The sequence below is a fragment of the Coregonus clupeaformis genome, unplaced genomic scaffold (genome assembly GCF_020615455.1).
Source record: "Coregonus clupeaformis isolate EN_2021a unplaced genomic scaffold, ASM2061545v1 scaf1285, whole genome shotgun sequence".
NCBI lineage: Eukaryota > Metazoa > Chordata > Actinopteri > Salmoniformes > Salmonidae > Coregonus > Coregonus clupeaformis.
In genome coordinates, this window is record NW_025534739.1 from 37748 (window position 1) to 109836 (window position 72089).

General features: G+C 44.3%; 1 long non-coding RNA gene across 1 annotated transcript; it reads right to left on the minus strand.

Moving 5' to 3' along the window:
* Positions 1 to 16844: 16844 nt before the first annotated feature.
* LOC121566521 lies at positions 16845 to 18713 on the minus strand. The gene is made up of 3 exons (XR_006000916.1): positions 18686 to 18713; positions 16970 to 17023; positions 16845 to 16885 (listed from the first exon to the last, which is right to left on the minus strand). It is a non-coding gene; the product is annotated as an uncharacterized LOC121566521 (long non-coding RNA).
* Between the last annotated feature and the right edge of the window lie 53376 nt (positions 18714 to 72089).

Sequence of the window (72089 nt, forward strand, 5' to 3'; positions counted from 1 at the left end):
GCACTTGGGGCGCACTTGTACTCCTCCACAGCCAACAAGGATGATATGCTGTGGGAGTTCTTGATGTGGGGTCAAGACGCTATCCGATAGTAGTCTCTGCTCTGCCTCTTCACTTATCGTGCAGGCCATTGAGCCTGTATCGAGGAGCCCTTGCAACTGAGCACAGCCATTAACTGTCACCGGTGCGTGAAATAACTCACTGAACGTCTCAACTCTGTGAATATTCGGAACAATTACCGTGCAATTATCAGACATTGCTTTACAGACATTGACATACATCTCCTTAAATTCTTCACTTTCTTTAAGGGTTGAATCTTCAACGCTCACACATCCCCTTTCCGTATGTGAGCTATCTAGTTTAAACTGGCTCCAACTTGCTCAGAGTTAGGTGGTGTGTGCGCTAACTGTGGCTGAGCGTTAATTCTTGGCCGGCGCTGTTGGCATTCTCTCTTCCAGTGGCCGGGCTTGTAACAGCCCATACAGAGGTTCGCCTGTCTACAGTGTGCAGTAGTTGAATGTTCGGCAGACTGACAGACTTTACATCTACTCTGAACAATGGCTGCTGGTCCCCTGCTTGGTGGCACGACTGCTGTTGTGTGTGCCGTCTGCTCTAGCACACGGTTCAGCAAGCCAATGAGAGACTGCATGCAGATGCTCTCTGTCTGAGGAGAGGATGGAAGCCCCATTGCCTTTGGGTAACCAGTAAGGTCTGTTGGGTTTTCAGCAGCGACTGTCTCTGTGGTTAATGCCTGAGCATGTGCACCAATGTTCTTTGGCCGAAAAGATTTGGCTTGACACATTGTTCTAGCCTCTCTCTGATGTTCAATGAGGTGTTCCTGAATTTCATTTGCTGTCCACTTTTCAGCTGTTTTGCACTTTAGGACACTTGCAAGAGCGGGGTCGGGACAGTGTTTCACCAGCATCATTGTGACTTCGTGAGAGGGGTCCTCAATGTTTCGCCCCTGCCTTCTCAGACACTCATCTGCGACATCCACAGCCTTGTTCAAGCGTATCCAATAGTCCATGGGACTTTCTCCGACCAGAGGAAGTGTGTTATAGAAATCTGCTAAAGGCATAGAGGAGTAGGTTAACTCACTGAAATGTTGTTTCAGAATATCAAAGACGAGCTTGGAGTTCTCAGCTGGCTGCAGCGATGGCATACTGCTCAGGGTAACTTTAACAATGTCTCTAGCCTTTCCCATTAGTCTTGACATTATCTCCTGGGAGTGCTCTTGCGGGTGTACACCCCTCTTATTCAGGTAAACGCTCATAATCTCTTCCCACTCATGCACTGTGTGTTTGTCTGTTCCATCACCCCTGAAGTACGGCGGCTCTTTGACATCTGTCTTCATGACTAACTTTACTCCTGTCATGTTCAAATCAGACTGTCCATATCCTAAGTTCAGGCTAGGCGTAGGAGTGGTTTGGTTATCTGCACTACCAACAGATCTCTGTAATTGGCTAGCAATGTTCTCTCCTATTTCATGAGCTAACTGTGTGATGAGACTCCCTAGGTCTGCAGAACTCACATGTGAACTAGACACTGGCTGACGTGGAGAATGTTCATCTGTTTGGGTGTGAGTGTATGAAAATGCAGGACAGCCCACTGAACTAACGCTGCTTGCAATGTCTGGAGCATCTCCTAAGCTACGCATGTGTGGTGCGGGGGAATATTCATCATTGCGTAAGCGTGTGGACGAGAGTACAGGTCTGCCTAGTATACCAGCACCCCTAACCGGCGTGCTCTCCACCATACTCATAAACCTGCCCCTCCCCAGGCTTACCCCTGCAGCATCTCCAACACTAAATGGTGTCTGCGCATCCTTACCATCAGTCATTTTTTTTTTTTTATAGAAAGTTGTAATAGACTATGGTAATGATATGTGAATCACCAGAACATGTGAATATGAAAAAAAATTTTTTTAAATGATAGAAGTAGCTGAGGTAAGCAATTAAGAGCTACAATTTACACATTAATGTTTGCCCTTATACTTGTAACGTTCTGAAGAGGTTCCTACTCGTCACAGCAACCACCGGCGATCACCCTGGCGATGATCTGAAGCGAAGATATCCGGGTCACGGCACCAATGTAGCCGGCGCGGTCTGCTCGTCGCCGACTACTGCGTTGTGTTCCGGTGCACTGAAGACAAGACACTGGCGTACTTGAAGGCACTTTATTGTGTACAACTCTCTCAATCTGTTCAACATCAAAGAGAGAAAATGTTCAAAACTCTACCCTCGACCAGAATCCGCCTCTCCCAGCCGAGTACAATGCAGACTCAGTATAATCACATTCAAAAATACAAGGAATAAAATACAACATAATTGGAAAATAAACATCACACCTGGTGTATATTTTATGTATGTGTCATATTGCATGTTATCTCTGCCAAAAACTCTGAGCTTTTAGCCTTTACATTAATACTGTGCAACATGACATAAACCATCTTTCAAATAGGTAATACATACAGTAATATGCACGAAGCAACATGTAATCCTTCACATTTGAGCTTCTTAGTGCCATTAAACACTAATCAATACATGAAAACATTTTAAATGAACACATATTTTTAACCTGATATAGGGAATACATACCTGTTCAACATCAAAGAGAGAAAATGTTCAAAACTCTACCCTCGACCAGAATCCGCCTAACATAAAAAAGAACAACGTGGGCTTCATCACAAGAGGATAGACGATTGCTAACTTACAGCTAAACAAAACACGAGGTTAGCTAAGTTAGCAATTTCTCAAACTCTCAAAAATAGCTAAATTCACGACACAGCTTGATTAAATGTACGTACACTCATCATATAATATACATACAAGTTACTATGTGCACTGAAACGTTTTAGTTTTAACAGGTATATCAAGTTTATATCACGCCGAAGTGAACACATACCTCTCCCAGCCGAGTACAATGCAGACTGAGAAAAGCATGACATCCCTCCGCATATAACCAAACCAACACTCTAGAGGGCGCACTTACACAACTAACTCTCCCAATATCTGTAGACTACACGAAATGCTGAACAATACAATATTTAGGTGAAATCAACTCACAAAATAAAATAAAAAATAGAAAATGAACGGTTGCAAAAATCTGTAATTCTTTGACCTGTTACACTAGCACTTGCCTCCAAAATAAAGCATCCCATCTGGGTTAACTTGGTTGAGTTTACGAAAACAGATCTAATACAAGTGTCTATGTATGAGGATGACTCAACACTATACATGTCAGCTACTACAGCGACTGAAATGACTGCAACACTTAACAAAGAGTTGCAGTTAGTTTCAGAGTGGGTGGAAAGGAATAAGTTAGTCCTAAATATTTCTAAAACTAAAAGCTCAATGTGGAACGGATTCTATTATTTACTCACCTTTAGAAGATTGTGTTACCTTTCTCACACCACTACAGTATTCATTTCAACAGACCCTTTCCATCCCCCATTGTTAGAGTTCAATATATGCCCAGGACTATATTGAGGGTCAGACTGTTGTAATGTCCAGTTGATTATGTAAATAGTCTTGTTACTGTGTAGTTACATATGTAATAAGGACCCCATAAAAGGAAGCGTTACCGTAAATAGTCTTGTAGAACTCTGGTATTGATGGTCCATCTGAGGGTGAGTCATTGATATGAATATTCAAAGTAAAAGAGCTGTGAACTCACCTGTGATGGCCCACGTCTACCACAACCTTTCCTATTGTGTTTCTAAGCACCACAGCATTTTAGGCAGCCATTGTTCAAAAATGTGTTCATACATACAGTACAATGGGAGGGCGTGTGGAATGAACAGGGGAGAACCAGGAAGTTGATCTCAGACTTCTATTTAGGACTGGGATCCTATTCAGAGTTACCCTATTGACAGTGAGGACAAACCCAGCCTGCCTCCCTCCACACTGATTGTGACCACGTTTGCACCGCAGGATCTAGAGATGACATCAGTGAAGCTGGAAGACTGCAGTCAAACACTGGAGCTGAATGTCAACATTAAAGATGAAGAAGAGGAGGAGAAGATAGGGAAATCTGTTTCTCATGGTAAGAGCAGGTTCTATCTATCTATAAATTATCTTGATAAGTTAGACCTCCCTAAATTGACCCAGTCTATTGCTAGGTTGAATTCTGTCATTCTGACATCCAATTCCAAAACTCTTCTATGCTTTTGAATGAGGAAAATGTGGAATTGGAATTTAAGTTACTTTGTAATTGAAATGTGATAGTGGGAGATGATATCACTAATCATTTTCAAAGGGTTTTGAAGTTTCTGTCCTATATTAATAAAGATCAGTAAAACATATACACTGCTCAAAAAAATAAAGGGAACACTTAAACAACACAATGTAACTCCAAGTCAATCACACTTCTGTGAAATCAAACTGTCCACTTAGGAAGCAACAATGATTGACAATAAATGTCACATGCTGTTGTGCAAATGGAATAGACAACAGGTGGAAATTATAGGCAATTAGCAAGACACCCCCAATAAAGGACTGGTTTTGCAAGTGGTGACCACAGACCACTTCTCAGTTCCTATGCTTCCTGGCTGATGTTTTGGTCACTTTTGAATGCTGGCGGTGCTTTCACTCTAGTGGTAGCATGAGACGGAGTCTACAACCCACACAAGTGGCTCAGGTAGTGCAGCTCATCCAGGATGACACATCAATGCGAGCTGTGGCAAGAAGGTTTGCTGTGTCTGTCAGCGTAGTGTCCAGAGCATGGAGGCGCTACCAGGAGACAGGCCAGTACATCAGGAGACGTGGAGGAGGCCGTAGGAGGGCAACAACCCAGCAGCAGGACTGCTACCTCCGCCTTTGTGCAAGGAGGAGCATGAGGAGCACTGCCAGAGCCCTGCAAAATGACCTCCAGCAGGCCACAAATGTGCATGTGTCTGCTCAAACGGTCAGAAACAGACTCCATGAGGGTGGTATGAGGGCCCGACGTCCACAGGTGGGGGTTGTGCTTACAGCCCAACACCGTGCAGGACATTTGGCATTTGCCAGAAAACACCAAGATTGGCAAATTCGCCACTGGCGCCCTGTGCTCTTCACAGATGAAAGCAGGTTCACACTGAGCACATGACAGACGTGACAGAGTCTGGAGATGCCGTGGAGAACGTTCTGCTGCCTGCAACATCCTCCAGCATGACCGGTTTGGCGGTGGGTCAGTCATGGTGTGGGGTGGCATTTCTTTGGGGGGCCGCACAGCCCTCCATGTGCTCGCCAGAGGTAGCCTGACTGCCATTAGGTACCGAGATGAGATCCTCAGACCCCTTGTGAGACCATATGCTGGTGCGGTTGGCCCTGGGTTCCTCCTAATGCAAGACAATGCTAGACCTCATGTGGCTGGAATGTGTCAGCAGTTCCTGCAAGAGGAAGGCATTGATGCTATGGACTGGCCCGCCTGTTCCTCAGACCTGAATCCAATTGAGCACATCTGGGACATCATGTCTCGCTCCATCCACCAACGCCACATTGCACCACAGACTGTCCAGGAGTTGGCGGATGCTTTAGTCCAGGTCTGGGAGGAGATCCCTCAGGACACCATCCGCCACCTCATCAGAAGCATGCCCAGGCGTTGTAGGGAGGTCATACAGGCACGTGGAGGCCACACACACTACTGAGCCTCATTTTGACTTGTTTTAAGGACATTACATCAAAGTTGGATCCGCCTGTAGGTTGGTTTTTCACTTTCATTTTGAGGGTGACTCCAAATCCAGACCTCCATGGGTTGATACATTTGATTTCCATTGATAATTTTTGTGTGATTTTGTTGTCAGCACATTCAACTATGTAATGAAAAAAAGTATTTAATAAGATTATTTCATTCATTCAGATCTAGGATGTGTTATTTTAGTGTTCCCTTAATTTTTTTGAGCAGTGTATATATATATATATATTTACCGTATTTAACACCTTTTTGGGGCACTAAAGTACTTCAATATATACTTCCACAAATGTTTTAAACTGGTACCTGCTACCTTCAGACACTTGTAGGCGACCTAGAGCGAAACAACAGACATGAACTTGTTGGTGAGTCTCACCTTTCGATGTGTAGGCCAAACTTCTCGGACGCTACAGACAGAAGTCTCCTGGTCTGACAAACAACACTGTAGTTCTTCCACCGCAGATGAGGAAGGCCGACCTCAGAGGATGTGGTGGATTGAGACGCAGCCCATGCAAAAAATACATCTCTAGCTTAAACAGACAGATTTTGATGGGGATTGATATTATTATGCTAATTTTATTTCCACAGGGGTGCTCTAGGGTTTTTAAAAGCACACCAACATATACATAAAGAAGAGATGCCGGTAACACTTCCTTTTATGGGGTCCTTATTACAGTGTAATTACATGTGTAACTACACTGTAAACAAGTATTGTAGTTAACTGTAATGACACATAGTTACAATGTAATAACATGTACCAGGTAGTAATTGTGGTCTGTAATTACAGAAGTGTACCAATGAATGCTTGTTACCATGCTTGTTACAAATGGGCAGGTTTCCACTAAATTCACAATCTTCTTTTTTCGCTTCTCAGCTGCATCTGATTTATTAACAACTGTGACAAAGGTTGGGATCCCTTGTGGATGCTCTGGGTGTCTGAGATATTATAGCCTATGCTCAATAGGCTCTAATTAATATTTGCCAGCAATATACTCCCCTGCACCACACTGCTAGCTAGCCTCTGAAGCTAAGCAGGGATGGTCCTGGTCGGTCCCTGGATGGGAGACCAGATGCTGCTGGAAGTGGTGTTGACGGGCCAGCAGGAGGCACTCATCCCAATGCCCCAGGGCATTGATTGGGGACATTGCCCTGTGTGCCGTCTTTCAGATGGGATGTTAAACGGGTGCCCTGACTGTCTGCGGTCACTAAAGATCCCATGCCACTTATCATAAGAGTAGGGGTGTTAACCCCAGTGTCCTGGCTGAATTACCAATCTGTCCCTCAGACCATCACAGCCACCTAATCATCCCTAGCTTCCAATCGGCTCATTCATCCCCCATCCTCTCCACTGTAACTATTTCCCAGGTTGTAGCTGTAAATGAGAATGTGTTCGTCAACTTACCTGGTAAAATACAATTACTTAAACATTAATGTGCACTGTTCAAAATATATCTCCAGTCAATGTTGTTGCTAGCACTTGCCTCCAAAATAAAGCGTTCCATCCATGTGGAAATTGAGCAAATTGAGGTGACTAAACTGCTTGGAGTAACCCTGGATTGTAAACTGTCATGGTCAAAAAATATTAATACAACAGTTGCTAAGATGGGGAGAAATTTGTCCATAATAAAGCGCTGCTCTACCTTCTTAACAGCACTATCAACAAGGCATGTCCTACAGACCCTAGTTTTGTCAAACCTGGACTACTGTTAAGTCGTGTGGTCAGGTGACACAAAAAAGGACTTAAGAAAATTGCAATTGGCTTAGAACAGGGCTTGTAATGTTTTTAAATTGTTTTTAAAATTGTATGAACTGCCTTAATTTTGCTGGACCCCAGGAAGAGTTCACAGTTGCACTGTGGTACAGGGGAACAGGAAGTTCCGGGCAGGCTAATGGGGATTCATAATAAATACAAGTCACAGATGAAGAAGAAGACACTATTTCAAAGCATAGTACATGTAATGTTAGCCAAGTACAATGTAATTACTAGTTGTTACACAGGATTTAGCTAGTTAAAATGAAGTGTATCTTTAGGAGTACTTGTCATTCATGTGTACAGTACATTACCCATCCTGACAACCTGGCCCTCAATTTAAAGCTTGTGGAAGTGACATCCAAGTGGGAGAATAAATACACTAGCACACCACAGAGTATCTGTATAGGAAAATCATTCAGAGCACACTGTGCTGCCAATCACAGTGTAAGGTGCCACATTTTGCGGGTGTGGAGAGCTCGTTAGAGGATAGAGAAAGCTTGCATTGAAGAGCTGGGCATCGTGTTATGACCTGCATTATCTGAATTAGGCCCACAGAATTATACCTACGGAGGAGGGGCTTCTATGGAGGAACTTTGAATGTCTGAACTTCAGAGTTGGTTTAACGTTGGACCAGAGCAGATGTTAGCTAGCTAGCTAACAACCTTGTTTGTGCAGTGCAGTGTAGCACTAGAATTAAAAACAGGTCGTACCTTTTTGTAGTTAATAAATCCAATGTGAAACATGGTGACTATAGTATCCTTAACTAGCATTGAAAAAGTTAATCCATTCTTCTCAAATTAAACATATCTCCCTAATTTCTGAATCATGCTTGTAATGTTGTCAGTAGGATACAGTAACCTATGCTTCAGAGGGGAGGAGCAGGTAGTTTCCACACGCACACCCACTGGCAAAGGTTTCCATTCCAGCTGGAAGGCAGAAACTGGAATACGTTTCTACAGTGAGCTTTCCCAGCTAACAAAATTACGTTCCAGGATGTCACCAAAGTTATTTTAGTCCCTACATAAGTCATGATAAGGTTATTGTGAAACGTTCCTTCTACGTAGCTGTGGTGTCCGCTGACAAAACTTATGTCCCAAGTCTTTTCAGGACGTAGAAATGTGGGGGATTTTAAACCGTTAAATATGTGTATTTTTAAGTCAACCTCATAACGTTGCTAAACGTCAGAAAGTTTGTTGAGAGCCCCATAAAATACAGTTTCTGGTAACGTAACTGTTACGGTCCGGCACTGTTGTTCCTGTCCCCGCTTGTTTTCCTTTTCCCTTTTTCCCTGTGTGTGTTGTCTGTGTCTGTCTCCTCCCGCTGTGCAGCCCAGTCAGAGGATCTAGGTCAGGGGGCGTGGCCATTATCTCTCCTGCTCAGTTACATCCAGCTGCAGCTCATTGTCACCAATCAACCAGCAGTTATCTACCCGGGCTGGCCACCTCTCCAGCGCCAGTTCGTTCCTACACCACCTGTGGTAACTTGGCTCCGTACAGCAATCTCAGTTTAGTTGTTACCCTCTCAGCATTATAGTTGTCTCTGCCACGTTTGTAACCTGTCTCTCCTTCGACCAGATCCCGTCTGTTCCTGCTGCCTGCCTGCCTGCCACTCCCACGCCGCAACCTGCTCATCTGTTGTCTGATATCCTCGGCATCCAGCTCTCAGTGCTACTGGCTCTCCACCCCACGCAGCTCCTACCCCGGTCTGAAGCTGCTCCACCCTGAACTACTCCTCTCTGCCAAAACACGCTGAATAAACAACATCTTAATTCACCCTCTTTGTCCGTGTGTCCGTCTCTGCGCCTGAGTCCCCACCTAGCCTAACAGAACGAACTGGCCAAACATGGACTCAGCAGAGATGCCACATGAAACAAGGGGTGATGGCGTACAATGCGCCCTCCATTCACAGGGAATGTTATTGGGACAACACGACCAACTCATCCGGTCTCTATTGGATAACAACCAGCGGTTGTTGGATCAAGTATCTCAGCTCACCTCTCAGGTAGCTAACCTGGTAACACTCACTACTCTTCCTCCCTCTGCTTCTCCTCCGCCTGTTCCTCCTACAGTTGCTCCAGGCTCGGCTTTCGCTCCTGCCCTTCGGGAACCCCCTACAACCTCACCCGAACCTTTCACCGGGGACCTGAACAAATGCCGTGGTTTCCTGCTTCAGTGCCGCTTGGTGTTCCAACAGAAGCCCCTGTCTTTCTCCACGGAATCCTCAAAGGTACATTACGCTCTGGGGTTACTGAGGGGCAAAGCTTTGATTTGGGCAGAAGCGGCTTGTTCTACTCAGCAGATTGCCAGCCTGTCGTTTGACGATTTTTCCTCTCAATTGGAAATTGTGTTTGATCACCCGGACCATGCCGGGACCGCCACAAAGAGACTGTTGAAGCTACGACAGGGCACGGGTAGCGTGGCTGAATACGCCATTGATTTTTGGACCTTGGCAGCCGATTCCAAGTGGAGAGACGACGCTCTTCAGGGAGCGTTTGTTAACGGTTTGAGTGACACGATTAAGGATGAACTAGCTGTTCGTGAGGAGCCTGCTAACCTTCATTTTCTCGTTTCCCTTGCTACACGAATAGACAACAGGCTACGGGAGAGGAGACAGGAGAGGGGCGGTCGGGTCCGCACCGCAGGCGGGGCTCCCTCGCTTTCTGCAACCCGAGCAACACCACCACTCGGACACCGCCCATACACCTCAGCGGATCCCTCCACGGAACTAGACGAGCCCATGCAGCTGGGCCGTGCTCGTCTGTCCCCTGCCCGAAAAGGAACGGCGCATGCGGGCTGGTGAGTGCGTGTACTGTGGGGACCGCACTCATTTCCTGGTTAACTGTCCGGTTCGCCTAAAAGACAAAGCTCGCAGGTAAAAGTGGGCGTACTTGCGAGTGCTACACCTGACTCAATGCCCACAACACCCACGTCTCGGAAGCAGCTACAACGCTTCCTGGGCTTCGCCAACTTCTACCGCCGCTTCATCAGGGGTTTCAGCCGAGTGGTTGCCCCCCTGACCAAGCTCACCTCCCCAAAGGTGCCATTCCTGTGGACGCCTGAGGCCGAGTCAGCCGTGAGTACACTGAAGGAACTGTTCTCCACCTCACCTGTTCTTATTCATCCAGACACTAGTTTGCAGTTTATTGTGGAAGTGGACGCCTCTGATTCGGGGGTGGGGGCTGTCCTGTCACAATGTTCCCCCACGGACCAGAAGCTCCATCCTGTGGCCTTTTTCTCCAGGAGATTGACCCCTGCTGAGAAGAACTACGACGTGGGTAACCGGGAGTTGCTTGCTGTCAAGTTGGCGTTGGAGGAGTGGAGGCACTGGCTAGATGGAGCAGAGCAACCCTTCATAGTCTGGACAGACCACAAGAACCTGGCTTACATCCAGTCATCCAAGAGGCTAAACTCCCGTCAGGCCAGATGGGCTCTGTTCTTCAGCAGGTTCAAGTTTATTTTAACATATCGTCCTGGCACACGTAATGTCAAGCCTGATGCTCTCTCTCGCCAGTTTACAGACAATGAAGACTCCAGCAATCCTGAACCTGTTCTGCCCGCTTCCTGTTTGGTGGCGGCTGTTCACTGGGAAATCGAGTCCCTCGTCCGATCGGCACAAGAGTCGGAACCTGGACCGGCCGTTGGCCCCCCCGACCTTCTCTATGTTCCCGCAGCCGTGCGGCCGCAAGTGCTCAACTGGATCCACACCTCGCGCTTCTCCTGTCACCCTGGTATGAACCGTACACTGTCGCTACTGAAGAGGCACTTTTGGTGGCCATCCGTCGAGGCTGACGTCCGGGAATACGTGGCGGCCTGTTCCATCTGTGGCCAAAATAAGGCTTCCCACCGGGCTCCTTCGGGCCTGCTGCGGCCTCTCCCAGTCCCGAGTCGTCCTTGGTCTCACGTGGCCTTGGACTTCGTCACTGGACTTCCTATGTCTGAAGGTAATGACACCATACTCACCATCGTGGACAGATTCTCTAAATCTGCCCATTTTGTTGCATTACCAAAATTACCGTCTGCCAGTGAGACAGCCGACCTCTTTGTCCTACATGTATTCCGTCCCCATGGAATACCTGTGGACATAGTGTCCGATAGAGGCCCACAGTTCATTTCTCGGGTATGGAAGGAGTTTTGTTCTGCTCTGGGTGCCTTTGTCAGTCTCTCATCAGGTTTCCATCCCCAGTCCAATGGCCAGACTGAGAGGACCAATCAGGACCTGGAGGCTGCTCTACGCTGTGTGACATCCCAGAACCCGTCCACCTGGGCCAAACACCTCCCGTGGGTCGAATATGCCCACAATTCCCTCACCTCATCTGCCACCTCTCACCATTTGAGGCGGCTTTGGGGTACCAACCGCCATTGTTCCCGTCTCAGGAAAAGGAGTTAGCCGTCCCGTCAGTTCAGGATAACCTTCGTCGCTGCCGCAAGGTGTGGGTGGACACCCGTGAGGTCCTTCTACGGACAGCAGAGCGTAACAAGAGAGTGGCGGACAGGCACAGGGTAGTCGCTCCCCAGTTCCAGCCTGGTCAGCGAGTCTGGCTCTCCTCCAGCAACATCCCTCTGCGCACTGACTCCCGTAAGCTGTCGCCCCGGTATTTGGGTCCTTTCGAGATCGACTCCATCATCAACCCTTCGGCTGTTCGGGTTGAAGCTTCCCCAGGCCATGAGAGTCCATCCCACATTTCACGTGTCCCAGCTGAAGCTGGTCTCCTCCAGCCCTTTGTGTCCGCCTGTGGATCCCCCTCCGCCACCGCGTGTGTACGACCATCCAGCCTACACGGTGCGGAGACTGCTGGACGTCCGGAGGCGTGGTAGAGGTCTTCAGTACCTGGTGGACTGGGAGGGATACGGTCCCGAGGAGAGGTCCTGGATTCCCCGGCGGTTTATACTGGACCCGCAGCTGGTGGCTGACTTCCATAGGGACCACCCTGACAAGCCGGGTGGGTCGCCGGGTGGCGCCCGTTGAGGGGGGGGTACTGTTACGGTCCGGCACTGTTGTTCCTGTCCCCGCTTGTTTTCCTTTTCCCTTTTTCCCTGTGTGTGTTGTCTGTGTCTGTCTCCTCCCGCTGTGCAGCCCAGTCAGAGGATCTAGGTCAGGGGGCGTGGCCATTCTCTCTCCTGCTCAGTTACATCCAGCTGCAGCTCATTGTCACCAATCAACCAGCAGTTATCTACCCGGGCTGGCCACCTCTCCAGCGCCAGTTCGTTCCTACACCACCTGTGGTAACTTGGCTCCGTACAGCAATCTCAGTTTAGTTGTTACCCTCTCAGCATTATAGTTGTCTCTGCCACGTTTGTAACCTGTCTCTCCTTCGACCAGATCCCGTCTGTTCCTGCTGCCTGCCTGCCTGCCACTCCCACGCCGCAACCTGCTCATCTGTTGTCTGATATCCTCGGCATCCAGCTCTCAGTGCTACTGGCTCTCCACCCCACGCAGCTCCTACCCCGGTCTGAAGCTGCTCCACCCTGAACTACTCCTCTCTGCCAAAACACGCTGAATAAACAACATCTTAATTCACCCTCTTTGTCCGTGTGTCCGTCTCTGCGCCTGAGTCCCCACCTAGCCTAACAGTAACTTTAGTCAGTGGGTACCTATAGTACCAATAAGGCACGTAACAGTGTGATGGGGACAAGGACATTGCGGCTGGCCAAACCCTCCCCTAACCCAGACGACACTGGGCCAATTGTGCATCACCTCATGGGTCTCCCGGTCGTGGCTGGCTGCGACACAGACAGGTATCGAACCAGCATCTGTAGCAACGCAGCTTGCACTGCGATGCAGTGTCTTAGACCACTGCGCCACTCGGGAGGACCCTTAAAACATGTCATTTAATCTACCCTGAACATATAAACAGTATCCTGTCGGTAGGTGTCCACTGACGAAATATGCAAAATGCCAGAAAATAAGTTCTTCTTTTACTTAAACTGTATCACAATAAATTCGTAAACAAAATCACAGCAATAAGCTCACAAAATAACAAGTCAGTAAAAACATGAACACTGCACTCCAATCAAGAAGTGCAGACTAAATAGCCTTGGTTTCTCAAATGACTGCCTCGCCTGGTTCACCAACTACTTCTCAGATAGAGTTCAGTGTGTCAAATCGGAGGGCCTGTTGTCTGGACCTATGGCAGTCTCTATGGGGGTGCCACAGGGTTCAATTCTTGGGCCGACACTTTTCTCCGTGTATATCAATGATGTCGCTCTTGCTGCTGGTGACTCTCAGATCCACCTCTACGCAGACGACACCATTTTGTATACATCTGGCCCTTCATTGGACACTGTGTTAACAAACCTCCAAACGAGCTTCAATGCCATAAAACAATCCTTCAGTAGCCTCCAACTGCTCTTAAACACTAGTAAAACTAAATGCATGCTTTTCAATCGAACGCTGCTGGCACCCGCCCACCCGACTAGAATCACCACTCTCGACGGGTCTGACCTAGAGTATGTGGACAACTACAAATACCTAGGTGTCTGGTTAGACTGTAAACTCAACTTCCAGACTCACATAAAGAATCTCCAATCCAAAGTTAAATCTAGAATCGGCTTCCTATTTCGCAATAAAGCCTCCTTCACTCATGCTGCCAAACATGCCCTCGTAAAACTGACTATCCTACCGATCCTTGACTTCGGCGATGTCATTTACAAAATAGCCTCCAACACTCTACTCAGCAAATTGGATGTAGTCTATCACAGTGCCATCCGTTTTGTCTCCAAAGCCCCATACACTACCCACCACTGTGACCTGTACGCTCTTGTTGGCTGGTCCTCACTACATGTTCGTCGTCAAACCCACTGGCTCCAGGCCATCTATAAATCACTGCTAGGCAAATCCCCGCCTTATCTTAGCTCATTGGTCACCATAGCAGCACCCACCCGTAGTCTGCGCTCCAGCAGGTATATCTCACTGGTCATTCCCAAAGCCAACACCTCCTTTGGCCGCCATTCCTTCCAGTTCTCTGCTGCCAATGACTGGAACGAATTGCAAAAATCTCTGAAGCTGGAGACTCTTATCTCCCTCAATAACTTTAAGCATCAGTTGTCAGAGCACCTTACCGATCACTGTACCTGTACACAGCCCATCTGAAATTAGCCCACCCAACTACCTCATCCCTATATTGTTATTTATTTTGCTCTTTTGCACCCCAGTATCTCTATTTGCACATAATCTCTTGCACATCTAGCATTCCAGTGTTAATACTATTGTAATTATTCTGCACTATAGCCTATTTATTGCCTTACCTCCATAACTTGCTACATTTGCACACACTGTATATATATTTTCTGTTGTATTTCTGACTTTATGTTTTTTACCCCATATGTAACTCTGTGTTGTTTTTATTGCACTACTTTGCTTTATCTTGGCCAGGTCGCAGTTGTAAATGAGAACCTGTTCTCAACTGGCTTACCTGGTTAAATAAAGGTGAAATAAAAAATAAATAAAAAAGAACTGTAAAACTGCTTAAAGCTAAAAGTGAATAACTATGTTATGTTTATTCAGGTGCTGCTGCTCCATCCTCATCCACAGTCTCTTCCTCGACCCGCTCCTGGAAGTCAAAATAACACAAACTGGTCATTATTTTCCGTAAACAAATGATCAAAATGCCGGTTTAACGTTGACTCCCTACTACATTCCTTTTTTACTAGCACAATCATTTAGCTATATTGACCGACTGGATTAAAGTGAAGTAAAAAAAATCTAAACAATCATAAAGTGTTATTTTTAATCATACCTTTCTCTTACTCTTGAGCCGAGCTGGTGCATGTTTGAGAGCGTCTGCTATTTTGTCATCTACCTCTTGGTAGGTAGCCTTGGGGTGTGCTTTCAGGGACGCTCCTATGTTGTGAAAAATAATTGTAAATGGTACATTCCATGTCATATCATTACTTTTCCACCTATGCTGGCTGAGACAGAGATTGGGTATTGTCCCTCTCGTCCCCCATAGGCAGTTTTGGCCATGAGACCTCTCTCCTTCACCTTTCCTTTGTCCTCTCTCTCCGATCTTAACAGGTGGTAGGATTTCACATTAATTTGTAACTGCCTTGTTACTGATTTTAATTCATTTGAAATGTTAATAAAAACACATTTGACTTACCATCACTTGACCAATAATACTATCTACTAAATAATAATAAATAAGGATCTAAACTTGTGCATTTACTTACTTGTGACAGCATCATAGATTGATAGCTCATTAAAGGCCCTCTTCCCCTTCCTGCCCTTCAAGGAGTAGCCTGTCCACAGCTCCTCTGTTCTAATTTTTCTCATCATTCGTCTGATTCCTGAGCCCAGGTCCAGGCCACAGCAGAGGGTCAGGTATCGGATCTGATAAAAAAATAAAAGAAACCCCACTCATTTGTGTGTTCCTCAGCTAAAACAGCTGGCCATACAGTTCTGATTGATAGTAATGAGAAATCATTTTTGTAGTGTATCATGTAATCATGGGCTAAAACTTGTGTAAACAGGCAGAGGGTTGATCGTTTCTTCTTAAGATAAGTTAAATACCTCGATCGTATGAACTCTGTACGGATCATCTCCAGTTCCACCATTATCCTCTATGGCCTCCATAACTTGGTTCAGAGCAGTCCTGAACTCTGTACGGATCATCTCCAGTTCCACCATTATCCTCTATGGCCTCCATAACTTGGTTCTGAGCAGTCCTGAACTCTGTACGGATCATCTCCAGTTCCACCATTATCCTCTATGGCCTCCATAACTTGGTTCAGAGCAGTCCTGAACTCTGTACGGATCATCTCCAGTTCCACCATTATCCTCTATGGCCTCCATAACTTGGTTCAGATCAGTCCTGAACTCTGTACGGATCATCTCCAGTTCCACCATTATCCTCTATGGCCTCCATAACTTGGTTCAGAGCAGTCCTGAACTCTGTACGGATCATCTCCAGTTTCACCATTATCCTCTATGGCCTCCATAACTTGGTTCAGAGCAGTCCTGAACTCTGTACGGATCATCTCCAGTTCCACCATTATCCTCTATGGCCTCCATAACTTGGTTCAGAGCAGTCCTGAACTCTGTACGGATCATCTCCAGTTCCACCATTATCCTCTATGGCCTCCATAACTTGGTTCAGAGCAGTCCTGAACTCTGTACGGATCATCTCCAGTTTCACCATTATCCTCATCTCCACTGCTTGAAGATCTGCAAAATAATAAAGACTCAACAGTTTTGCTGCAAGTAGTGTGACAATACAAGCCATGAGTACCAGGCAGGACATGTATCAAGGCCATGTGAAATACCGCGATCAAAATATCCACCCTTCATATATATTAGTAGTATTGATAACCACGTATCTGCTGACAGCCAAACAATTTGGAATTGATGTTGACAATACAAGAGAAGCAACATGTTGTAACATATAGGCTAGCATAATATACCTTTAATGTATCTAGCAGGCATCTCAGAAGCCACAGGATCATCAAGCAGGGATGGCAGCTCTTGGTCTAAAATATAAGAAAAAATCATGCTGTTATTCAAACTTTCTACATTTACGATTTCGAGATCAATATCTTGATGGCTAAAGAAACCTGATTCTGATGCTCTGTCTTGGCCAGCTTCTTCCTGGCTGCCACTTGGACTAACTGAGAAAATAGAAGGAAAAACATGAAGACAAACTTTGCTTTTGAAACTGGCACAGAACCAAACGTGAAGGGATGTCAGTCAGGAGCTCAGTGGGAAGGTTAATGAATCCCAACAAAAATAAATGCTAAGCATAATTTATTTATTTATTATGCTTTTAGTTTGATGGCAAATACATACAGATATTTACAAACATGGCATCACACTTGTGTTTTACCCCAGAAGATTAGGGTGATTTCACTACTGTTGTAAATACAAGTTTCACCCATACACAGCACCACAACTATTTGGAAAGTTCTAACAGTATGCACAAAGTAGTAATATGACTTTAAATAACCTAATATGCAAAAATATGATGGTAATTGTATTCTATTGAGTGGCTTTGAAAGGTTTGTAAAGCTATAATACTTCATACAATTCAATTGTTTACCCTAAAACTAATTGTTTACCCTAAAACTACAACCAGACACTTACTGTTGCTCTGGCTTGAGGTGGCACATGGCCTCAAGTCCTCTGCATCTGCAATTACAGAGAATATCACAGATGTCAAACCGTTACCACATTTATAGTACACACTTATCAGATTTTCCTGTTCATCCCATACAGTTGGTAGGAACAGAACTTTGAGAAAGTAGGCTTGTTTATCAGACTTGAACCATTATGTACCTTGTTGTAGGGTCTTTTCAAAGACACTGGCTCTTGAAGTTACTAGGATAGCCACATTAGCAGCTAATTAGCGTTTCATTTTTGGGGGGTAAATGCAGGTGAATATATTGATCAAAGTCACCTTGTCCTAGAGAGATTTACACTGTTATCAAAACGTTACGCCAGGGTAAGCCCATCTTCCACCCAATGTAAAGCTGGGATATATAAGATTTTTGTTGTTATTCTGTCCCTCACTGTTAAAATAAACCTACCATTAAAATTATAGACTGATCATTTCTTTGTCAGTGGGCAAACGTACAAAATCAGCAGGGAATCAAATACTTTTCTCCCTCACTGTAAAATACCCCGTTAAAAAAATAATAATCTAAAATGTGAAGTTTTGTCACACAACACAATGCCCAGTGGTGTAAAGTACTTAAGTAAAAATACTTTAAAGTACTACTTAAGTCATTTTTTGGGTAACTGTACTTTACTTTACTATTTCTACTTTTGACAACTTTTACTTCACTACATTCCAAAAGAAAATGATGTACTTTTTACTCCATACATTTTCCCTGACACCTAAAAGTACTTGTTACATTTTGAATGCTTAGGACAGAAAAATGGTGAAATTCACGTAATTATCAAGAGAAAATCTGAGTGTTGGTGTGCCCCTGGCTATCCATAAATACAATTTAAAAAATAAAATGGTGTCGTCTGGTTTACTTAAAATGAGGAATTTGAAATTATTTATACGTTTACTTTGACTTTTGATAGTAAAGTATATTTTAGCAATTACATTTACTTTTGATACTTAAGTATATTTTAAACCACATACTTATAGACTTTTACTCAAGTAGTATTTTACTGGGTGACTTTCAGTTTTACTTGAGTCATTTTCTATTAAGGTATCTTTACTTTTACTCAGGTATGACAATTGGGTGCTTTGAAAGGTTTGTAAAGCTATAATACTTCATACAATTCAATTGTTTACCCTAAAACTACAACCAGACACTTACTGTCGCTCTGGCTTGAGGTGGCACATGGCCACAGATGTCTCAAGTTTTGAGGAAGCATGCAATTGGCATGCTGACTGCAGGAATGTCCACCAGAGCTGTTGCCAGATAATTTAATGTAATTTCTCTACCATAAGTCACCTCCAACTTTGTTTTAGAGAATTTGGCAGTATGCCCAACCAGCCTCACAACTGCTGACCACTGTGTATGGCGTTGTGTGGGCGTGTGGTTTGCTGATGTCAATGTCGTGAACACAGTACCCCATGTTAGTGTCAGGGTTATGGTATGGGCAGGCATAAGCTACGGAGAAGGAACAAAATTGCATTTTATCAATGGAAAATGTAATCACAGAGATACCATGACAAGATCCTGAGGCCCATTGACCTGCCGACATCACGTCATGTTTCAGCATGATAATGCAGGGCCCAATGTCGCAAGGATCTGTACACAATTCCAGGAAGCTGAAAATGTCCCAGTTCTTCCATGTCCTGCATACTCACCAGACATGTCACCCATTGAGCATGTTTGGGAGGGCTGGATCGACGTGTACCACAGCTTGTTCCAGTTCCCGTCAATATACAGCAACTTCGCACAGCCACTGAAGAGGAATGGGACAACATTCCACAGGCTCCCGAGTGGCTCAGCGGTCTAAGGCACTGCATCTCAGTGCTTGAGATGTAGTGCCTTAGATTCCAGGCTATCACAACCGGCCGTGATTGGGAGTCCCACAGGGCAGCGCACAATTGGCCCAGCGTCGTCCGGGTTTGGCCGGTGTAGGCCGTCATTGTAAATAAGAATTTGTTCTTAACGGACTTGCCTAGTTAAATAAAGGTAAAAAAAAGAAAAAGAAAAAAAAATCAACAGCTCCATCAACTCTATGCAAAGTAGAAGTGTCCCGGATTAGGAAGCGGCATATACCCAGTTCTCATGTAATGGGGTAGGGCCCAGTGGTGCCAATTTAGCAATTTTGTTGCTAGATTTAGCAACTTTTCAGACTACCCTGGCAACTTTTTTTTTTCAAACAGCACCTAGCAACAAATGTAACTACTTTAAAAAACTTATTTTGAACTTTTAGCAACTTTTGAAAAGTGACTCAAACGCTAAAATGCACACATTTTCTCTCTAAATGACACAAAAACGATTTTCTCTGTCACACACTCAGCTCGTGCACAGGCAGCAGCAGGCCAGCCAAGCAGCACAACAATCTGGAGAGAGCTGGAGAGAGATGCCTAGCGCACATATCATTATTTGAGTTAAGTTGCTTGTTCAATAAGATAGCATATATACCTTGTTATTAGCTTGTACCTATAATTGTTGATCAGTCAGGTAGCATGTTAACTAACTACCAATACACTGCTTGAAACTATAATTGTTCAGAATGTGTAGGTTTACTAGTTAATAAGAAAATAAATCAAATATAATTGTTCAATAATGTGTAATGTGTAATTGTTCAATCATTCAATGTGCTATGTTTAAAAATAAAAATATCTGATCATACAAAATGTGTTGTGTTTAAATTACTTTTACAAATACAAATATGTGATAATAAACAAACAGATCTAAACTAACAAATGTCAAATCATATTTGTCGCCAAGATGGCCATTCAATTTGAGTAACGTTATTGTGTGTTCTACGTAATGACGCAATTTTACGTTATTACGTAATGTCTTCATCACGCGCACAATTCTTCTCAATAAAGAAAGCTCTGTTGTCAAGAAGATAACCTTTGTGTCCGTTTCTATTTATTACTACAGGTATGTAATAGCACGTTTAAACTTTCTAATGTTGAAAGAACATGTCATAACATGCTAGTTAACACATCCGTTAAGGTATTATCACGTTTGGTAAAGGTTTGATGTGTTATTTTTGTGTCAAACCGAGTGAGTGAAAGAACGTGATAAAAACGATTTTACAAGTCACATAGCTAGAGATTTTGGGTTTGTCTGAGTGAATGTACATCATTTTCTCATGTTAGTTTAATAAATAATCAATTTATTTGAGATGTCTGAGTTCGTTTAGCATATTATTGTTTTAATGTAAAATTCCTAAGCTGGTAAAATGGCGGCTACTCTCGGTCAGTGTCAACGGACTTCAGTGAGGACAGTGCGGGTGCATCAGAGAGACAATTTCACGGTCGCACTACTATTTTACATTGATTTTTTTTTTTTTTCATACCCCCTGTGGGAATCAAACCCACAATCCTGGCTTTGCAAACACCATGCTCTATCAACTGAGCTACATCCCTGCCGGCCATTCCCTCCCCTACCCTGGACGACGCTGGGCCAATTGCGCGCCGCCCCATGGGTCTCCCGGTTTTGAAGCTGAATGTAATGATTATCAGTTTTCTACATGTGTACTAATATTCAGACACATTCTGTTGTTTCTGTCTTTATCAATACATGTTGCTATGATGTGAACAGGAAATACAATTGGTTTTTGATTGAAGTAATACAGTGAAGGCAAGGTTATTCAGGAAAATAGCACACAGTGCTGTCTAAAACAAACTGTAACCCTGTACTAAATGGTTTTTGAGTCATTTATGCATTTATCTACTATAGGTTAGGTATTAGCTCAAAAGTATTGTGGAGCTCCTGCACTTTAATATAAACAGTACCGGCACCCAAAATGAGTATTGGCACTGAATTAGATAATTGAACAAGAAAAATATGAAAATATTTTTAGAGAATAAAGAAAGTGCCAGAACTGTCAACACTAACTTTTGTGTCTGTGCTCTCTATATTACTACTGGCCGATTCAGATAAGTCTGAGGCCGGTAACATCGACAGTGAGGACAAACCCAGCCTGCCTCTCTCCTTCCACACTGAGTCCAAACCTACAGTCACTGGGTCCTGATTGTGACAGTGGAGCCCAGTTTGCATTGCAATATCCAGAGATGGCATCAGTGAAGCTGGAAGACTGCAGTCAAACACTGGAGCTGAATGTCAACATTAAAGATGAAGAAGAGGAGGAGAAGATTGGGAAATCTGTTTCTCAGGGTAAGAGCAGGTTCTATCTAATTCAGTTTGTTGGACATGATTTGGAAAGGCCCACACCTGTCTATATACAGTGCATTCGGAAAGTATTCAGACCCCTGGACTTTTTTTGAGATTTTGTTACGTTAGAGCCTTACTGTAAAATAGATTAAATAGTTTTTTCCCCTCATTAATCTACTCACAATACCCCATAATGATAAAGCTAAAACTGGTTTTTGTTCAATTGTTGCAAAAACAACATCTGATCGATCACATTTACAAAATGTCTTTCTACTCTGCGAGTGTCTAAACCAGGGCTCTTCAATTCCGGTCCTGGAGGGCCGAAACACCTCTGTTTTTCATCCTCTCCTTCTAATCAGGGGCTAATTAAGACCTTGGACACCAGGTGAGTGCAATTAACTACCAAGTAGAAATAAAAAACAGAAGTGTTTCGACCCTCCAGGACCGGAATTGAAGAACCCTGGTCTAAACCATGATCACCTTGATCTCATTCATCTCAGTCTCATTGCAAAAGGTGTTTATTATAATACTCATGTAAATAATATATTTGTGTAGTTTTTAATACATTTGCAAAAATGTCTAAGAACTTCTTTTCACTTTTTCATTATGGGGTATTGTGTGTAGATTGATGAGGAATTGTTTTATTTAATTCATTTCAGAAGAAGGCTGTAATGTAACAAATTGTGGAAAAAATCAAGGGGTCTGAGTACTTTCCTAATGCACTGTACATATCCAAAAGTGGACCTAGAAGTTTGTCCTTAAATATCTATTGGGAGCCCATCTGGACCTTCCGCTTTACCTCCCTTCATATCGAAAATAGCATCAGATATTTCAACACCATCCTATTCCTTTTCCAGATCCAATTTAGTGTCTTCTGAAGTAGAGGGAAAATCAAGACCTGACTAGTTCAGTTCTCAGGAGATTCAGAGTTGTAAAGTGTGTTGTAGTAGGAAGCAAATGTTTGGTTTATTTCTACAGGATCCATTGATAATTGTCCTTGTAAATTATAAATTGCATTAAAGGCTGAATTTTACTTCTTAATGTGCCAGGCCAGCAATTTACCAGGTTTTTCACCTTGATCATAGGACTGTTTCAGCCTAGTTAAGCTGTTTGCAGCCTTTGAGGTGGGAAGTTCTTCATACTGAGCTTTAAGACCAAATCATTCCTTGTTTACTTCGACTGAGTTATCCAAAAAGCTTCTCTCCAATTCTCTGATTTTGCTGTCCATCGCTCTCATTTTCTGATTCATTTGATTTTAAACTGGTAAAACGTATAATTTGCCCCCAAATATGTGCTTTGAAAGCCTCCCATCTGGTACTCGCTGATGTTTGGTCAGTGTTCAATGTCAAATAAACATCTATACGCACTCCAACGTAATGTAAGAAGTCTGGGTCCTGTAACCATCTGGGATGCAAACGCCATCTAGAGGATCCTTTTACTAGTTTTGTATCCCTATAGAATAATGACACAAGGGAATGGTCATTCAAAACAATAGTATCATATCCATTTCCTGCTACATTGGGAAGCAATGAGCAAGAAACTAAAAAGTAGTCTACATGAGAATATGATTTAAATGTTGACGAGTAACATGAATTCTCCCTTTTACTCGGGTTCTGAGTCCTCCAAGGTTCACATAGATTTAAGTCCTGAATTAAATGCTGTAATTTCTTTCTACTCTGCAAGTGGGAAGTGTCTAAACCAGAGGAGCGATCTAGATGAGGATCAAGAGTGCAATTAAAGTCCCCTGCCATTAGGAATGGAGGCTATCAATAGAAATACATTCTCAAAGAATTTGGGATTATCATCATTAGGACCATAAACATTAACCAGATTAATATGCTCATTCAAAAGAGTTCCCTGTATCAAAATGTATCTACCAGCTGTATCAGTTATAATAGTATCCACTTGAAACGGAACAGATGAGTGAATTAAAACCATAACACCATGAGAATGAGAGGAGAAACAGGATGCTATTACTTGCCCTTGCCATCTCCTGCATACTTTAAGTAGCTCATCCTTCAACAAGTGAGTTTCTTGTAGGAACACAATAGATGAATGAAGTTGTTTAAGCCTAGTAATAACCAGTTTTAAACTTGGATAGTTTACAAACTCCATGGACATTCCACAAAATAAATTTAAGTTTAGCATTTGAAGTCATTTAACCAAAGATGTAAACATGGAATAAGCTATAGCATAAAGGCATATCTAAAATATGTTTAGTAACCACAAGGACCGCAGGAATATTTTGTAGTGAGGAAAATGTGTAAAGATCTGTTGGAAGAAACAAACATAAATCTATCCTAACAACACAGGGTCTTTTGCTAGTAGCCTATATAGTAGCCTAAATATCACAACAAAAGGCCTCTCTAGCAAGATGATATGTGAAATATCACATAGTATTTGTTTGAAAAGTAGCAAAGAATAGCTCCACCTAAAACAGTAACGCTAGTTAGTGAAGCCTGAGACTAACGTTAACGTTACAGTATGGACCGTCCAAAATAGTGGTAGATGATCCACAACACAGGGTCTGTTGCTAGTAGCTACCAAGTAACAATATGGCCCATACGTATAGCGTTAACGTAGTATACCATGATACGTTTATAAACCAGAAAAAGTATCAAAGATCAGAAATGAACAGCCTACGTGAGAAAAAGAGATATCATTGAATATGTGCTACGTTACCCAAAGGCCCTTTGCACATGATGTTAGGCTTGCACCTAAGTGTCAATCATTTTAGTCCAAGGATATGATCGAAAGGCCTCCATTCTTAAATGGAAGAGGTTTGGAACCACCAGGACCTTTTCTAGAGCTGACCGCCCGGACAAACTAAGCAATCGGAGGAGAAAGGCCTTGGTCAGGGAGGTCACCGAGAAGCCGGTGGTCACTCTGACAGAGCTCCAGAGTTCCTCTGGAGATGGGAGAACCTTCCAGAAGGACAACCATCTCTGCAGATCTCCACCAATCAGGCCTTTATGGTAGAGTGGCTCGACGGAAGCCACTCCTCATGAAAAGGCACATGACTGCCCGCTGGGAGTTTGGCAAAAGACACCTAAAGGACTCTCAGACCATGAGAAACAAGATTCTCTGGTCATACCCAAGAAGACTCGAGGCTGTAATCACTGCCAAAGGTGCTTCAACGAAGTACTGGGTAAAGTCTGAATACAGTTTTTTTTAAATTATTATTTTTGCAAAAATTGTGTCATAAAACGTAGCGGTCAAACAGGGAAATGGTTCCAATCATTTTTCATTTTTATTCATTTTAGAAACACTTAAAATAAGGGCTGTGTTTTGTGTAGGCTTCACTTGGCGTGACTTTTAGCAATATATTCGGCTCTATTTCCTCTCAGATTATAAAACTCTAATTATCATCAAAGTAGACATCATGCAAAACAACAAATCACTGCAAGCTCCTGCACGTCATCTCTAGCTGACACCTTTGCTAACAGGTATTGTGTCAATTTAAAACTTGCACAAGACAGTTCACAGAATTGACCATTTAAATAAATGTATCCTATTTATTCATTAGTAAATTTAGCTAACATTATATAGTTAACCCAGAGAGCCTTACATTTGACTCGATTCGGCAATTTTGTCCAGATCATCATGGCATTTGTAGTTCTTTATGATAGCCACATTAGCAGCTAATTAAATGTCATTTTTGTAGGGGTAAATACAGGCAAATATATTGATAAGTCACCTTGTCCTAGAGAGATTGACATGGTTATCAAAACGCCACGCCAGGGTAAGCCTACACGATACACAGCCCTTATTATAAGTGTTTCTAAAATACCATATGAGAAAAATGAATGGTGGGAAAATGATTGGAACCATTTCCCTGTTTGACTGCAAGGTTTTATGGGTATTATCATTTATACTGTGGTACTCCATTGGTGAGCAGCTACCCGAAGCTAGTGGGATGGGGGATTGCAGTGGTGGATGCACAAACCTTCTGGAAGGTCTGATGAAGGAGAAGATGATGGACAAAGGAGAAAAGTGGAATATGTTTTGAGTGAATATGGAATGGAAGATCACACAACTTTTAGAAGAGCTACAGGAGGAAAGTGAACGTGCCGAGAGTGAGGATGAATTAACTGTGGTGGCAGGTGCAGTGATGAACGCCGAGAAGGAGCTGAGTGTAGAGGGAAGCAGTGTGTTGAGGGAGGTTATCGTCTAGTGCAGGGGTGTCAAACTCATTTTAGCTCAGGGGCCACATGGAGGAAAATCTATTCCCAAGTGGGCCGGACCGGAAAAATCATGGTATATATAACTTAAAAACAACAACTTCAGATTGTTTTCTTTGTTTTAATATGATCAACATACAACATAAAGCTGGAGCCTGAGGACAGTGTGTAGTACAAGCACAACATCACTATTAATCATAAAACACCTCAAGTTTATTTGAAAATTCTAAAGAAAAAGAACACACAAACACACAATGCCTCAGTGATTAACAGAACTGTTTCACAGATCACAGAACTATATCAGGGTGTCATTTCTCAGGCAGAAATGTAGATACAAATAATGAAATCCTGTTCCCCAAACAAGTGCAAGAACCACAGAGTCAAGAATAGGTTAAATATACAAATAAAATAAAATCAATTTAAAAACAATAGCACATCAACATATAAACATAAATCTGAAAGCGTTGCTCAAACTCCCATAACAGTCCAGTTATTTTATCTTTGAACCGCTTCATGTCTGCCACATGTTGGGTCGCGCACACATTTTTCAGACAGGGGAAGTGAGCTGCATCACCACCGGCAAGTTGCGTCTCCCACAATGACAGCTTCAACTTGAAAGAACGTATGCTGTCATAATACTGCGTGACAACTTTGTTGCGCCCTTGCAGCTGTTTGTTCAAGTTATTCAGGTGCTCTGTAACATCCACCATAAATGCAAGGTCCGGCATCCATTCTGCGGAATGAAATTCTAACACTGGTTTGCCCTTTTCTTCCATGAACTGTTCAATTTGTTCTCGTAAATCAAAGAAACGCCTCAGCACAGCACCTCGGCTTAACCATCTTACCTCAGTGTGGTATGGCAGGCCATAGATGTGGTCTTTCTCTCTGAGAAGGCTGTCAAACTGACGGTGATTCAGGCTTCTGGATCGGATGAAATTAACAGTTTGGATGACCACCTTCATGACGTTATCCATCTTTAATGACTTGCAACACAAAGCCTCCTGGTGCAAAATACAGTGAAAAGTCAAAAAATCACGTCCTCCATTTGCAGATTGCACTTTCTCTGAACTTTGTCACAACGCCTGCTTTTTTCCCGATCATTGAGGGCGCACCATCTGTAGCCAGGCTGACAGCGCGGGACCAGTCCACTCCGACCCTGTCCAGCGCGCCGACGAGTGCGGTAAAAATATCAGCTGCTGTCGTTGTATCTGTCATCGGCACCAACTCCACAAACTCCTCGGTGACGGTCAACGTGTCATCAACTCCGCGGATGAAAAAATGGCCAGTTGTGCAACATCTGTAATGTCCGTGCTTTCATCAGTTGCAACCGAAAACGCAATAAATGACTTTACTTTTTGCTTCAACTGGCTGTCCAAATCCACTGAAAGATCGGAAATCCTGTCTGCAACTGTGTTTCTTGTCAGGCTGATATTTGCAAAAGCCTGCCGCTTTTCAGGGCACACAATCTCCGCTGCCTTCATCATGCATGTTTTTACAAATTCACCCTCACTAAATGGTTTTGAAGCCACTGCGATTTCATTAGCAATGAGGTAGCTAGCTTTCACTGCAGCGTCTGATGTCTCGGCTGTGAGTAAACACAGACTGCTGTTTCTTCAGACCCGCCAACAGTTCATTCACCTTCTCTCATCTCCGCTGTCCTTGAAAGTTGTCATATTTGTCGGCATGAAGACTCACATAGTGGCGACGAAGGTTATATTCTTTCAGCACTGCAACATGCTCTGAACACACCAAACATACAGCTTTCCCATTCCGTGATTAAATAGGATGACCATTTTTCTTGGAACACTCTGCACTCTGCGTCCACTTTTCTCTTTTTTGACAGGGACATATTGGGGCAATGAGGGTGCCAAAGCACATAATGTTAAAAGTAGAAGCCGTAATAAATATTGCGGGCAAAACAAAGTAGCTCATTGGCTGCACGTGCTTGACCTACTTGCTCTGCCCCGGTATAAACAGTTTGCTTGCTTAACACAATTGCTATTGCGCCATCCAGTGGACGCAATTGGAACAGCAGTTTATTTTATTGAAAAATTGCAGCGCATTTTTATACTTAAAAAAATAATATATATATATATTTTTTTTTTATCATCTCGCGGGCCGGATTAAACCCGTTTGCGGGCCTGATCCGGCCCGCGGGCCGTACGTTTGACACCCCTGGTCTAGTGTATAAAGAGGGATACTTCCTCCAGTAGCTCAGAGATGGAACCTGGTGAGAGTGAGGATGAATTACCTGCTGTGAGGAACTCCGAGTTCGGGCCTCGTTCCAAGGATGATAAGGATGATTCTGGCCCAGTGGGAGTGAGATTTGTAGTGAGAATGGATCCATATATGGTGTCAGGTTAGGTGGAGAATAGGTTGGGGACTGTTGAGTTGGTGAAGGTAACTGAGTGGACTCGTGATGATTTATTGTTTCTCCTCTGCCCAGAGGGAGTGGGCGCTGCGGATTACGTGATTAGAGACAGGAATTGTGACTTGAATTGCTCTCCGGAACAGTGTGGCATTGAAAGGAGTGATAACGGGGTTAGGTTTAAGTGTTGAGGATGAGCAGTTGAAATGGAAGATTCCAGGTGTCTGTGACGCCCTCCGTTTGGTGAGACGTAGATCCGGTGTAGAGCATGGGGAAACAGAAAACATTATCTGTCATGCTGGATTTTGATGCATAGTGTCTGCCAGATAAGGTCAAGGTAGGAAGTGTCAGTTATCCCGTGAGCGATTTTGTTCAGTAAATACTACAGTGTTTTAGGGGTGACGTTTATGGGCCTGTTGCAGCAGTGTGTAGGCGTGAGATGCCTAGATGTGACAAGTGTGCAGGAGGGCATGAGATGAAGAAATGTGTGGTATCGGTGGAGAAAGTTCTGTGTGTTAGTTATGGGGGTGCTAACGGGCTGGAGATCTGAGATGTCAGGTGAGAGAAAGGCAGATTGAGGTTGCCAGGGTTACAGTAGTACAGAAAGTGTTGTATGCCGAAGCAGTGAAGAGAGTGGTAGAGGAAGATGGGTACAGGGTGAGGGATCTTGAGAGGATTCCTGTGAGTAGGCAGAGACCAAGAGAGAGTGATGGGAGGAATATGTGCTTCATTAAGGTGGGCTTTTTAGCATTTATAGCAATGGTAGTCAATTGTACTGCTGAAATGGATCGAAAGTCCCAGAAAATAGAGGCTGTGGTGGCAGCGGCAGAGAAGTACTTGGGATTGCGAGGATTTACTGCAGAACAGCTGCAGGGGGTGTTGAGTGGTAGTGGTCTGGTGTAGGACTAGATAGGGTTAAATAGTGGAATGGGGTGGTGGGTTTTTGTCATGGAAAATAGCCACGAAGGGACTCAAAGTCAAACTTAAATGAATACTTATTTTTTATCAGAAAGCTGGAGAGGTTCCAACAAACTTAAAAGCACCATAGTACACGTCGGTCGGGAGCTCTGCCGGGGAAGTCCCGTTAGTTGTTCTAAATACTGCTTACACAGACAAGTTATATTTGCATGATTTAGCTTATTAATAATTAATTCATCATTAATATTTGGTTCCTGCATGTGATCGACCAATACCTCACAAGGCTTCTTCTCTCCAAGCTGAGACCTTGAAACTGAGATATCCCTTTTGGTTCCCAGAACAATGTTCTGGGCGTACTGCCAATTGGTCTGAGGAGGTCAGTGACCTGCACGAACCAAGAAAATTTTCCCTTACATATTTTAGAGCAGGCTAATTCTTGGCAGGGCAATTTTGTACTAATTACCGTATCAATTAATTTAATTTATGTAGGCTGTGAATGGCCTCACACACCAGTACAGTAGGTGGCGGTGTATGCACCTAAAACTTGGATGTGCTCCGCCAACCAAATCCCAAAGAAGAAGAAGGATGCAAATGCACGTCGCTTGACCCATATGGAGAATGTGAAAAAGGAGCAAAGTTCATCTTTATTATTGATGTTTGATGAAGAGTATATACCACCCTATGTAAAGCTGGGATATATAATATACCCCATAAGAGACTTTGTGTAAAACCTGATGTAATGCAAGAAATGTAAAAAGTCTGGCCACATGTCAAGTGTTTGCAGACGGAAGGAATATGTTATTGAAGAGCATGTGAATGTAAAATGTTGTAACTGTGGTGGGGGTCATATTCCTGAATTCCCAGAGTGCCCTGTTAGGGTGAAAGAGGTTGAGGTGTCAAGGATCAGGGCTGTACAGCAAATCTCCTATGTGGAGGCGGTGAAGAGAGTTGTAGGGGCAAGAGGCCACAGTTCTGAAGAAGATATGGCGGTGGATGCACTGCAACCAGTTGCAAATGTTGTATGTCAATCAAGTGATCTGGATACACTTATTTTGGAAGGTGAATTTTTTTAGTATTTATAGCCACAGTTATTAATTGACTTCACGGCAGAACCCCTGCAAGGTCTACTGTTGCCAGAAAATTTTCCGCCCTCACAGGATCCTTCTGAGCCTGTGAATGGACTTGATTAGAACAGAAAAGCAGGCTGATTTAATTACAATTTCGTTATTGATAGTTTGTATGAACAAACATATAAATGCAACAATTTAAAGTGTTGGTCCCATGTTTCATGAGGTGAAATAAAAGATCCCAGAAATGTTCCAGACACCAACTTATTTCTAAAATGTTGTGCACAAATTAAAAAAAATCCCTGTTACTGAGCATTTCTCCTTTGCCAAGATAATCCATCCACCTGACAGGTGTGGCATATCAAGAAGCTGATTAAATAGCATGATCATCATTACACAGGTGCACCTTGTGCTGGGGACAAGAGTAGCTGAGTAGGTGCATGGCAGCATCTAATGGGGATCCCTAACAAATACAAAAATGCCACTCTAAAATGTGCAGTTTTTCACACAACACAATGCCACAGATGTCTCAAGTTTTGAGGGAGCATGCAATTGGCATGCTGACTGCAGGAATGTCCACTAGAGCTGTTGCCAGAGAATGTTAGGTATATTTATCTACCATTAGCTGCCTCCAATGTTGTTTTAGAGAATTTTGCAGTATGCCCAACCAGCCTCACAACTGCTGACCACCGTGTATGGTGTTGTGTGGGCGTGCGGTTTGCTGATGTCAATGTTGTGGACAGAGTGCCCCATGGTGGTATCGGGGTTATGGAATGGGATGGCATAAGCTACAGACAACTAACACAATTGCATTTTATCGATGGCAGTTTGAATGCACAGAGATGCCATGACAAGATCCTGAGGCCCATTGTCCTGCCATTCATCCACCTCCATCACCTCGTATTTCAGCATTATAATGCACGGCCCCATGTCGCAAGGATCTGTACACAATTGAACATGCTGAAAATGTCCCAATTCTTACATGGCCTGAATACTCTTAGAGCATGTTTGGGATGGTCTGGATCGCCGTGTACCACAGCTTCTTCCAGTTCCCACCAATATCCAGGAATTTTGCACAGCCATTGAAGAGGAGTGGGACAACATTCCACAGGCCACAATCAACAGCCTGATTAACTTTATGCAAAGGAGATGTGTCCCGGAGGAGGCAGCGGCAGCTACCCACTTCTCCATTGCTTCATTTGTAAATTGGGCGGTGCCGGAACCAAAAGTGAGCCCGAGAGGGGGTTGACCTGGGGGGCTCTGAGGTACCAGAACGGATAAAAACAAACAACCTTTATAACAAAGCATTGCATGCATTATCATGGCTTTAGCGTACTGGCATAGAGCAGTGAAGTGGAGCCGCTTGCAGAAGTTACACACATGGAGTACATTTTTTGTAGCCTAGAGTCCGGGAATTTTTATTTATTTTTATAAATGGATTTCATGCAATTCTACATCAGTTTAGATGACGAGACTTTTGAATAATATTTTTTAATACCTCACAATTGACAGGCTACTTTGACACTGAGATCAATAAAAACGACCTTGTCTTGAATCCATCAATACCCGAGGCCCCTAAGTGTGCAGAGAAACACATTGTACAATATGAGGAGGAAGATATAGTCCTAAAAAAGCTTTCCAGTTTCACTGACTCACCCAATGATGTGCAGCTCACTCACCGGCCAAAAGCTTATCTCTCTCTTGCTTTACTTTTTTAAACAATGCTGTTCGCTCAATAGGCCTATTTGGAAGTTGATAACTTGGTAACATAGAGACATTAGTATTTTATTTTCAGCAGGATCCATTTGCTTTACAACCTGTGTTTTCCAGCGATTGTATTAGAAATATTTGCTAAAGGCCTGTTTTGGTTGCATGCTGTTAATTGACAGATTTGCCACACGTTAGGCATGCCTTGTGATTTGGCTACACACAATCCACAGCTAGGCTATTTTTTTAAATTAGCTATGGATCCTCTGTGGCGAAATTCTAGTCTTACTCCTGGTGTAGTATTGGGAATTATTTAATTTCTTTCTGAACAGACTGCAGAGTGCTGCAGCACCTCCAGCACACTTCCCACAGCTATTATTCTATTAGGAGATAAATGATGAAGTGCAATGCTGGAGAGAAGAGAGTTGCCGGCTAATGTCTATAACAGCACAGAGAGGGAGAGAGATCATAGAAAGTGAATGTCATTGTATTTCTGTGAGATATACAGGCGTAAATCCATTTCTTTTAGATTTCCGAGTTTGTTTTTTGCATTTTTGGTTTTGTGTAAAATTAACAAGCTGGTAAAATAGTGCAGCCCACTCGGTCAGCGTCAACGGACTTCAGTGCAGTGCAGAGAGACAATTTCACGGTTGCACTACTGTTTTGAAGCTGAATGTAATGATTATACGTTTTCTACATGTGTACTAATATTCAGACACATTCTGTTATTTCTGTATTTATCGATAAATGTTACTATGGTGTGAATGGAAAATACAATTGGTTTTTGATTGAAGTAATACATTGAAGACCAGGTTATTCAGGAAAATAGTACACAGTGCTTCCTAAAACAAACAGTGACCTTTTACTAAATGGATTTAGTAATTTATGCATTTACAGTACCAGTCAAAAGTTTGGACACACCTACTCATTCAAGGGTTTTTCTTAAATTTTACTATTTTCTACATTGTAGAATAATAGTGACAACATTTAAACTATGAAATAACACATGGAATCATGTAGTAACCCAAAAAGTGTAAACAAATCAAATATATTTTAGATTCTTCAAAGTAGCCACCCTTTGCCTTGATGACAGCTTTGTAGAATGTTTGTAATCTACAATGTAGAAAATAGTAAAAATAAAGAAAACCGTGGAATGAGTAGGTGTTCTAAACCTTTTGACTGGTACTGTATGTGAATTTGGGAAAATCTGCTATAGGTTAAGTACCGGCACCTCAAATATCTAGTGCTTGAGCTCATGTTCCTCTTATAGAATGTTAGCTCAACAGTATTGTGGAGCTCCTGCACCTAAATATAAACAGTACCGGCACCCAAAATGAGTACCGGCACCTATTTTCAAGTCAACACTGAAGTAGATAATTTAACAAGAAGATATATAATATATTTTTTGAGAATAAAGAAAGTGCCAGAACTGTCAAGACAATAACTTTTTGTGTCTGTTTCTCATTGTTTCTACAGGACGACTAGAATTAAATCTGAGGCCGGTAACATCAATAGTGAGGACAAACCCAACCTGCCTCTCTCCTTCCACACTGAGTCCAAACCTACAGTCACTGGGTCCTGATTGTGACAGTGGAGCCCAGTTTCCTAAGCAGGATCCAGAGATGGCATCAATGAAGCTGGAAGACTGCAGTCAAACACTGGAGTTGAATGTCATCATTAAAGATGAAGAAGAGGAGGAGAAGATTGGGAAATCTGTTTCTCATGGTAAGAGCAGGTTCTATCTAACTAAGTTTGTGTTGTTCGTTCCAACTTCCCACTGTGCATGAAAAGTTGCAGTAGAACTGTTTCATGATGAACTGTGTCAATGAGAAGGTAGATATTATTTCATGCTACTGACCCTTGCATGGTTTTACACCAGTATTGCCAGCATGTGTTTTATTCACTGGGCTATCTGGAGTGATCAGAGAGTAGACTAAATAAGTCAAGTAAACAAACTGCCAATGTTTTAAAGTTCTATTAAATGAGTCTGTGTAGTTACTAACCCTTGTGATAGTGAGTGGAGGATGATATGGCTTCTTCATCTGCATTGCTTGCTCTTTGGGGTTTTAGGCTGGGTTTCTATAAAGCACTTTGTGACAACTTCTGATGTAAAAAGGGCTTCATAAAATACATTTGATTGACATGTATATCATACCAACTGACTGGTTCTTCTGTTGTTGTTCACACAGGAGACCATGTTGAGACATTCTCTACATCCAGAGAGCAACAGCAGGAAGATCACAGAGCTAAGAGGTCTCACCACTGCCCACATTGTGAGGAGAATTTCTCAAATCTATCAAAGTTAAAAATACACCTAGAAATACACACAGGAGAGAATCTGGTTTCCTGTACTGACTGTGGGAAGAATTTCACAACATCAAAGACTCTGACAGTTCATCAGAGAGTGCACACAGGAGAGAAGTCTTACTCCTGCTCTGACTGTGGAAAGCGTTTCTCTCGACTGGGCCACTTAAAAACACATGAACGTATACATACAGGAGAGAAGCCTTTCTCCTGCTCTGACTGTGTAAAATGCTTCAGAACATCAAATGAGCTAATAGTTCATCAGAGAACACACACAGGAGAGAAGCCTTACTCCTGCTCTGATTGTGTAAAATGCTTCAGAACATCAACTGGGCTAAAAGTTCATCAGAGAACACACACAGGAGAGAAGCCTTTCTCCTGCTCTGACTGTGTAAAATGCTTCAAAACATCAAATGAGCTAAGAGTTCATCAGAGAACACACACAGGAGAGAAGCCTTACTCCTGCTCTAATTGTGTAAAATGCTTCACAACATCAACTGAGCTAAAAGGTCATCAGAGAACACACACAGGAGAGAAGCCTTACTCCTGCTCTGACTGTGGGAAGAGATTCTCTCAACTGGGCCACTTAAAAACACATGAACGTATACATACAGGACAGAAGCCTTACTCCTGCTCTGATTGTGTAAAATGCTTCACAACATCAACTAGGCTAAAAGTTCATCAGAGAACACACACAGGAGAGAAGCCTTACTCCTGCTCAGACTGTGGAAAGAGTTTCTCTCAAATGGGCACCTTAAAAAGACACCAAGGTAAACATAAAGGAGAGAAACCTTACCACTGATCTTAATGTGGCAAGAGTTTATCCTGATTTGGGCAATGTAAAAACACACCAACGGATACACACTGGAGAGAAGCCTCATCACTGCACTGACTGGGAGAAGAGATTCTACAGATTGGGCCATTTAAAAAGACACCAATGTATAAAGGTGAAATCCTCATCAGTTCTCTCAGACCAGCTAAGATTAGTCACTCCACTTAATTCTCATCTCATAAAATAATTGGCAACGCTGAATTGGATCAAATGAAGAAAGCGTAGAACACTCTATTGTAATCCTATTGTTTCTCACTGTTAGAGAACTGTGCAGAGGAAAGGGAGCGTTATAGAATGTTAGCCTGTCTTGACTTTACTGATCAGTGTTCACCTGGTCAGTTTTGGTGTGTTTTGTTAGCTTATATTGTAAAGATATTGAGATGACCTTGGATTTGCCCTTAGGGTTGAATATCCTCTGTGAGGCGTCTCACAAAGGAGTCTGATGGTTGACTGGGTGGTACTGATTCCTTCTGTGTTTTCTGTGGGAATGAGCTGTTGGACACAACATACACTGTGTGTACAAAACATTAAGGACACCTGCTATTTCCATGACATTGACTGAACGCTATGATCCTTAATGATGTAGTTTTTGTGTATTTATTATGGATCCCCATTAGCTTTCAGCAAGAAACTGCAGTTGCAGTGGGCTATGGAATGAAAACACTGGACACTGGAGAATTTGAAAAGCATTGCCTGATTTGATGAGTTTTGTACTGATGGGAGGACTAGGGTATGGAGAAAAACATGAGTACATGCATCCATGCTGTGTGTCAGTGTTTCAGGCTGGTGGTGATGGTGTGTTTTCATGGCACATATTGGGCCTCTTGATAAAAGTGCAGCAACTTTTGAATGCCACAGCATATCTAAACATCATTGCCAATCAGTTGCATCTCTTCATGGCAGCAATGTATCCATCTGTAAATGAATGAGGAAAATGTGGAATTGGAATTTGGGTTACTTTGTGAATTGACTGTAATTGAAATGGAATTGACCCTGACATTTGCTAACCCTTGTGATAGTGAGTGGGGGATGATATTGCTAATCATTTACAAAGGGAAGTTGGTTTTTAAGTTTTTGTTCTATATTAAGAAAGATAAGTCAAACATATTTAACACCTTTTTTGGGCACTAAGTACTTCAATATTTACTTCCACAAATGTTTTAAACTGGTACCTGCTACCTTCAGACACTTGTAGGCGTCCGAGAGCGAAACAACAGACATGAACTTGTTGGTGAGTCTCACCTTTAGATGTGTAGGCCAAACTTCTCGGACGCTACAGACAGAAGGCTCCTGGTCTGACAAACAACACTGTAGTTCTTCCACCGCAGATGAGGAAGGCCGACCTCAGAGGATGTGGTGGATTGAGACGCAGCCCATGCAAAAAATCCATCTCTAGCTTAAACAGACAGATTTTGATGGGGATTGTTATTATGATGCTAATTTGATTTCCACAGGGGTGCTCTAGGGTTTCTTAAAGCACATCAACGTATACATAAAGAAGAGATGCTGGTAACACTTCCTGTTATGGGGTCCTTATTACAGTGTAATTACATGTGGAACTACACTGTAAACAAGTATTGTAGTTAACTGTAATGACACATAGTTAAAATGTAATAACATGTACCTGGTAGTAATTGTGGTCTGTGTTTCCGATTTATTAACAACTGTGACAAAGGTTGGGATCCCTTGTGGATGCTCTGAGTGTCTGAGATATTATAGCCTACGCTCAATGGGCTCTAATTAATATTTGCCAGCAATATACTCCCCTGCATCACATTGCTAGCTAGCCTCTGAAGCTAAGCAGGGTTGGTCCTGGTCGGTCCCTGGATGGGAGACCAGATGCTGCTGGAAGTGGTGTTGAAGGGCCAGCAGGAAGCACTCTTTCCTCTGGTCAAAAAGAACCCCACCCCAAGGGTAAGAGTAGGGGTGTTAACCCCAGTGTCCTGGCTGAATTCCCAATCTGGCCCTCATACCATCATGGCCACCTAATCATCCCTAGCTTCCAATCGGCTCATTCATCCCCCATCCTCTCTGCTGTAACTATTTCCCAGGTTGTTGCTGGAAATGAGAATGTGTTCTCAGTCAACTTCCCTGGTAAAATTACTTAAACATTAATGTGCACTGTTCAAAATATATCTCCAGTCAATGTTGTTGCTAGCACTTGCCTCCAAAATAAAGCATCCCATCTGGGTTAACTTGGTTGAGTTTATGAAAACCGATCTAATACAAGTGTCTATGTATGAGGATGACTCAACACTATACATGTCAGCTACTACAGCGACTGAAATGACTGCAACACTTAACAAAGAGTTGCAGTTAGTTTCAGAGTGGGTGGAAAGGAATAAGTTAGTCCTCAATAATTCTAAAACTAAAAGCAATATATTTGGGACAAATCATTCACTAAACCCTAAACCTCAACTAATTCTTGTAATAAATAATGTGGAAATTGAGCAAGTTGAGGTGACTAAACTGCTTGGAGTAACCCTGGATTGTAAACTGTCATGGTCAAAGCATATTGATACAACAGTAGCTAAGATGGAGAGAAGTCTGTCCATAATAAAGCACTGCTCTACCTTCTTAACAGCACTATCAACAAGGCAGGTCCTACAGGCCCTAGTTTTGTCAAACCTAGACTACTGTTAAGTCGTGTGGTCAGACACAAAAAAAGGACTTAAGAAAATTGCAATTGGCTCAGACCAGGGCAGCACGGCAGCATAGAGAGCTAATATTAATAATATGCATGTCGATCTCTCCTGGCTCAAAGTGGAGGGGAGATTGACTTCATCACTACTTGTATTTGTGAGAGGTATTGACATGTTGGGTGCACCGAGCTGTCTGTTTGAGCGTCTGGCGCACAGCTCGGTCACCCATGCATACCCCACAAGACATGCCACCAGAGGTCTCTTCACAGTCCCCAAGTCCAGAACAGACTATGAGAGGTGCACAGTACTACATAGAGCCATGACTACATGGAACTCTATTCCACATCAAGTAACTGATGTAAGTACTACAATTAGATTTTTAAAAACAGATTTTAAAAAACACCTTTATCGAACAGCGGGGACTGTGAAGCAACACAAACATAGGTGCAGACACATGCATACACACACACATGATAACATATGCACTATACACACACGTACACATGGATTTTTGTACTGTAGATATGTGGTAGTGGTGGAGTAGGGGCCTGAGGGCACACAGTGTGTTGTGAAATCTGTGAATTTAAAATGTTTTTAAAATTGTATGAACTGCCTTAATTTTGCTGGACCCCAGGAATAGTAGATGCTGCCTTGGCAGCAGCTAATGGGGATCCATAATAAATCCAAATCCCAGATGAAGAATAAGACACTATTTCAAAGCATAGTACATGTAATGTTAGCCAAGTACAATGTAATTTCTAGTTGTTACACAGGATTTAGCTAGTTAAAATGAAGTGTATCTTTAGGAGTATTTGTTATTCATGTGTACAGTATATTACCCATCCTGACAACCTGGCCCTCAATTTAAAGATTGTGGAAGTGACATCCAAGTGGGAGAATAAATACACTAGTACACCACAGAGTATTTGTATAAGAAAATCATTCAGAGCACACTGTGCTGCCAATCACAGTGTAAGGTGCGACATTTTGCGGGTGTGGAGAGCTCGTTAGAGGATAGAGGAAGCTTGCCTTGAAGAGCTGGGCATCGTGTTATGACCTGCATTATCTGAATTAGGCCCACAGAATTATACCTACAGAGGAGCGGCTTCTATGGAGGAACTTTGAATGTCTGAACTTCAGAGTTGGTTTAACGTTGGACCAGAGCAGATGTTAGCTAGCTAGCTAACAACCTTGTTTGTGCAGTGCAGCACTAGAATTAAAAACAGGTCGTACCTGTTTGTCGTTAATAAATCCAATGTGAAACGTGGTGACTATAGTATCCTTAACTAGCATTGAAAAAGTTCATCCATTCTTCTCAAATTAAACATATCTCCCTAATTTCTGAATCATGCTTGTAACGTTGTCAGTAGGATACAGTAACCTATGCTTCAGAGGGGAGGAGCAGGTAGTTTCCACACGCACACCCACTGGCAAAGATTTCCATTTCAGCTGGCAGGCAGAAACTGGAATACGTTTATAGAGTGAGCTTTGTTGCGATTTTTGTGGGACTGGAGAAAAATACCCGGAAAGTAAAATAAGGTTATTACCTGGATTACATGCTTTTAAAATAACTGCTGTTCCTAAAAAGTATAGATCACTTTTTCCGGTTCTGTTCCCTGAACCGGTTCCAACCCTCGATAAATTATTTGGATGAAGGTCATGCTTAGGCTAATAAACTATAAAGGGAAATAAATTGCTACAGTTTACACTTTTTTAGTTATTTAATGAAATGTTGTAATCTGATCTCGGAATGCACGGACCGTTAGTAGTGGGGGGACAGGAAGTTCCGGGCAGGCGGGCACCATTCTTCACAATTTACATTTACATTTTAGTCATTTACTTATCCAGAGCGACTTAGTTAGCACATACATTATTTTATCGAACCCACAACCCTGGCGTTGCAAACCCAACCTCCCCTACCCTGGACGACGCTGGGCCAATTGTGCATAAAGAAAGCGCCAGAACTGTGCAGTCAAGAAGATAACCTTTGTGTCCGTTTCTATTTATTACTACAGGTATGTAATAGCACATTTAAACTTTCTATTGTCGAAAGAACATGTCATACCATGTTAGGTAACACATCCGTTAAGGTATTATCACGTTTGGTAAAGGTTTGATGTGTTATTTTTGTGTCAAACCGATTGAAGAACGTGATAAAAACTATTTTACAAGTCACATAGCTAGAGACTTTGGGTTTGTCTGAGTGGATGTACATCATTTTCTCATGTTAGTTTAATAAATAATCAATTTATTTGAGATTTCTGAGTTCGTTTAGCATATTATTGCTTTTGTGTAAAATTCCCAAGCTGGTAAAATGGCGGCTACTCTCGGTCAGCGTCAACAGACTTCAGTGAGGACAGTGCGGGTGCATCAGAGACAATTTCACGGTCGCACTACTGTTTTGAAGCAGAATGTAATGATTATCAGTTTTCTATATGTGTACTAATATTCAAACACATTCTGTTGGTTCTCTCTATCAATAAATGTTGCTATGGTGTGAACAGGAAATACAATTGGTTTTTGATTGAAGTAATACAGTGAAGACAAGGTTGAAGGAAATTAGCACATAGTGCTGTCTAAAACAAACTGTAACCTTGTACAAAATGGATTTTGAGTCATTTATGCATTAATCTACTATAGGTTAGATATTAGCTCAAAAGTATTGTGGAGCTCCTGCACCTTAATATAAACAGTACCGTGCCCAAAATGAGTATTAGCACCTATTTCAGTCCAAGTACAGCACTGAATTAGATAATTGAACAAGAAAAAAGTGAAAATATTTTTAGAGAATAAAGAAAATGCCAGAACTGTGAAGACAATAACTCTTTGTGTCCGTTTCTCTTTATTACTACTGGCCGATTCAGATAAGTCTGAGGCAGGTAACATCAACAGTGAGGACAACACCCAGCCTGCCTCTCTCCTTCCACGCTGAGTCCAAACCTACAGTTACTGGGTCCTGATTGTGACAATTTACTGCAGGATCCAGATATGGCATCAGTGAAGCTGGAAGACTGCAGTCAAACACTGGAGCTGAATGTCAACATTAAAGATGAAGAAGAGGAGGAGAAGATTGGGAAATCTGTTTCTCATGGTAAGAGCAGGTTCTATCTAAGTTTGTTGGACATGATTTGGAAAGGCACACACCTGTCTATATACAGTGCATTCGGAAAGTCTTCAGACCCTTTGACTTTTTCAACATTTTGTTACGTTACAGCCTTATTGTAGAATTGATTAAATTGTTTTTTTCCCTCATCAATCTACACACAATACCCCATAATGACAAAGCAAAAACAGGTTTTTATCAGTTGTTACTAAAACAACAACTGAACAATCACATTTACATAAGCATTCAGACCCTTTACTCAGTACTTTGTTTAAGCACCTTTGGCAGTGATTACAGCCAAAGTCTTAATGTGTATGATGCTACAAGCTTGGCACCCCTGTATTTGGGGAGTTTCTCCCATTCCTCTCTGCAGATCCTCTCAAGCTGGTCAGGTTGGATGGGGGATGGGGCGCGTCAATGCACAGCTATTTTCAGGTCTCCAGAGATGTTCGATTGGGTTTAAGTCCCGGCTCTGGCTGGGCCACTCAAGGACATTCAGAGACTTGTCCCGAAGCCACTCCTGCGTTGTCTTGGCTGTGTGCTTAGGGTCGTTGTCCTGTTAGAAGGTGAACCTTCGCCCCGGTCTTGAGGTCCTGAGTGCACTGGAGCAGGTTTTCATCAAGGATCTCTCTGTACTTTGCTCCAATCATATTTCCCTCTATCCTGACTAGGCTCCCAGTCCCTGCCGCTGAACAACATCCCTGCAGCATGATGCTTCCACCACCATGCTTCACCATAAGGATGGTGCCAGGTTTCCTCCAGACGTGATGCTTGTCATTCAGGCCAAGAAGTTCAATCATGGTTTCATCAGACCAGAGAATCTTGTTTCTCATGGTCCGAGTCCTTTAGGTGCCTTTTGGCAAACTCCAAGCGGGCTGTCATGTGCCTTTTGCTGAGGAGTGGCTTCCGTCTGGCCACTCTACCATAAAGGCCTGGTTGGTGGAGTGCTGCAGAGATGGTTGTCCTTCTGGAAGGTTCTCCCATATCCATAGAGGAACTCTGGAGCTCTGTCAGAGTGACCATCATGTTCTTGGTCACCTATATAGACAGTTGTGTGACTTTCCAAATCATCTCCAATCAATTGAATTTACCACAGTTGGACTCCAATTAAGTTTTAGAAACATCTCAAGGATGATCAATGGAAACAGGATCCACCTGAGCTCAATTTCGAGTCTCATAGCAAAGGGTGTGAATACTTATGTAAACAAGGTATTTCTGCTGTTTTATTTTTAATACATTTGCAAAAATGTCTAAGAACCTGTTTTCACTTTGTCATTATGAGGTATTGTGTGTAGATTGATGAGGATTTTTTTTATTTAATCAAATTCAGAATAAGGCTGTAACGAATCAAATTGTGGAAAAAGTAAAGGGGTCTGAGTACTTTCCTAATGCACTGTACATATCCAAAAGTGGACCTAGAAGTTTGTCCTTAAATATCTATTGGGAACCCATCTGGACCTTCTGCTTAACCTCCCTTCATATCGAAAATAGCATCAGATATTTCAACACCATCCAATTCCTTTTATCAGATCCAAATGAGTGTCTTCTGAAATAGAGGGAAAATTAAGACCTGACTAGTTCAGTTCTCAGGAGATTCAGAGTTGTAAAGTGTGTTGTAGTAGGAAGCAAATGTTTGGTTTATTTCTACAGGATCCATTGATAATTGTCCTTGTAAATTATGAATTGCATTAAAGGCTGAATTTGACTTCTTAATGTGCCAGGCCAGCAATTTACCAGGTTTTTCACCTTGATCATAGGACTGTTTCAGCCTAGTTAAGCTGTTTGCAGCCTTTGATGTGGGAAGTTCTTCATACTGAGCTTTAAGACCAAATCATTCCTTGTTTACTTCTACTGAGTTATCCAAAAAAGCTTCCCTCTCCAATTCTCTCATTTTGCTCTCCGTCTCTCATTTTCTGATTTATTAGATTTGAAACAGGTAAAACGTATAATTTGCCCGCAAATATGTGCTTTGAAATCCTCCCATCTGGTACTCGCTGACGTTTGGTCAGTGTTCAATGTCAAATAAACATCTATACGCACTCCAACGTAATGTAAGAAGTCTGGGTCCTTTAACCATCTGGGATGCAAACGCCATCTAGAGGATCCTTTTACTAGTTTTGTATCCCTATAGAATAATCACACAGGGGAATGGCCATTCAAAACAATAGTATCATATCCACTTTCTGCTACATTGGGAAGCAATGAGCAAGAAACTAAAAAGTAGTCTACATGAGAATATGATTTAAATGTGAACATGAATTATCCCTTTTACTCTGGTTCTGAGTCCTCCAAGGTTCACATAGATTTAAGTCCTTAATGAAATGCTGTAATTTCTTTCTACTCTGCAAGTGGGAAGTGTCTAAACCAGAGGAGCGATCTAGATGAAGATCAAGAGTGCAATTAAAGTCCCCTGCCATTAAGACCTTACCAGGAATGGAGGCTATCAATAGAAATACAGTGGGGGGGAAAATATTTAGTCAGCCACCAAGTGTGCAAGTTCTCCCACTTAAAAAGATGAGAGGCCTGTAATTAAAGAGAAACTTTTGTTATTGACCAAATACTTATTTTCTACCATAATTTGCAAATAAATTCATTAAAAATCCTACAATGTGATTTTCAGGATTTCTTTTTCTTCTCATTTTGTCTGTCATAGTTGACATGTACCTATGATAAAAATTACAGGCCTCTCTCATCTTTTTAAGTGGGAGAACTTGCACAATTGGTGGCTGACTTAATACTTTTTTCCCCACTGTACATTCTCAAAGAATTTGGGATTATCATCATTAGGACCATAAACATTAACCAGATTAATATGCTCATTCAAAAGAGTTCCCTGTATCAAAATGTATCTACCAGCTGTATCAGTTATAATAGTATCCACTTGAAACGGAACAGATTAGTGAATTAAAACCATAACACCATGAGAATGAGAGGAGAAACAGGATGCTATTACTTGCCCTGGCCATCTCCTGCATACTTTAAGTAGCTCATCCTTCAACAGGTGAGTTTCTTGTAGGAACACAATAGATGAATGAAGTTGTTTAAGCCTAGTAATAACCTGTTTTAAGCTTGGATAGTTTACAAACTCCACGGACATTCCACTAAGTAAATTTAAGTTTAGCATTTGAAGTCATTTAACCAAAGATGTAAACATGGAATAAGCTATAGCATAAAGGCATATCTAAAATATGTTTAGTAACCACAAGGACCGCAGGAATATTTTGTAGTGAGGAAAATATGTAAAGATCTGTTGGAAGAAACAAACATAAATCTATCCTAACAACACAGGGTATTTTGCTAGTAGCCTATATAGTAGCCTAAATATCACAACAAAAGGCCTCTCTAGCAAGATGATATGTGAAATATCACGTAGTATTTGTTTGAAAAGTAGCAAAGAATAGCTCCACCTAAAACAGTAACGCTAGTTAGTGAAGCCTGAGACTAACGTTAACGTTACAGTATGGACCGTCCAAAATAGTGGTAGGTGATCCACAACACAGGGTCTGTTGCTAGTAGCTACCAAGTAACAATATGGCCCATACGTATAGCGGTAATGTAGTATACCATGATACGTTTATAAACCAGAAAAAGTATCAAAGATCAGAAATGAACAGCCTACGTGAGAAAAATAGATATAATTGAATATGTGCTATGTTACCCAGAGGCCCTTTGCATATGATGTTAGGCTTGCACCTGAGTGTCAATCATTTTAGTCCAAGGACATGATCGAAAGGCCTCCATCATTCTTAAATGGAGAAGCCGGTGGTCACTCTGACAGAGCTCCAGAGTTCTGTGGCGATAGGAGAACCTTCCAGAAGGACAACTATCTCTGCAGCACTCCACCAATCAGGCCTTTATGGTAGTGGCTAGACGGAAGCCACTCCTCATGAAAAGGCCCACTGGGAGTTTGCCAAAAGACACCTAAAGGACTCTCAGACCATGAGAAACAAGATTCTCTGGTCTGATGAAACCAAAATTGAACTCTTTGGCCTGAATGCCAAGCGTCACGTCTGTAGGAATCCTGGCACCATCCCAACGGTGAAGCATGGTGGTGGCAGCATCATGCTGTGGGGATGTTTTTCAGTGGCAGGGACTGGGAGACTAGTCAGGATCGAGGGAAAGATGAACGGAGCAAAGTACAGAGAGAACTGAAAATAGCTGTGCGGCGACACTACCCATCTTACCTGACAAGCTTGAGAGGATCTGCAGAGAAACTCCCCAAATACAGGTATGCCAAGCTTGTAGCGTCATACCCAAGAAGAATTGAGGCTGTAATCACTGCCAAAGGAGCTTCAACAAAGTACTGAGTAAAGTCTGAATACAGTTTTTTTTAATTATTATTATTTTTGCAAAAATGGTGACATAACACCTAGCGGTCAAACAGGGAAATGGTTCCAATCATTTTTCCTTTTTATTCATTTTAGAAACACTTAAAATAATGGCTGTGTTTCGTGTAGGCTTACCCTGGCGTGACTTTTAGCAATATTCGGCTCTATTTCCTCTCAGATTATAAAACTCTAATTATCATCAAAGTAGACATCATGCAAAACAACAACACTGCAAGCTCCTGCACGTCATCTCTAGCTGTAACCTTTGATAACAGGTATTGTGTCAATTTAAAACTAATTAACTGTGGTGGCAGGTGCAGTGATGAACGCCGAGAAGGAGCTGAGTGTAGAGGGAAGCAGTGTGGTGAGGGAGGTTATCGTCTAGTGTATAAAGAGGGATACGTCCTCCAGTAACTCAGAGATGGAACCTGGTGAGAGTGAGGATGAATTACCTGCGGTGAGGAACTCCGAGTTCGGGCCTCGTTCCAAGGATGATAAGGATGATTCTGGCCCAGTGGGACTGAGATTTGTAGAGAGAATGGATCCATATGTGGTGTCAGGTTAGGTGGAGAAGAGGTTGGGGACTGTTGAGTTGGTGAAGGTAACTGAGTGGACTCGTGATGATTTATTGTTTCTCCTCTGTCCAGAGGGAGCGGGCGCTGCGGATTACGTGATTAGAGACAGGAATTGTGACTTTAATTGCTCTCCGGAACAGGGTGGCATTGAAAGGAGTGATAACGGGGTTAGGTTTAAGTGTTGAGGATGTGCAGTTGAAATGGAAGATTCCAGGTGTCTGTGACGCCCTCCGTTTGGTGAGACGTAGATCCGGTGTAGAGCGTGGGGAAACAGAGAATACATTATCTGTCATGCTGGATTTTGATGCATAGTCTCTGCCAGATAAGATCAAGGTAGTCAGTAGGTCAGTTATCCCGTGAGCGATTTTGTTCCGTAAATACTACAGTGTTTTAGGGGTGAAGTTTATGGGCCTGTTGCAGCAGTGTGTAGGTGTGAGATGCCTAGATGTGACAAGTGTGCAGGAGGGCATGAGATGAGAAATGTGTGGTATCGGTGGAGAAAGTTCTGTGTGTTAGTTGTGGGGGTGCTAACGGGCTGGAGATCTGAGGTGTCAGGTGAGAGAAAGGCAGATTGTGGTCCTCTATAGCTCAACTATAGCTCAATTGGTAGAGCATGGCACTTGTAACGGGTAGTGGGTTCGATCCCCGGGACCACCCATACGTAAAAATGTATGCGCACATGACTGTAAGTCGCTTTGGATAAAAGCGTCTGCTAAATGGCATATTATTATTATTAGATTGAGGTTGCCAGGGTTACAGTAGTATAGAAAGTGTTGTAGCAGAAGCAGTGAAGAGAGTGCTAGAGGAAGATGGGTACATGGTGAGGATTCCTGTGAGTAGGCAGAGACCAAGAGAGAGTGATGGGAAGAATATGTGCTTCAGTAAGGTGGGCTTTTTAGCATTTATAGCAATGGTTTTCAATTGTACTGCAGAAATTGATCAAAAAGTCCCAGAAAATAGAGGCCGTGGTGGCAGCGTCAGAGAAGTACTTGGGATTGCGAGGATTTACTGCAGAACAGCTGCAGGGGGTGTTGAGTGGTAGTGGTCTGGCGTAGGACTAGATAGGGTTAAATAGTGGAATGGGGTGGTTGGTTTTTGTTGTGGAAAATTGCCACGAAGGGACTCAAAGTCAAACTTAATTGAATAATACTTTTTTATCAGCAAGCTGGAGAGGTTCCAACAAACTTAAAAGCACCATAGTACACGTCGGTCGGGAGCTCTGCCGGGGCAGTCCCGTTAGTTGTCCTATATACTGCTTACGCATACAAGTTATATTTGCATGATTTAGCTTATTAATAATTAATTCATCATTAACATTTGGTTCCTGCATGAGACCGACCAATACCTCACAAGGCTTCTTCTCTCCAAGCTGAGACCTTGAAACTGAGATATCCCTTTTGGATCCCAGAACAATGTTCTGGGCGTACTGCCAATTGGTCTGAGGAGGTCAGTCACCTGCACGAACCAAGAACATTTTCCCTCACATTTTTTAGAGCGGGCTAATACTTGGCAGAGCAATTTTGTATTAATTACAGTATCAATGAATGTAATGGTATGTAGGCTGTGAATGGCCTCACACACCAGGACAGTAGGTGGCGGTGTATGCACCTAAAAGTTGGATGCACTGCAACCAGTTGCAAATGTTGTACGTCAATCAAGTGATCTGGAGACACTTATTTTGAAGGTGGATTTTTTTGTATTTACAGCCACAGTTATTAATTGTACTGCACAAGAAGTCCAAGATGCTGGACATCATTATATCTGCAGCTGAGAAGTTTTTGGGCCTCCAAGACTTCACGGCAGAAGCCCTGCAAGGACTACTGTTGCCAGAAAATGTTCCGCCCTCACAGGATCCTTCTGAGCCTGTGAATGGACCTGATTAGAACAGAAAATATGATTTTAGTTCAATTTAAATTTCGTTATTGATAGTTTGTATGATTAAAAAAATATATACTGCTTACAAAAATATATACTGCTTATATTATTATTATTATTTACACTGAACAAACATATAAACGCAACATGTAAAGTGTTGGTCCCATGTTTCATGAGGTGAAATAAAAGATCCCAGAAATGTTCCAGACACAACCTTATTTCTAAAATGTTGTGCAAAAAATTGTTTCCATCCCTGTTAGTGAGCATTTCTCCTTTGCCAAGATAATCCATCCACCTGACAGGTGTGGCAAATCAAGAAGCTGATTAAATAGCATGATCATCATTACACAGGTGCACCTTGTGCTGGGGACAAGAGTAGCTGAGGAGGTGCTTGGCAGAATCTAATGGGGAACCCTAACAAATACAAAAATGCCACGCATACATACAACACAATGCCACAGATGTCTCAAGTTTTGAAGGAGCATGCGATTGGCATGCTGACTGCAGGAATGTCCACCAGAGCTGTTGCCAGAGAATGTTAGGTTAATTTCTCTACCATTAGCTGCCTCCAATGTTGTTTTAGAGAATTTTGCAGTATGCCCATCCAGCCTCACAACTGCTGACCACCGTGTATGGTGTTGTGTGGGCGTGCGGTTTGCTGATGTCAATGTTGTGAACAGAGTGCCCCATGGTGGTATCGGGGTTATGGAATGGGATGGCATAAGCTACAGACAACTAACACAATTGCATTTTATCGATGGCAGTTGGAATGCACAGAGATGCCATGACAAGATCCTGAGGCCCATTGTCCTGCCATTCATCCACCTCCATCACCTCGTGTTTCAGCATTATAATGCACTGCCCCATGTCACAAGGATCTGTACACAATTGAACATGCTGAAAATGTCCCAATTCTTCCATGGCCTGCATACTCACGAGACATGTCACCCTTTGAGCATGTTTGGGATGGTCTGGATTGACGTGTACCACAGCTTGTTCCAGTTCCCCCCAATATCCAGGAATTTCACACAGCCATTGAAGAGGAGTGGGACAACATTCCACAGGCCACAATCAACAGCCTGATTAACTTTATGCAAAGGAGAAGTGTCCCGGAGGAGGCAGCGGCAGCTACCCACTTCTCCAGTGCTTCATTTGTAAATTGGGTGGTGCCGGAACCAAAAGTGAGCCCGAGAGGGGGGTGACCTGGGGGGCTCTGAGGTACCAGAACGGATAAAAACAAATAACCTTTATAACAAAGCATTGCATGCATTATCATGGCTTTCGCGTACGGGCATAGAGCAGTGGTGTGGAGCCGCTTGCAGAAGTTACACACATGGAGCACATTTTTTGTAGCCTAGAGTCCGGGGAAAATGTGTTCTTTTTATAAATGGATTTCATGCAATTCTACATCATTTTAGATTACTGGAGTCTTTCACAGAATATTTTTTAATACCACACAAATGATCAAAATGAGAGGCTACTTTGACTCTGAGATCAATAAAAACGACCTTGTCTTGAATCCATCAATAGCCTAGGCCCCTAAGTGTGCAGAGACACACATTGTACAATATGAGGAGGAAGATATAGTCCTAAAAAAGCTTTCCAGTTTCACTCTCACCCAATGATGTGCAGCTCACTCACCGGCCAAAAGCTGATCTCTCTCTCTTGCTTTACTTTTTTAAACAATGCTGTTCGCTCAATAGGCCTATTTGGAAGTTGATAACTTGGTAACATAGAGACATTAGTATTTTATTTTCAGCAGGATCCATTTGCTTTACAACCTGTGTTTTCCAGCGATTGTATTATAAATATTTGTGAAAGGCCTGTTTTGGCTGCATGCTGTTAACTGACAGATTTGCCACACGTTAGGCATGCCTTGTGATTTGGCTACAAACAATCCACAGCTAGGCTATTTTTTTTTTTTATTAGCTATGGATCCTCTGTGGCGAAATTCTAGGCTTACTCCTGGTGTAGTATTGGGAATTATTTAATTTCTTTCTGAACAGACTGCAGAGTGCTGCAGCACCTCCAGCACACTTCCCACAGCTATTATTCTATTAGGAGATAAATGATGAAGTGCAATGCTGGAGAGAAGAGAGTTGCCGGCTTATGTCTATAACAGCACAGAGAGGGAGAGAGATCATAGAAAGTGAATGTCATTGTATTTCTGTGAGAGATACAGGCGTGCTTCTCTCTCTCACCACAGCAATGGCCACGCCTTGGTCTAGGCTACAATGTTGCGCAAACCATAAACCCAAGACGGCCCAACATGAACCAATTCTTAGAATATCATGCACGTTTTCACATTACGTTCATTTAGGGGGCATGACAATTACAGAGGAATCAAAATGTAATTACTCTGATTGCTTTTATTAGTATTTCCATAAAGAATCCATTTATTTTAGATTTCCGAGTTTGTTTTGCATTTTTGGTTTTGTGTAAAATTAACGAGCTGGTAAAATGGTGCCGCCCACTCGGTCAGCGTCAACGGACTTCAGTGCATCAGAGAGAGACAATTTCACGGTTGCACTACTGTTTTGAAGCTGAATGTAATAATTATCAGTTTTCTACATGTGTACTAATATTCAGACACATTCAGTTGTTTCTGTATTTATCGATAAATGTTACTATGGTGAATATAATTGGTTTTTGATTGAAGTAATACAGTGAAGACAAGGTTATTCAGGACAATAGTACATAGTGCTGCCTAAAACAAACAGTGACCTTGTACTAAATGGTTTGAGTCAATTATGCATTTACTGTACCAGTCAAAAGTTTTTTTCAAAAGGGTTTTTCTTAAATTTTACTATTTTCTACATTGTAGAATAAAACTTTTGAAGTAGACAAACTGCCAATGTTTTAAAGTTCTATGAAATGAGTCTGTGTAGTTACTAACCCTTGTGATAGTGAGTGGAGGATGACACTAACCCTTGTGATAGTGAGTGGAGGATGATATGGCTTCTACATCTGCATTGCTTGCTCTTTGGGGTTTCAGGTTGGGTTTCTATAAAGCACTTTGACAACTTCTGATGTAAAAAGAATACATTTGATTGACATGTAAATCACACCAACTGACTGATTCTTCTGATGTTGTTCACACAGGAGACCATGTTGAGACATTCTCTACATCCAGAGAGCAACAGCAAGTAGATCACAGAGCTAAGAGGTCTCACCACTGCCCACATTGTGAGGAGAGTTTCTCAGTTCTATCAAAGTTGAAAATACACCTACAATTACACACAGGAGAGAATCTGTATTCCTGTACTGACTGTGGAAAGAGTTTCTCTCAACTGGGCCACTTAAAAACACATGAACGTATACATACAGGAGAGAAGCCTTACTCCTGCTCTGACTGTTTAAAGTGCTTAAAAACATCAACTGAGCTAAAACGTCATCGGAGAACACACACAGGAGAGAAGCCTTACTCCTGCTCTGACTGTGGGGCAAGTTTCTCTCGTCTGGGCAACTTAAAAAACATGAACGTATACACACAGGAGAGAAGCCTTACTCCTGCTCTGACTGTGTAAAATGCTTCACAACATCAAAAGAGCTAAAACTTCATCAGAGAACACACACAGGAGAGAAGCCTTACTCCTGCTCTTATTGTGGGAAGAGTTTCTCTCAACTGGGCAACTTAAAACAACATGAACGTATACACACAGGAGAGAAGCCTTACTCCTGCTCTGACTGTGGGGCAAGTTTCTCTCAACTGGGCCACTTAAAAATACATGAACGTATACACACAGGAGAGAAGCCTTACTTCTGCTCTGATTGTGGGAAGAGTTTCTCTCAACTGGGCACCTTAAAACTACATGAACGTATACACACAGGAGAAAAGCCTTACTCCTGCCCTGACTGTGTAAAGTGCTTCAAAACATCAAGTGAGCTTATAGTTCATCAGAGAACACACACAGGAGAGAAGCCTTACTTCTGCTCTGACTGTGGGGCAAGTTTCTCTCATCTGGGCAACTTAAAAAAACATGAACGTATACACACAGGAGAGAAGCCTTACTCCTGCTCTGACTGTGGAAAATTCTTCACAACATCAAAAGAGCTAAAACTTCATCAGAGAACACACACAGGAGAGATGCCTTACTCCTGCACGTATTGTGAGAAGAGTTTCTCTCAACTGGGCACCTTAAAAACACATGAACGTATACACACAGGAGAGAAGCCTTACTCCTGCTCTGACTGTGGGAAGAGTTTCTCTCAACTGGGCACCTTAAAAACACATGAACGTATACACAGAGGAGAGAAGCCTTACTTCTGCTGTGATTGTGGGAAGAGTTTCTCTCAACTGGGCACCTTAAAAACACATGAACGTATACACACAGTAGAGAAGCCTTACTCCTGCTCTGACTGTGTAAAGTGCTTCACAACATCAACTGAGCAAATAGTTCATCAGAGAACACACAAAGGAGAGAAGCCTTACTCCTGCTCTGACTGTGGGAAGAATTTCTCTCAATTGGTAAATTTAGAGAGACACCAAGGTAAACATAAAGGAGAGAATCCTTTCCACTGATCTAAAAAACAACAGCTAAGCTGCAAGGTCATCAGAGAACACACACAGGAGAGAAGCCTTACTTCTGCTCTTAATGTGGCAAGAGATTCTCCTGATTGGGCAACTTAAAAACACACCAACGGTTACACGCTGGAGAGACTTATCACTGCACTGACTGTGAGACGAGATTCTACAGATTGCGCAATTTAAAAAGACACCAATGTATACATAAGAAGTGGTAGTGGATTGGATCAAATGAAGGAAGCATAGAACACTATTGTAATCCTATTGTTTCTCACTGTGAGAGAAATGTGCATAGGAAATGGAGCGTTGTAGAATGTTAGCATCTCTTTGCTTTACTGATCAGTGTGCACCTTGACAGTTTTGCTGTGCTTGGATAGCTTCTACTGTAAAGATATTGAGATGACCTTGGATGGGAGGACTAGGGTATGGAGGAAACCTCGAGTACGTGCATCTATGCCGTGTGTCAGCATTGCAGGGTGGTGGTGGTGGGGGGTGTGTTTTTATGGCACGTATTGGGCCCCTTGATAAAAGTGGAGCAACGTTTGAATGCCACAGGATATCTAAACATCAATGCCAATCAGGTGCATCCCTTCATGGCAGCAGTTATCCATCTGCAAATAGATTTTTTCAGCAGGATTATGCCCCATGCCACAAGGCTTGTCCAGAAAAGGTTCCACGAACATGACAGTGAATTCAGGTTACTGCAGTGGCCTTCCGAGGCACCAGATCTCAATCCAATTGTGCATCTGTTGTAGGAAATGGAACAAGCTATTCGGAGTAGAAATCCACTGTCAGTCAACTTGACACAACTGTGGGAAGCATTGCAGTCAACATGGGCCAGCATCCCTGTGGAACGCTTTCGACACCTTTTAGAGTCCATGCCCCGACGAATTGAGGCTGTTCTGATGACAGACTATCAGCTGTTCAGAAATGACAGGTCCAGAGAGGGGATGCGAGGAGGGGGCGTGGCTATGTATGTGAATCACAGTATGCAGGCAAAGAGAAGAATAACTGACCTAGAGAAAGAAGAGTTTGAGTGTCTTCAGCTCCGTCCTAAACAACACCCCAGCTCAGTTTCATCTCAGCAGTCGGTGAGAAAGGCCTCAAAACGCCTTTTTGACTGTTCGTGCCAGAAATGTCCTACCCACTGAAGATCTGGTCACAGTCTATACTACACTGGCCAGGCCTTATCTGGAATATGGTGGAGTGCTGTTAGTTGGATGCAGTAAAATGCAGCAGGCCCAACTAGACAGGGTGCAGAGGAGGGCCTTGAGGATCATCTCCAGAGGTGGAGCAGTCCAACCACAGCTCCCGTCACTGCAGAGCAGGCGAGAACAGGCTGCAGTGCACCTGGTGAAGGGCATGCACACTCTTGACCATCCACTGAATGACCAGCTCCCTCCAAAAAGAGGTAACTGCACCACCAGGTTCCTGAGAAACAGCCACAAACTGTCCTGTCTAACTGCCCGTACAAACCGCCTGTGAAACGCCACTCTACCCACTGCTATCAGACTGCATAATAACTCCAGCTCTTAAATGGTTTTCCCAAAATTTCTGTTTTTTTAAATCACATTTTAATATTTCAATTTCCATCATGAAAAATGTAATGTTTCAAGTGTTCTGCATTCTACTTATGTCACGTATTGTGTTATGTATTTCAAAATGAATGTTTTATAGTTATTAGTCATGTAAATTCTGCATTTCTTCAGTTTTATCAGTGAGCAAGAATAAATCAACTCAAACTCAAAGGGGGTTGCAACTCAATATTAGGAAGGTGTTCCTAATGTTTTGTGCACTCAGTGTATATCAAATAAAGATGTATGATGATCAGTTTTCAGCATCAGTTTCGGCTGCAGGTAGCCTAGCGGTTTAGAGTGTTGGGCCAGTAACTGAAAGGTCGCTGGTTTGAATCATGAGCAAACTAGGTCAAAAATCTGTTGTTTTGGCCTTGAGCAAGGCAATTAACCCCAATTGGTCCTATAAGTCGCTCTGGATAAGAGCATCTGCTAAATTACAAATATGGAATGAAAAATCCTGTTTGTACATGAATTTGTGCTGGGCAGCCTCTTCTCTCATGCATGAATATTACAAACTGTTTAAAGGGAAATAGTTAGTGTTTATACAGTGCATTCTGAAAGTATTCAGACCCCTTGACTTCAAAAATAAATAAATAATACGTTACAACCTTATTGTAAAATTGATTATTAATTTTTTTAAGGTCCCTCATTAATCTACACACAATACCCCATAATGTCAAAGCGAAAACAGGTTTAGACATTTTTGCAAATGTATTAGAAATTAAAAACAGATACCTTATTTACATAAGTATTCCAGACCCTTTGCAATGAATTTCGAAATGTAGCTCAGGTGCATCCTGTTTCCATTTATCATCCTTGAGATGTTTCTACATCTTGTTTGGAGTCCACCTGTGGTAAATTAAATTGATTGGACATGGTTTGGAAAGGCACACCTTTCTATATAACATCCCACAGTTGACAGTGCATGTCAGAGCAAAAACCAAGCCATGAGGTCGAAGGAATTGTCTGTAGAGCTCCGAGACAGGATTGTGTCGAGGCACAGATCTGGGGAAGGGTAGCAAAACAATTCTGCAGCATTGAAGGTCCCCAAGAACACAGTGGCCTCCATCATTCTTAAATGGAAGAAGTTTGGAACCACCAAGACTCTTCCTAGAGCTGTCCGCCCGGCCAAACTGAGCAATCGGGGGAGAAGGGCCATGGTCAGGGAGGTGACCAAGAACCCGATGATCACTTTGACAGAGCTCCAGAGTTCAGCCCGTTTGGAGTTTGCCAAGAGGCCCCTAAAGGACTCTGACCATGAGAAACAAGATTATCTTGTCTGATGTTACCAAGATTTAACTCTTTGGCCTGAATGCCAAGCGTCACGTCTGGAGGAAACCTGGCACCATGCCTACGGTGAAGCATGGTCATGGCAGTATCATGCTGTGCAGATGTTTTTCAGAGGCAGGGACTGGGAGACTAGTCAGGATCAAGGGAATAATGAATGGAGCAAAGTACAGAGAGATCCTTGATGAAAACCTGCTCAGGACTTCAGACTGGGGCAAAGGTTCACCTGGCCCAGCCAGAGCCCAGATTTTAACCCGATTGAACATCTCTGGAGAGACCAGAAAATAGCTGTGCAGCAACGCTCCCCATCCAACCTGACAGAGAAGAATTGAAGAAACTCCCCAAATACAGGTGTGCCAAGCTTGTAGCGTCATACCAAAGAAGACTCGATGCTGTAATCGCTGCCAAAGGTGCGTCAAGAAAGTACTGAGTAAAGGGTCTGAATACTTATGTAAATGTGATATTTCCGTTTTTTTATTAATAAATTAGGAAAAACTTCTAAAAACCTGTCTTTTTCATTGACATTATGGGTTATTGTGTGTAGCTTGATGAGGGGGGAAAAACGATTTAATCAATTTTAGAATATGGCTGTAATGTAATGAAATGTAGAAAAAGTCAAGGGGTCTGAATACTTTCAGAAGGCACTGTATTTAGCCAAGCTATCATTGACTAGGTATTGGCACCCCATGTATATAGCCAAGCTACCATTGACTAGGTATTGGCACCCCATGTGTATATAGCTAAGCTACCATTGACTAGGTATTGACACCCCATGTATATATCCAAGCTACCATTGACTAGGTATTGGCACCCCATGTATATAGCCAAGCTATCATTGACTAGGTATTGGCACCCCATGTATATAGCCAAACTATCATTGACTAGGTATTGGCACCCTATGTATATAGCCAAGCTATCACTGACTAGGTATTGGCACCCCATGTATATAGCCAAGCTACCATTGCTCATCGTGTATTAATTCCTTGTGCTACAATCTTTTTCCTATTATTATAATTGTTGTATTGTGTTCTCCATTGTTGGTCAACATTTCACTGTTAGTCTACACCTGTTGTTTACCAAACATGTGACAATTAAAATGAAATGACTACGTGTTCAGTAAATTGTTTCTCTACTGAGAATTTGGCAGAACTTCCAACTGGCTTCACAGCCACAGACCACGTGTAACCGTGCAAGCCCAGGACCTCCACATCTGGCTTCTTCACCATTAGGATCATCTGAGACCAGCCACCCGGACAGCTGATGAAACTGAGGAGTATTTATATCTGTAATGAAGCCCTTTAGTGGGGAAAAATCATTCTTATTGGCTGATGGGTGGGCCCCTGTCATGTGAAATCCATAGATTAGGGCCTAATGAATGTATTTCAATTGACTGATTTCCTTATATGAACTGTACCCCAGTAAAATTGTTGAATGTTGTGTTTATATTTTTGTTCAGTTAGTTAAAATCTTACAAAAAAACTGATGATGAAGATGTTTGGAAAACTGCATTGATCTGCCAATGAAAAATAACATGAATATGTACTGCTCAACCTCTGCTCTTTTGTATTCAGTTCTTCCATTTTAGATCTAGCGTATCAACCTCTAGTTCGCTACTTACAGTGAGGAAAAAGTATTTGATCCCCTGCTGATTTTGTATGTTTGCCCACTGACAAAAACATGATCAGTCTATAATTTTAATGGTAGGTTTATTTGAACAGTGAGACAGAATAACACCAACAAAATCCAGAAAAACAAATGTCAAAAATGTTATAAATTGATTTGCATTTTAATTAGGGAAATAAGTATTTGAACCCCTCTCAATCAGAAAGATTTCTGGCTCCCAGGTGTCTTTTATACAGGTAACGAGCTGAGATTAGGAACACACTCTTAAAGGGAGTGCTCCTAATCTCAGTTTGTTACCTGTATAAAAGACACCTGTCCACAGAAGCAATCAATCAATCACATTCCAAACTCTCCACCATGGCCAAGACCAAAGAGCTCTCCAAGGATGTCAGGGACAAGATTGTAGACCTACACAAGGCTGGAATGGGCTACAAGACCATCGCCAAGCAGCTTGGTGAGAAGGTGACAACAGTTGGTGCGATTATTCGCAAGTGGAAGAAACACAAAATAACTGTCAATCTCCCTCGGCCTGGGGCTCCATGTAAGATCTCACCTCGTGGAGTTGCAATGATCATGAGCACGGTGAGGAATCAGCCCAGAACTACACAGGAGGATCTTGTCAATTATCTCAAGGCAGCTGGGACCATAGTCACCAAGAAAACAATTGGTAACACACTACGCCGTGAAGGACTGATATCCTGCAGCGCCCGCAAGGTCCCCCTGCTCAAGAAAGCACATATACAGGCCCATCTGAAGTTTGCCAATGAACATCTGAATGATTCAGAGGAGAACTGGGTGAAAGTGTTGTGGTCAGATGAGACCAAAATCGAGCTCTTTGGCATCAACTCAACTCAGCGTGTTTGGAGGAGGAGGAATGCTGCCTATGACCCCAAGAACACCATCCCCACCGTCAAACATGGAGGTGGAAACATTATGCTTTGGGGGTGTTTTTCTGCTAAGGGGACAGGACAACTTCACCACATCAAAGGGACGATGGACGGGGCCAGACCTTAATCCCATAGAAAATCTGTGGGAGGGCGCTGAAGGTTTGAGTTGCCAAACGTCAGCCTCGAAACCGTAATGACTTGGAGAAGATCTGCAAAGAGGAGTGGGACAAAATCCCTCCTGAGATGTGTGCAAACCTGGTGGCCAACTACAAGAAACGTCTGACCTCTGTGATTGCCAACAAGGGTTTTGCCACCAAGTACTAAGTCATGTTTTGCAGAGGGGTCAAATACTTATTTCCCTCATTAAAATGCAAATCAATTTATAACATTTTTGACATGCATTTTTCTTTGTTGTTATTCTGTCTCTCACTGTTCAAATAAACCTAACATTAAAATGATAGACTGATCATGTCTTTGTCAGTGGGCAAACTTACAAAATCAGTCGGGGATCAAATACTTTTTTCCCTCACTGTACAAGCCAGAACACACATGTAAAGTTGCTGTAGAACTGTTTCATGGGGTGTGAAAATATATGTAATCAAAACTACTGGATATCTTTAGAAGGAAAATGTTCTACAATTTTCTTACTGAAAATGTGGAATAGTTTTTTTTAGGTTGGCAGGATAAAAACAATATTTAATCTCTATTAATATTTAAGCTTGCAAAATTTAAAGGGGTGTGTAGACTTTCACTGTGATTGTATACGTTCCATTGACTTGCAATGGATTTGTGCCACAAATGCTAAAAAGTTAGCAGTTATAACAATAGTAAGATAAACAATATATGCCCAGGACTATATTGAGGGACAGACTGTTGAAATGCCCAGTTGATTATGGGAACAGTCTTGTAGAACTCTGGCATTGATGGTCCATCTGAGGGTGAGTCATTGATATGAATGCTCAGAGTAAAAGAGCTGTGAACTCACCTGTGATGGCCCACATCTACCACAACCTTTCCTATTGTGTTTGTAAGCACCACAGCATTTTAGGCAGCCATTGTTCAAAATGTGTTCATACATACAGTACAATGGGAGGGCGTGTGGAAGGAACAGGGGAGAACCAGGAGTTTGATCTCTGACTTCTATTTAGGACTGGGATCCCTCTGTGGGCCGGGCTTTTCAGAATATCTCTCAATTCTCTTTTAAACATGCTGGAAACATAAAGGACAGCCTAGTAAGAGCAGATGAATATGTTCCTCCTCAGCATTTCCTTTCCACCCTCCCCTCAAATCATTGTGAGAACTGTAATACAATGACCAAGGGGGATTTCTTTCTTCACCCTCAGACTGGAAATAAAATGTATGTCCTGGGTAGAATTTCCTGTAAAACAAAATGTGTGGTATATTTCCTGATGTGCCCATGTGGTTATTATTATGTTGGAAAGTCTAAGAGAAAAATGAAAGCTGAAAGAGCAACTCCCCTGCAGTGTTACGGCCCAGTACATCACTGGGGCAAAGCTTCCTGCCATCCAGGACCTCTATACCAGGCGGTGTCAGAGGAAGGCCCTCAAAATTGTCAAAGACTCCAGCCACCCTAGTCATAGACTGTTCTCTCTGCTACCGCACGGCAAGCGGTACCGGAGTGCCAAGTCTAGGTCGAAAAGACTTCTCAACAGCTTCTACCCCCCAAGCCATAAGACTCCTGAACAGCTAATCATGGCTACCCGGACTATTTGCACTGCCCCCCCACCCCATCCTTTTTACGCTGCTGCTACTCTGTTAAGTATTTATGCATAGACACTTTAACTCTACCAACATGTACATATTACCTCAACTACCTCAACTAGCCGGTGCCCCCGCACATTGACTCTGCAACGGTACCCCCCTGTATATATAGCCTCCCTACTGTCACTTTATTTTACTTCTGCTCTTTTTTTCTCAACACTTTTTTTGTTGTTGTTTTATCCTTACTTTTTTTTATTTTAATAAATGCACTGTTGGTTAAGGGCTGTAAGTAAGCATTTCACTGTAATGTCTGCACCTGTTGTATTCGGCGCATGTGACCAATACAATTTGATTTGATTGATTTGATTTGTTACCAACTCATTTTCAGGGGAAGTTGCTAGAGGCAGGTCGATTTGTTGCTAAATGACGTTGTGATGTGTCGTTATAACGTAAAACTGCGTCATTACGTAGAATACACAATAACGTAATTCAAATTGACTGGCCATCTCGGCGACAAATATGATTTGACATTTGTTAGTTTAGATTTGTTTGTTTATTATCACATATTTTTATTTGTAAATGTAATTTAAAAACACAACACATTTATATGATCAGATATTTTTATTTTTTAAACACAACACGTTTATTTATTTAACAATTACACATTACACATTATTTAACAATTACATTTTATTATGTGAGCAAGACAAATGAGATGATCGTGGACTACAGGAAAAGGAGGGCCGAACACGAGAGTTTTAAGTTCCTTGGTGTCCACATCATGTCACGATCGTCGTATCGAGTAGACCAAGGCGCAGTGTGTTGAGCGAACATACTTTATTTAATTAAAGTGCACACACGAATAACAAAACAACAAACGATACCGTGACGTCCTAAGTCTAAACACAACCAACTGGAACAAGATCCCACAAACACAAAGGGAAAACAGACAGTTTAAATATGGCTCCCAATCAGAGACAACCAACGACAGCTGACACTCGTTGCCTCTGATTGGGAGCCACTCAGGCCAAAATAGAAATACACAAACCAGAACTCCCAACATAGAAATACACCACATAGAATGACCACACCCTGGCTCAACATATAGAGTCCTAGAGCCCGGGTGTGACACATCACCAACAAACTATCATGGTCCAAACACACCAAGACAGTCGTGAAGAGGGCCCGACAATGCCCTTTCCCCCTCAGGAGACTGAAAAGATTTGGCATGGGTCCCAGATCATCAAAATGTTAAACAGCTGCACCATCGAGAGCATCCTGACCGGTTGCATCACCACCTGGTATTGCAACTGCTTGGCATCCGACCGTAAGGCGCTACAGAGAGTAGTGTGTACGGCCCAGTACATCACTGGGGCCAAGATTCCTGCCATCCAGGACCTATATACTAGGCGGTGTCAGAGGAAGGCCCAAAAAATTGTCAAAGACTCCAGTCACCCAAGTCTGATAGAAGCATTTGTATGTTTAAGGTAATGACTAAAGTATTCCACCCCAAAACTGTGTGAAATGTGTTAGAATCATAACACAATAATCTGATAGTGTTTAGCTTAGTTAGAAGTACAACTAGGGCATTGACTCATTTTTATATCTATGCAAGCAGAGTGCAACTGTGAAACCAACAACAGAAAACAGGATGTGAAACTAGACACTGAAAAACATGTCCCCACCTAGGGTGAGGACAGTGAGAGAGCTTAGAGAGTTAATCATATGTGCTTGTATAAGATGCATATTTGCCCAGCAACAGAGTATTTGTGTCTTGTGAAACCAGTAAAGGAAGTCTGTGTATATGTGACCTGATACTGGAGGAACCAGAAAAGCAACCACACGAACACAGCTGGAGTGTGAAATAGATCCAGGAAGAAACAATAGGTTGCTGTGCAGCTAACAGAGACATATGATAGCTGTCTAAATATGGGCTAGGAGCTTTCTCATTGGCCCACTTAGGGGCGTAGTAGAGGTATAAAAAACATTGTGCATTGTATGATTTTCAGAGCTCTCATGATTAAAGAAACTGATTCATTGCAGAAATGGGACTTTGTTTAATTCATTATTAACTAGAGCCTTACAACCTCTGGGAATTATTCAAAGCTTGAGAAGTAGTTGACTTCAACCCCATGAGATACAAAATTATCGTGACAAAGTCATAGACTGTTCTCTGTGCTACCACACGGCACACGGTACCGGAGCGCCAAGTCTAGATCCAAAAGGCTCCTTAACAGCTTCTACACTGCTGCTACTCGCTGTTTATTATCACTGTACCCCTACCTACATGTACAAATTACCTGAACTAACCTGTACCCCCGCACATTGACTAGGTACCGGTGCCCACTGTATATAGCCTCATTTTTACCTGGACTAACCTGTACCCCCGCACATTGACTAGGTACTGGTGCCCCCTGTATATAGCCTCGTTATTGTTATTTTATATATTTTGTCTTTTTTTGGGGGGGGGTTATTTAGTTAATATTTTTCTTAACTCTGTTTTCTTAAAACTGCATTGTTGGTTAAGGGCTTGGAAGTAAGTCTACACATATTGTATTCGGCGCATATGACAAATAACATTTGATTTGATTTAATATCCATGACTTACAAACAGAGAGAGAAATATTATATCCATGACTTTCAAACAGAGAGAGACATATTATATCCATGACTTACAAACAGAGAGAGACATATTATATCCATGACTTACTGTCAGTATGGTACCGATGTGGATGTGATGAGGAGTCAGGCGCAGGACACAGAGGTTTAGTCCAACAAACTTTACTATTAGTAAAGTGCACAATAATCCATACACGACCTCGAAAATACAGAGGCGAGAAAAAGTACGCAACATGCGTAAAACAAAATACCATGAAGAGCGCAAAACACGCAGCTCAAAAGACACGCGGACAACAACACACAATATAACTAACACAAAACAGGGAACTTATAGGACACGTAATTAGGACACAAACAGACACAGGTGTACCAGACAGACCAAAGCAATCAACACACGAAACATACAACGGTGGCGGCTAGTATTCCGGGGACGGCGAACGCCGAAGCCTGCCCGAACCAGGAGGAGGAGCAGCCTCGGCCGAAACCGTGACAGTACCCCCCCCTTGACGCGCGGCTCCAGCCGTGCGCCGACCCGGTCTCGGGACGGCCAGGAGGACGCAGACCCGGGTGCGTGGGATGCCCACGGTGGAACTCTGTCAGGAGGGATGGGTCGAGGATGTCCCTCCTAGGCACCCAGCACCGTTCCTCCGGACCGTACCCCTCCCACTCCACGAGATACTGGAGACCGCTCCTCCGGCGCCTCGAGTCCAATATAGTCCGGACCCTGTACGCCGGTGCCCCCTCGATGTCCAAAGGGGGTGGAGGGGTCTCTCCTATCTCCTCCTCTTGGAGTGGACCAGCTACCACCGGCCTGAGAAGAGACACATGGAACGAGGGGTTAATATTTTTGTACTCAATAGGCAGTTGTAATCTGTAACACACCTCGTTCAATCTTCTCAGGACTTTGAAGGGCCCCACAAACCGCCGACCCAGCTTCCGGCAGGGCAGGCGGAGGGGCAGGTTTCGAGTCGAGAGCCAGACTCGATCTCCCGGTGCGTACACCGGCCCCTCACTGCGGTGGCGATCGGCGCTCGCCTTCTGTTGACGGATGGCACGCTGCAGATGGACATGGGCAGCGTCCCACGTCTCTTCCGAGCGCCGAATCCACTCGTCCACCGCAGGGGCCTCGGTCTGGCTCTCGTGCCACGGTGCCAGGACCGGCTGATACCCTAAAATACACTGGAAAGGTGTTAATCCGGTGGAGGAGTGGCGGAGAGAGTTCTGGCCCATCTCTGCCCAGGGGATATACCTCGACCACTCCTCCGGCCGGTCCCGGCAATAGGACCTCAAAAACCTACCCACGTCCTGGTTCACACGTTCAACCTGCCCATTGCTCTCTGGGTGGTACCCCGAGGTAAGGCTAACCGAGACCCCTAGGCGTTCCATGAAAGCCCCCCAGACTCTGGAGGTGAACTGGGGACCTCGGTCGGACACAATATCCTCGGGGACCCCATAGTGCCGGAACACGTGGGTAAAGAGGGCCTCGGCGGTCTGTAGGGCAGTAGGGAGACCCGGCAGTGGGAGGAGACGACAGGCCTTAGAAAACCGATCCACAACGACCAAAATGGTGGTATTACCCTGGGAAGGGGGTAGATCGGTCACAAAATCTACCGAGAGGTGGGACCATGGTCGTTGTGGAACGGGCAGAGGATGTAACTTACCCCTGGGCAAATGTCTAGGTGCCTTACACTGGGCACACACCGAGCAGGAGGAGACATAAACCCTCACATCCCTGGCTTACCGTTCTGGGACCCAGGGATGTATGTGATCTTAAAAACAAACCGGGTCAGGAACATGTTCCACCTAGCCTGACGAGGGTTCAATCTCCTAGCTGCCCGGATGTACTCCAGGTTACGGTGATCAGTCAGAATGAGAAAAGGGTGTTGAGCCCCCTCAAGCCAATGCCTCCACACCTTTAGGGCCTGGACTACAGCTAACAGCTCCCTGTCCCCAACGTCATAATTGCGCTCCGCCGAGCTGAGCTTCTTGGAGTAGAACGCACAGGGGCGGAGCTTAGGTGGCGTGCCGGACCGTTGTGACAGGACTGCCCCAATACCGGTCTCGGACGCGTCCACCTCTACTTGAAAAGGCAAAGAGGGATCCGGATGCGCCAGCACCGGGGCCGAGGCGAACAGGTTCTTCAGCTTGACAAATGCCCTGTCCGCCTCAGCTGACCACTGCAAGCGCACCGGACCCCCCTTTAGCAGGGACGTAATGGGAGCTGCAACCTGTCCAAAGCCCCGGATAAACCTCCGGTAGTAATTAGCAAAACCCAAGAACCGCTGCACCTCTTTTACGGTGGTTGGAGTTTGCCAATTACACACAGCCGATACCGATCTACCTCTATCTCCACGCCAGACGCGGACAACCGATAACCCAAAAAGGAGACGGACTCCTGGAAGAACAGGCATTTCTCTGTCTTGACATACAAGTCATGCTCCAACAGTCATCTCAATACTCGGCGCACCTGGGCTACATGCTCGGCTCGTGTAGAAGAATACACTAGAATGTCGTCAATGTACACCACTACACCCTGCCCATGCATGTCCCGGAAAATCTCATCAACAAAGGATTGGAAGACTGAAGGAGCATTCATTAACCCGTACCGCATGACGAGATACTCGTAATGACCCGAGGTGGTGCTAAATGCTGTTTTCCATTCATCCCCCTCCCTAATGCGCACCAAATTGTACGCGCTCCTGAGATCCAACTTTGTGAAGAACCGCGCTCGCGTAATGACTCCGTCATCGTCGCAATCAGTGGAAGTGGGTAACTGTATTTTACTGTGATCTGATTGAGACTACGGTAATCAATACACGGGCGCAATCCCCCGTCCTTTTTCTTCACAAAGAAGAAACTCGAGGAGACCGGAGAAGTGGAGGACCGTATGTATCCCTGTGCCAAGGACTCGGCTATGTAAGTCTCCATAGCCGCAGTTTCCTCTTGAGACAGGGGATACACATGACTCCTGGGAAAAGCTGCTCCGGTCTGGAGATTTATCGCACAGTCCCCCTGTCTATGAGGAGGTAGCAGTGCTGCCCTCGATTTGCTAAACGCTAGTGCTAAATCCTCATACTCGGGGGGAATGCGCAGTGCGGGCACTTGGTTCGGACTCTCTACCGAGGTCGCCCCTATGGAAACACCTAGACATCTCCCTACACACTGGGCAGACCACTCCATAAGAGCCCTCTGTTGCCACGCTATGGTAGGATCGTGGGTGCTTAACCAGGGAAGCCCCAACACCACTGGGTACGCAGGAGAGTCAATCAGATAGAACTGAATGATTTCCTCATGACCCCCCTGCGTAGTCATCGTCAGCGGTGCTGTGACATCCCTGATCAGACCCGACCCCAACGGCCGGCTGTCTAAAGCATGGACAGGGAATGGAACTTCTACCGGCCGAAGGGGAATTCCTAACCTAGCACAAAATGCCCGATCAATAAAGTTCCCAGCTGCGCCTGAATCTACTAGCGCCTTATGCTGGGAATGAGGTGCCACCTGTGGAAAACGCACAGGAATACTCATGTGACCAACAGAGAGCTCTGGGTAAGTGGGGCGCCTACTCACCTGAAATGACTCCCCAGTGCGTGACCTGTTGTCCCCTCTCTCAGAAGACCCTCCCCAGCACCTGGCCGCGGTGTGTCCTCCACGGCCACAGTTGGTGCAGGGGGTGGCCCTCCTCGGGTTCTCCCTCCTCCTCTCTCTAGCGCCAGCACCCCGAGCTCCATAGGAATTGGCTCGGAGGTGCTGGAGGACGGAATGGACGACCCCCACTCGGGGACGTCCCGCGGGTGGCCAGCAGGGTGTCAAGCCGGATGGAGATGTCCACCAGCTGGTCGAAGCATAGGTTGGTGTCCCTGCAGGCCAGCTCACGACGAACGTCCTCTCGCAGGCTACACCGGTACTGGTCGATGAGGGCCCTCTCATTCCATCCCGCATCCGCAGCTAACGTCCGGAACTCCAGTGCGAACTCCTGTGCGCTCCTCTTCTCCTGTCGGAGGTAGAACAGACGGTCCCCCGCCGCCTTCCCTTCAGGTGGGTGATCGAAGACTGCCCGGAAGCGGCGGGAGAACTCAGCGTAGGTGATGGTAGCTGCGTCTATTCTCCTCCATTCGGCGTTGGCCCATTCCAACGCCTTACCGGATAGACAGGAGATGAGGGCGGAGACGCTCTCGTATCCCGAGGGCGCTGGGTGTATAGTAGCCAGGTATAGTTCTATCTGCAGGAGGAACCCCTGACACCCGGCTGCAGAACCGTCATATGCCCTCGGGAGCGAGAGCCGAATACCACTGGGTTCCGGCGCTGAGAGAGGAGGATTGACCGGTGGCGATGGGATGGTGTATGTGGACGTGGGCACCTCTCCACTAGCCAACCGGTGCAGAGTGTTGGACACCTCGCCTAGAACGGCCTCCAGTTGCCGGATCATGGAGTCCTGCTGACTGAGCTGTTCTTCTAGTGACCAGGCTGTCGTCGCTGATCCTGCTGACTCCATAAGTGGTGTGTTGTTCTGTCAGTATGGTACCGATGTGGATGTGATGAGGAGTCAGGCGCAGGACACAGAGGTTTAGTCCAACAAACTTTACTATTAGTAAAGTGCACAATAATCCATACACGACCTCGAAAATACAGAGGCGAGAAAAAGTACGCAACATGCGTAAAACAAAATACCATGAAGAGCGCAAAACACGCAGCTCAAAAGACACGTGGACAACAACACACAATATAACTAACACAAAACAGGGAACTTATAGGACATGTAATTAGGACACAAACAGACACAGGTGTACCAGACAGACCAAAGCAATCAACACACGAAACATACAACGGTGGCAGCTAGTATTCCGGGGACGGCGAACGCCGAAGCCTGCCCGAACCAGGAGGAGGAGCAGCCTCGGCCGAAACCGTGACACTTACAAACAGAGAGAGACATATTATATCCATGACTTACAAACAGAGAGAGACATATTATATCCATGACTTACAAACAGAGAGAGACATATTATATCCATGACTTACAAACAGAGTGTCACGGTTTCGGCCGAGACTGCTCCTCCTCCTGGTTCGGGGAGGCTTCGGCGAGCGCCGTCCCCGGAGTACTAGCTGCCACCGCTCTATGTTTCTGCAGTCCATTGCTTTTGTCTGTCTGTACCACCTGTAGCCAATTGTGTGTGGATTGCGTGCCCTATAAGTTCCTTGTTTTGTGTTAGTATTATTGTGTGTTGTTTTTCCCGGTCATGTTGTTCGGAGCTACGTCTTTGCACTCTGTTTGTTTTATGTTTAGTGTTTACGCGTGTTTGCGTAATTCTCCCTCGCCACTTGTTTTTGTCGAGGTCGTGTTATTGGACTTTGGATTATTAAAATCTGTTGGACTGAACCTCTGTGTCCTGCACCTGAGTTCTCCACCACATCCACATCGGTTCCCTTCTGACAGAACAACACACCATAATGGAGTCAGCAGGAACAGCGGCGGCACCCGAATCCCTGGAATACCGGATCGATTACCAGGACACCATGATCCGGCAACTCGGGGCCGCCATGGACGAGGTGTCCAACAAACTGCGCCGTTTGATGAATCGGGAGGTGCCCACGCCTTCTCACACCATCCCAGAACCAACGGCCAGTCCTCCTCTCTCAGCACCGGAACCCAGTGGCATTCGGCTCTCGCTCCCGAGGGCATATGACGGTTCTGCAGCCGGGTGTCAGGGCTTCCTCCTACAGGTAGAACTTTACCTTGCCACTATACACCCGGCGCCCTCGGGATACGAGAGCGTCTCCGCCCTCATCTCCTGTCTCTCCGGCAAGGCGTTGGAGTGGGCCAACGCCGAATGGAGGGGTATAGACGCCGCAACCATCACCTACGCAGAGTTTTCCCGCCGCTTCAGGACTGTCTTCGATCATCCACCTGAGGGGAAAGCGGCGGGAGAGCGTCTATTCCACCTCCGACAGGGGAAGAGGAGCGCACAGGAGTTCGCACTGGAGTTTCGGACAATAGCAGCGGAAGCGGGGTGGAATAAGAGGGCCCTCATCGACCACTACCGGTGTAGCCTACGAGAGGACGTTCGTCGTGAGATGGCCTGCAGGGACACCAACCTGTCGTTCGACCAGCTGGTGGACATCTCCATCCGTCTAGACACCCTGCTGGCTACCCGCAGACGTCCCGAGTGGGGGTCGTCCATTCCACCCTCCAGCACCTCCGAGCCGATTCCTATGGAGCTCGGAGGTGCTGGTGCTAGAGAGAGGAGGAGAGGGAACCCGAGGGAGGCCATCCCCTGCACCACATGTGGTCGTGGAGGACACACCGCGGCCAGGTGCTGGGGAGGGTCTCTTGGGAGAGGAGACAGCAGGCCACGCACTGGGGAGTCATTTCAGGTGAGTAGGCGCCCCACTTACCCAGAGCTCTCTGTTGGTCACATGAGTATTCCTGTGAGATTTCCACAGGTGGCACCTCATTCCCAGCACAAGGCGCTAGTAGATTCAGGCGCAGCTGGGAACTTTATTGATCGGGCATTTTGTGCTAGGTTTGGAATTCCCCTTCGGCCAGTAGAAGTTCCATTCCCTGTCCACGCATTAGACAGCCGGCCGTTGGTTTCGGGTCTGATCAGGGATGTCACAGCACCGCTGACGATGACGACGCAGGGGGGTCATGAGGAAATCATTCAGTTCTATCTGATTGACTCTCCTGCGTACCCAGTGGTGTTGGGCCTTCCCTGGTTAAACACCCATGATCCTACCATAGCGTGGCAACAGAGGGCTCTTATGGAGTGGTCTGCCCAGTGTGTAGGGAGATGTCTAGGTGTTTCCATAGGGGCGACCTCGGTAGAGAGTCCGAACCAAGTGCCCGCACTGCGCATTTCCCCCGAGTATGAGGATTTAGCACTCGTGTTTAGCAAATCGAGGGCAGCACGGCTACCTCCTCATAGACAGGGGGACTGTGCAATAAATCTCCAGACAGGAGCAGCTCTTCCCCGGAGTCATGTGTATCCCCTGTCTCAAGAGGAAACTGCGGCTATGGAGACTTATATAGCCGAGTCCTTGGCACAGGGATACATACGGTCCTCCACTTCTCCGGTCTCCTCGAGTTTCTTCTTTGTGAAGAAAAAGGACGGGGGATTGCGCCCGTGTATTGATTACCGTAGTCTCAATCAGATCACAGTGAAATACAGTTACCCACTTCCACTGATTGCGACGATGACGGAGTCATTACGCGGAGCGCGGTTCTTCACAAAGTTAGATCTCAGGAGCGCGTACAATCTGGTGCGCATTAGGGAGGGGGATGAATGGAAAACAGCATTTAGCACCACCTCGGGTCATTACGAGTATCTCGTCATGCCGTACGGGTTAATGAATGCTCCTTCAGTCTTCCAATCCTTTGTTGATGAGATTTTCCGGGACATGCATGGGCAGGGTGTAGTGGTGTACATCGACGACATCCTAGTGTACTCTTCTACACGAGCCGAGCATGTAGCCCAGGTGCGCCGAGTGTTGAGACGACTGTTGGAGCATGACTTGTATGTCAAGGCAGAGAAATGCCTGTTCTTCCAGGAGTCCGTCTCCTTTTTGGGTTATCGGTTGTCCGCGTCTGGCGTGGAGATAGAGGTAGACCGGGTATCGGCTGTGCGTAATTGGCAAACTCCAACCACTGTAAAAGAGGTGCAGCAGTTCTTGGGTTTTGCTAATTACTACCGGAGGTTTATTCGGGGTTTTGGACAGGTTGCAGCTCCCATTACGTCCCTGCTAAAGGGGGGTCCGGTGCGTTTGCAGTGGTCGGCTGAGGCGGACAGGGCATTTGTCAAACTAAAGAACCTGTTCACCTCGGCTCCTGTGCTGGCGCATCCGGATCCCTCTTTACCATTCCAAGTAGAGGTAGACGCGTCCGAGACCGGTATTGGGGCAGTTCTATCACAACGGTCCGGCACGCCACCTAAACTCCGCCCCTGTGCGTTCTACTCCAAGAAGCTCAGCTCGGCGGAGAGTAACTATGATGTTGGGGACAGGGAGCTGTTAGCCGTAGTCCAGGCCCTAAAGGTGTGGAGGCATTGGCTTGAGGGGGCTCAACACCCTTTCCTCATTCTGACGGATCACCGTAACCTGGAGTACATCCGGGCAGCTAGGAGATTGAACCCTCGTCAGGCTAGGTGGAACATGTTCCTAACTCGGTTCGTTTTTAAGATCACATACATCCCTGGGTCCCAGAATGGTAAGGCAGATGCCCTGTCCCGGCGGTATGACACAGAGGAGAGGTCCAACGAGCCTACTTCCATACTGCCGGAGTCTTGTTTGGTGGCTCCGGTGGTATGGGAGGTCGATTCAGAAATCGAGCGGGCACTGCGTACCGACCCTACTCCCCCCGAGTGTCCTGTGGGGCGGACGTACGTTCCGCTCGAGATTCGTGATCGACTTATTTATTGAGCTCATACATCACCCTCCTCTGGACATCCAGATATTGGCGGGACATTGCACTGTCTTAGCATGAAATACTGGTGGCCAACGTTAGCCAGGGATGTGAGGGTTTATGTCTCCTCCTGCTCGGTGTGTGCCCAGTGTAAGGTGCCTAGACATTTGCCCAGGGGTAAGCTACATCCCCTGCCCGTTCCACAACGACCATGGTCCCACCTATCGGTGGATTTCGTAACCGACCTTCCCCCCTCCCAGGGGAATACCACCATTTTGGTCGTTGTGGATCGGTTTTCCAAGGCCTGTCGTCTCCTTCCCATGCCGGGTCTCCCTACTGCCCTACAAACCGCTGAGGCCCTATTCACCCATGTGTTCCGGCACTATGGTGTACCCGAGGATATAGTGTCTGACCGAGGTCCCCAGTTCACCTCCAGAGTTTGGGGGGCGTTCATGGAACGGTTGGGGGTCTCGGTAAGCCTTACCTCGGGGTACCACCCAGAGAGTAATGGGCAGGTGGAACGTGTCAACCAGGATGTGGGTAGGTTTTTGAGGTCCTATTGCCGGGACCGGCCGGAGGAGTGGTCTAGGTTCATCCCCTGGGCAGAGATGGCCCAGAACTCTCTCCGCCACTCCTCCACCAATTTAACACCCTTCCAGTGGGTTTTAGGTTATCAGCCGGTTCTGGCACCATGGCACGAGAGCCAGATCGAGGCCCCTGCGGTGGACGAGTGGATTCGGCGCTCGGAGGAGACGTGGGACGCTGCCCATGTCCATCTGCAGCGTGCCATCCGTCAACAGAAGGCGAGCGCCGACCGCCACCGCAGTGAGGGACCGGTGTATGCACCGGGAGATCGAGTCTGGCTCTCGACTCGAAACCTGCCCCTCCGCCTGCCCTGCCGGAAGCTGGGTCGGCGGTTTGTGGGGCCCTTCAAAGTCCTGAGAAGATTGAACGAGGTGTGTTACAGGTTACAACTGCTTATAGAGTATAAAAATATTAACCCCTCGTTCCATGTGTCTCTTCTCAGGCCGGTGGTAGCTGGCCCACTCCAAGAGGATGAGATAGGAGAGACCCCTCCGCCCCCTTTGGACATCGAGGGGGCCCCGGCGTACAGGGTCCGGACCATCTTGGACTCAAGGCTCCGGATGAGTGGTCTCCAGTATCTCGTGGAGTGGGAGGGGTACGGTCCGGAGGAACGGTGCTGGGTGCCCAGGAGGGACATACTCGATCCATCCCTCCTGACTGAGTTTCACCCTGGGCATCCCACGCGCCCGGGTCCGCGTCCTCCTGGACGTCCCCGAGGCCGGGGTCGGCGCACGGCTGGGGCCGCGCGTCAAGGGGGGGGATACTGTCACGGTTTCGGCCGAGACTGCTCCTCCTCCTGGTTCGGTCAGGCTTCGGCGAGCGCCGTCCCCGGAGTACTAGCTGCCACCGCTCTATGTTTCTGCAGTCCATTGCTTTTGTCTGTCTGTACCACCTGTAGCCAATTGTGTGTGTGGATTGCGTGCCCTATAAGTTCCTTGTTTTGTGTTAGTATTATTGTGTGTTGTTTTTCCCGGTCATGTTGTTCGGAGCTACGTCTTTGCACTCTGTTTGTTTTATGTTTAGTGTTTACGCGTGTTTGCGTAATTCTCCCTCGCCACTTGTTTTTGTCGAGGTCGTGTTATTGGACTTTGGATTATTAAAATCTGTTGGACTGAACCTCTGTGTCCTGCACCTGACTTCTCCACCACATCCACATCGGTTCCCTTCTGACACAGAGAGACATATTATATCCATGACTTACAAACAGAGAGAGACATATTATATCCATGACTTTCAAACAGAGAGAGACATATTATATCCATTACTTACAAACATAGAGAGACATATTATATCCAT